This window comes from Poeciliopsis prolifica, unplaced genomic scaffold (assembly GCF_027474105.1).
Source record: "Poeciliopsis prolifica strain line A6 unplaced genomic scaffold, Auburn_PproV2 SCAFFOLD005, whole genome shotgun sequence".
NCBI classification, from domain to species: Eukaryota; Metazoa; Chordata; class Actinopteri; order Cyprinodontiformes; family Poeciliidae; genus Poeciliopsis; species Poeciliopsis prolifica.
The window spans coordinates 18705161-18767515 of NW_026562380.1; the positions used below are offsets into that span (position 1 = coordinate 18705161).

General features: G+C 41.6%; 6 protein-coding genes across 7 annotated transcripts; all 6 read right to left on the bottom strand.

Annotated features, from left to right (window-relative positions):
* Positions 1–1785: 1785 nt before the first annotated feature.
* calhm3 (calcium homeostasis modulator 3) lies at positions 1786–4613 on the bottom strand. The gene is made up of 4 exons (XM_055029430.1): positions 4165–4613; positions 3587–3714; positions 3366–3493; positions 1786–2392 (listed from the first exon to the last, which is right to left on the bottom strand). The coding sequence occupies exons 1-4, from the start codon at positions 4449–4451 to the stop codon at positions 1946–1948; spliced, it is 990 nt and encodes a 329-aa protein (XP_054885405.1). The 5' UTR covers positions 4452–4613; the 3' UTR covers positions 1786–1945.
* Positions 4614–5555: 942 nt separating this feature from the next.
* On the bottom strand, positions 5556–12992 carry hells (helicase, lymphoid specific). Of its 2 annotated transcripts, none has more exons than XM_055029424.1 (23): positions 12665–12992; positions 11832–11932; positions 11620–11735; positions 11393–11515; positions 11283–11324; positions 11172–11199; positions 11024–11088; positions 10872–10913; positions 9990–10199; positions 9716–9898; positions 9482–9625; positions 9200–9396; positions 9021–9114; positions 8788–8949; positions 8566–8708; positions 8266–8413; positions 8090–8173; positions 7839–7958; positions 6988–7104; positions 6662–6821; positions 6485–6581; positions 5912–5988; positions 5556–5794 (listed from the first exon to the last, which is right to left on the bottom strand). In XM_055029424.1, exons 1-23 carry the CDS (start codon positions 12670–12672, stop codon positions 5712–5714), a joined length of 2544 nt encoding a protein of 847 aa, XP_054885399.1. In that variant the 5' UTR covers positions 12673–12992; the 3' UTR covers positions 5556–5711. The 2 variants fall into 2 exon arrangements, 1 of the variants encoding a protein (XP_054885399.1); XR_008605932.1 differs by having other exon boundaries at positions 5769–5794; positions 6448–6581.
* A 1994-nt stretch (positions 12993–14986) lies between these two features.
* LOC129359652 (ras-related protein ORAB-1-like) lies at positions 14987–24606 on the bottom strand. The gene is made up of 6 exons (XM_055029431.1): positions 24203–24606; positions 20723–20795; positions 20537–20632; positions 18904–18999; positions 17372–17503; positions 14987–15932 (listed from the first exon to the last, which is right to left on the bottom strand). The coding sequence occupies exons 1-6, from the start codon at positions 24214–24216 to the stop codon at positions 15732–15734; spliced, it is 612 nt and encodes a 203-aa protein (XP_054885406.1). The 5' UTR covers positions 24217–24606; the 3' UTR covers positions 14987–15731.
* Positions 24607–25931: 1325 nt separating this feature from the next.
* Positions 25932–31149, bottom strand: cep68 (centrosomal protein 68). Its single transcript, XM_055029427.1, has 8 exons — positions 30877–31149; positions 29495–29756; positions 28280–29263; positions 27760–27931; positions 27558–27676; positions 27355–27477; positions 26922–27018; positions 25932–26827 (listed from the first exon to the last, which is right to left on the bottom strand). The coding sequence occupies exons 2-8, from the start codon at positions 29705–29707 to the stop codon at positions 26664–26666; spliced, it is 1872 nt and encodes a 623-aa protein (XP_054885402.1). The 5' UTR covers positions 29708–29756; positions 30877–31149; the 3' UTR covers positions 25932–26663.
* Positions 31150–31753: 604 nt separating this feature from the next.
* On the bottom strand, positions 31754–33048 carry sdhaf4 (succinate dehydrogenase complex assembly factor 4). The gene is made up of 3 exons (XM_055029434.1): positions 32891–33048; positions 32653–32763; positions 31754–32029 (listed from the first exon to the last, which is right to left on the bottom strand). Exons 1-3 carry the CDS (start codon positions 32967–32969, stop codon positions 31920–31922), a joined length of 300 nt encoding a protein of 99 aa, XP_054885409.1. The 5' UTR covers positions 32970–33048; the 3' UTR covers positions 31754–31919.
* Positions 33049–36314: 3266 nt separating this feature from the next.
* On the bottom strand, positions 36315–42419 carry tlx1 (T cell leukemia homeobox 1). The gene is made up of 3 exons (XM_055029754.1): positions 41868–42419; positions 40452–40653; positions 36315–37260 (listed from the first exon to the last, which is right to left on the bottom strand). Exons 1-3 carry the CDS (start codon positions 42322–42324, stop codon positions 37050–37052), a joined length of 870 nt encoding a protein of 289 aa, XP_054885729.1. The 5' UTR covers positions 42325–42419; the 3' UTR covers positions 36315–37049.
* Positions 42420–62355: the final 19936 nt, after the last annotated feature.

Genomic DNA, 62355 nt, shown 5'->3' on the forward strand with positions numbered 1-62355 from the left:
ATTCCTGCTGCTCTGTGCAAATTGAGCTCAGCTTCTTTCATATCGACTGATGGAGAAAAAATGTTTCTCATTATCAAGGTATTGCATGTGTGATTAAGCCAAGAGACCTTTATTAAAACGTCTTACGGTTACAATACTACTGACAATGGATATTGCAGTTTTAAACTTCTGTGCTCCAGGTACCACACTGCTGGAGCCATTATCTGGAAGTGGAAGAACATAATTGCATTGTTGTGACATTGTTGCATTGTTGTAGCCAAAAGTTTATGAATAGCATCAAAAACATTATGAACATTTCTCTATTAACCACTGAATGTGCTAAAACACTTAAAAAGCGAGAGAGAAAGAGAGAGCACAACAATTACAAACATTTACTCTGCAAAAAAGATTACACAAGTACTTTGAAAAACAATCCTATGATCTCTGTGTATAAGCAGAAAATGAAATCAAGTTTCGAGATGCTGTCCAGAAGTAGAGTCAGAGTTGATGACAGTCATAGTTACTATCAGAAAGACACTGACTAATAAACGTAAAACAAAGTCAACAAAAAACAAATCATTGCAAGTAGGGGAAGTCAGTTGGGTCCAGAGTTTGTTTGCATACACTCATCATTCTGTGCTTGTGAGAAAACCTCCATGCAAAGCTTGTCTGTCCACACCCACATATTCAAATGACAATTTTTGACATGGTTCAAGCTCAGAACAGAACATGTTGAGGACATTGGTTTGAGTGTAAGAACTGCATGGTGTGGGGCAATAATCCGTCATTATGGCTGCTGTTTCCATTGATTTATTCATTTACTTCAATTTCAATATGTGATTGGAAGATATCGGGGTCAGAGCAGCTCTGTGGGGGTTATGCGACATCTCTTCAACGTTAGCTTGACCGAGAGACAGAGGAAGGACACAGAATCATCCATAACAGGGATCAAATACAGTCATTTAACAGCCATTTTTTGGCACAACAGTTTCCCATTGTATGTTTCTCTCATTCATGACTTGAAGTCCTCAGGCTGCTTTCTTGGGGAGCTGTTGCAGGCCCAGCAGCAGACTCAGAGCATGAAGAACGAGCTCTGAGTGCCTGATCCTAGTGAGAAGGATCAGGCATGTCGTCACAGAAATATTGGATTTCTAAGGCAGGATTGATGACAATTGATTGATTTAAATGTCCTACTTAGAATTCAGGGTTCTTCCAGTTGATGTTTTCAACCTGGTCCATTGTAAGTAGGGCTGTTGCGATACACTAATCTCACGATACAATATATCCATCCATCCATCCATCCATCCATTTTCTAATCACCCTTCTCCCGAACGGGCCCGGGAGAAAGACAAGTGCCTATCTCCAGCTGCGTTCCAGGCGAGAGGTGGGGTACACCCTGGACAGGTCACCAGTCTGTCGCAGACGATACGATACAATGCGATACAATATTCTGCTCACAATATGATGATATTTAGTCAATGATTCAATACAGTTTGACCATTTTCTAAAAGATTTTAGAGGGACAGAGTGATTTTGGTGACATTTTGGGACTGTTCCACAGACTTGGATTGAATTAATTGAACTGATGGTGTAATACTGGTGTAATAAATGTTGTTTTTGTATTATATTTGTTTTATTTAAATGTTAATTGGGTGGCTTTGTGTATTTGCCACCCAAATACAGAAAATGAAATTTTTTTTAGTTTTATTCGCTTATATTAGATAATGTAATGTAATAATAACTGGTTATTTTGTTACATGTCATTTTTAATGTACATGTGCAAGTGGGAACACGGGTTATCTGAGTAGGATTTAATATATTGATACTGTGTAAAATCGATACTTTAAAAGGGGAAAAAATATCAATAAATATCGTAGAATCGATAAAATTACCCGACCCTAATTGTAAGGTCCTACTTCAATGCACAAAATGCAACAAAGCAATAAACAGCAGCCACCAAAACATCTTAAATATCTGAGTATAAAGTCTTCCCTCCTGGGTCCTGCCAGGTCACACACGGCCTGGGTCTGTGTGCAATCCTGGTTACATCCAGTTCAGGTTTGCCGTAGTACCACTTGTTGAGCAGCTGGTCCACCTGCTCCTGCTTTGTCACCCCATGAAGTCTCTCCTCTTCTTCCTGCCACCCCTCATTGACGTTCGAGATAAAGGACGGATGTGGAAGACGAAGTACCGAGTCGTCCGTCATGTCCTCAAAGAACTGCACCACACATTTCCGGGCGAAGTCGCGCGCATGCAGGACACAGGTTTCGTCAAAAAGCTTCTGCTCCACGTCCAGGTAGTTGCTCCAGTACCGTGTCTGTAAGAAGGCGGCGTGGTCTTCAAAACAGGGTTTGATAAGGCGTCCCATCGCTCCCAGTATGATCAGCAGCAGCAGGATGGACCAGCCAACTGCCTGGAGATGTTGTAGAAAGCAAGCGACACAAAACCATTGTCAACCTTGATGTGGATGGACAAACCTGCTCCCCTCTCAGAGGGACGGCCCCAAATTTTGCTTCTCTAAAGGCTTTGAAAAGTCTTGCGACTCATTATTGCTGCCTTATTAATGACAGGATTGGTATCAGATTTTACTCATTGAATCACCTGACCTACAGAGATGTGAAAGAGTACCTTCCAGATGTATTCTGTTTGCTCCCGTTAAAATGTTTCAGATCATCAAACAAATGCAAAACCCTTTAATTGCCACAAGAGTCCATGAGGACACTGGTGTCATTGTGTCAGTAAAGGGGTTAATATCAGTCAAGATAACCTGAGCGAAAACACAAAGTTGAGTTTAGATGACCATTTTATTTATTAAGGGTAAATAGTTCTTCCAAAGTCTTAGAATGTCAGTGACTGTGTTTCTCAACTGATCTTGAATTTCTTCACATCTGGGAATCACTTGTTGTTTTTTTAGATCTGTCATCTGACTTCATGCCTTCAATCTATTTCTTGATTCTACAAGTCTGGCAGTAACGAGGCATGAGTTTCCAAAATATGTGGTTAATCGGAGCTCACGCAAACTGTATGCAGAAAGAACCCAGGCTGGGATTCAAACCCAGAACCTTCTTGCTGCAAGGCAACAGTGCTACCCATCGTGCAGCCACTCATTTGCAACCGGAGTTTTGCTGTCACCCAGGTTATTTCTGCCTGATATTAATGTTTGTTTGATGAACTGGAGCATGTAAATGGGATAGTAATTAAAAAAAAAAAAACAATAAAATAGGGTCATGTCAAGGGGCACATACTTTTTCACAACCCTGAATGCTAAACAGGAATTTCAAATCAGTAGTTGACAGCTATCCACAGCAACACCTATATAGAGAATGTACAGAGTGAGTGAAAATGTTGAGTTAATGTGTTCAGTATTTTTTTTTGACAGAGCTCACTTGAGAATAACAGCGGACATATCGGGAGACCGCTTTACGGAACGAGCTGTTCTGGAAAATGACGTCCTCTTTGCAGGGCACCTTGGCCATGATCTTAACCACATCCAGACCTGTGTTGTTGGGCACGCCTAAGGAGAAATCACAAGATTGGCAAAGCATCCAAACAGTTGCACAGCTTGTTGGAAAAAATAAAAAATAGAGTCATTCTGTTTCAAGTTTACCTGAGAAAAGGCCTGGATCGACACTCAAGCTGAAAGCACAGATGAAGATCTTGCCGTCCAACAAAGTGACCAGGATCCAGACCATGGGAGCGAGCAGCGCCCTCTGGATCATGGCAGAGAACAGGTATCTGCCGGAAGACGTGGGATGGACATCAGGTACAGATGAATTATTTTGGAAGTTTGTTCATTTGAGACCTAAACATTCAGTTTATCTAAAATGAGAGAGCTGCGTCAGACTGGACCTCCAGCAGCTTCAACTCTGGTTCTCTGGTCTCTCTCAATGCCAGACTCTGTAACCCTCCATTTCCAAGGCAAATGGGAACTTTACTTTCATCTTGGAATAAATTGGACCCGGTTCAGAAGCGACTTAACACCAGGTCTGTGGTGGTTGTAGTCCATGGACATGGAACTGTCTGTGTGGTGGACCTTTATGTTCTAACATCAGCCGCTGTCCACTCTTTGTGAATCTTCTTAAAGAGCTCTCCTTCACCATCACCTCGAGGCTGCAGTTATTTCTGCTGTTGTTCTCTTTTGTTTCCCCTGAAAAACCTTTTGCGGTTAGGAAATCTTTTACTCACTTCACCACCGCAGGATTTTTGGAACGATTCCCAACCGGCCTCATCCACTCGTCCATCATGACGCCCGTATGTCGATTGACGAGGACCCCCAGGAAGAAAAAGATGATGGGCGGGACCGTCATCACTCCCAGAGAGTAGAGCTTGTTGTACTGAGGAAGGCACGGGCAGTTAAAGTCAAAGCTGGTGTAGAGCTTGACGCTGACCAGAGCCAGGACGATGCAGATCCCGTTAGAGATGGACTCAGAGTTGGACTGGAAGTACTGGAGGACTAACTTAAGACGCTCCATGAATCAAATGAACCCGCCTGAGCTTTGGGTAGAAAACAAAAATGATTCTCAGTTGCAAGGCAACAAGATGGCTTAGACTTTGAGAATAATAAAAAAAAGGACAGATCCCCTACCTAATTCACCTTTTCTGATTCTAGCAAAGAAATAAAAAATAAAAAATCCACAGATGATCCGCTCCTGCAAACAACCTCAGTGTTCGCGTTGAGATAATACACAGGGTGTGTCTTTTCAGGATGAATATACCTCAGCAGGTGACATGGACACACCCTGTCCCGCTCTTAAAGCACCAAGCCATATTTTCAAATAGCCTGAGGCTGGAAAACAATACATAAAGGCATCTTACAGAATGGGACTGTTGTAGACAATCAAATGGGTTGCATTGTTGACTTTACTGCAACACATCCCGCAGTACCTGGAATGGATGGGGTCCCAGTGGAGAGCAAAAACTCCACTTTATCAGAACGAAACCTCCATCAGAACCAGGACCAGAACCTGGTTCAGTACAAGCAGCCGTCTGTCGCGACCGACTGGGGTTTGAGAAGATGGACGCACAAAAACGAAGCAGTGCCGGTGAAGGATTGCTTCCTACGTTAATGAAGATGTTAATAGGAGAGCAAGAATGTTTAGTTGATGATGCTCAATTTCAAGGCTTTAAGCTGTGAAGACAAATTTCTTTAAAATCATGTTTGATATTTAGGGGATTTTTATAGCAACTGCAGGTGGCATAATTGCTTGATTGTGCCTGAAAATGATACTGGAGCACATTATACTTCCCCTTTAAGATGCTTTACTTCTTTTAAATTAAAAAGATGCAACAGCTTTATGGATCAAAGTTTTTTTCTAAATGTCCACAGATGTTCACTCATATATAAATAAGATATAGAAATATTTTACTTTTTCCAAGATATTCTAATTTTTTTCGCTGAACCGCTGGACTGAATCGCTGGCATCATTCTGATCCAAGGGACAGACCTCTGACCTCTGACCCTGCAGCATCTGGTTACCATGTGGCTGATTATTGAGATACTTTCTGCTTTTGTTAAATTTCCACCAACAGGGTCACAACATTGAAAATGGAACAAACACGAGGTAAATTCCTTTAAATGTCGTTTTACATTTTTAATATCACAATCTCTATAACATTTACTGACAAACAAGCATTCTTACAGCAACTCAACAGAACAAAACAGCAGCTCCATCATCGGAGAATGTCGTGGTTGTCTTCCTTAAGGTGGCAGCGGACTGGACGTCGAACGGCTCTCAGGTCAGCGTGATCTCTGACGACTCTTTGGCGTCGATCACTCTGAAGACTCCCACTTTCTCCTTCATGCTCCTTCGGTTATCTGGAAACGACAAGTCACAGTTAAAAAACAAAAAACAAAAACAGGTCTGTGTCTGATGTAGATGTCAGGAGGTGCGCAGAAATTTATCCTGAAAACCAGAGAGAGGTCGCTCCTCACCCAGCAGGTCGCTGCGATCCAGTAAGATCTCCAGATCCTTGTCACTGATCACCTTTCCTTGTGAGGATTTCACTTCCCTAATTTGAACAAACACACCAAGAGTTCCCGGGTTAAAGAGATACTTGTTGCAATGACTGCATGCAGGCTGCTGCACTGCGATGCAGTGTTGAGTTGTGTTGTGTTTAGTCCTGTCACGATAATAAATAAATCAATTAATTGCATGATAAATTAAAACAAACTCAATCGTTACTTGCATAATTTATCATTTTTCTCTTTCTACCAAAAACTGGATGATAAAAGTCTCCGGTCTGGTGCTGTGGTCTCGACTAGCTCTTATTTTGAAGGACAGTCTTGTTTTCAGAAACTTCATGACTCATTTTATCTTTTTGATTCTTTTTTAATTTATTGTGGATATTTCAAAAAATGTTAAATGTTCATCAGAATATAAAGTTTATTGATCTGCAAGAATGTGTTCTTGCACTAATATTACTTGAAAATGGTTTCAAAACAACAATATGACCGTTTATAGCATTAACCTGGTTGCGCTGCATTGAGTTGGCACAGTGGTCTTACTTCTCAGGGCCTCTGGCCTGCAGCAGCTCCCGTAGCTCGTCCAGATCGATGCAGCTCTTACTTTGATTCAGCTCTGCCTTCCCACCTTTGAACTTTTCTGGGGGAAAAAAGAGCAGCACCAAGGTGAGGTCAGGGAAGGTCAGTGACGAGCGGAAAGGTGCCCGTGCCGACGCTTACTCTTGTGGATAACCATCTGTTCCAGCTTCCTCTTGGCCGACGCCCGCTCCAGGATCTTCTGGTCGATGGTGTTGGCCGTCACTAGCCGGTACACCACCACGGGTTTGGTTTGTCCGATGCGGTGGCAGCGGTCCTGAGCCTGCAGGTCCGCCTGAGGGTTCTAAAGCAGGAAGGGAAAGGGAATCATAACCCTGCCTTTGGGTTCCAGACTTTTGTTTTCCTCCCAAATTAAAAGGAAACAAGACGACGAGGAGAAAGAAAAACCCAAACAAAAGAAAAAACTAGAGTACAAGAGATTTTAGCTCGTTCCTCAGGTTCCAACCTACCCAATCACTGTCAAAGATGATAACTGTGTCAGCTGCTGTCAAGTTGATTCCAAGTCCTCCTGCCCTGGTACTCAGCAGGAAGATGAACACCTCTGGGTCAGTGAAAAACTTTTGGATCTGAAAGAGAAAAGGATCTGCTTAGAAAGCAAACGTCATCGTCTGATTCCAAAAGAGCTGATGGAGAGCAGCAGCATGTGTTCCATTGAATGGAAATACAAAAATTCAATTCACGGCTCCCTGCCACATTGCAATTGTAATTTTATTGGGATTTCATGAGTCTGATCCACACAAAGTGACAGAAGCGGCAAGTTATTTAAAAAAAAAAAAAAAAAAAAGACACCAGTCTGCAGACCTATCAAGAGACACACGTTAACCTGAAGCGACAGTCTGGGCAAAGAGCATTAATCAAAGAACAAAGAGGAGCTGCAGAGATCCATTGCACATCCACTCCTGAGTGACTTCTGGCTCGTTCGACAGAGTCGCAAAAAAAGTAAAAAAAAAATAATAATAAATTCAGATTCTGGACAAATTTATTAACCCAAAAAGCAAGTAGTTACATACCAAAGACAAAGATTCATACTTCTGTTATTCAGGTTTCACAAATAACAGAACAGTGGTTCAACTTTTCTTAAAAACTGATTGTGCTATATGAGAAATATTTCATCCAGAAATATTTAAGTTGGTGACATAAATTGACAATAAAAAAATGACAAGAGTGTGAATAGTTTTGAAAAGCACCGTCTTGTATCCCCAGTCAGTCTCAAAATTGTAATTCTGTTGCTGCGACAGGAAACCTTGTTGCCTTAGAGAACAATAATAAAATCAATAGTTCTCCATCATTTCAAACCTACGTTCTCGTCTCTTTCGGTGTACGGCATGCTGCCATCTAACCGGCTGTATCGGAAATCTCTGAGGTAGCAGTAGTCCATCAGAATATCCAAGATGGACGTCATCTGGCTGAAGATCAGAACCTGTCAAACAGTGCAATGATCAGAATGGAAGGAAGGTCAGAGACTAAACATGAGATTCTGCTGCCTCCACACAGGACTGAGACGGGCAGAACAAGCCGTTAACATTTGATATCTTCTGGAAACACGACTACCTTGTGTCCTCTCTTCTTCAGAGCAGGCAGCAGCCTGTCCAGTATGAGAAACTTTCCTGAGGTCTGAACCAGCTGCTCATCAATCTGCAGAGATAGTTAAAAAAAAAAAGGCTTTAATCTCTAAAAACTTTGGTCTGCAGCTCAACGAGCTCCAAGAGAAAACACGGCGAGGTCACCTTGAACTGCTGTGTGACCGGGTCCAGGGGGTACTCCACCAGGTACGGGTGGTTACAGCATCTCTTCAGCACCATCAGCACATTCTGCAACTTCAACGTGATGTCGGCGTCCGGCGGGGTGGAAATGTCCAGCACTGGTGGTGATGGGCTGAGGAGGTTCAGAGAAATGGTTCAGCTCATCTTGTACGCAACGAATCTGGAACATTCTCCAGACCGCCTCAACAGATGCCGATGTCATGCAAAACTTCTGCGGATCGGCTTATGTTACTCTCGGGGAAACCCCGTCAGTCGGTTCCTGACCTGTTCTCGGCCTCCTTACGGACTTTCTCCAGGTACTTCATCAGAGCCGCCTGTGTGTCGCTCTCCGTCTCACTGTAGTCCACTGATCTACGAGTGCGACGTTTTGGTCTGCCATCTGGCGTCACCGGCACAGGAGCCTCTTTCTGACAGGAAAAACCGGAGAATTCCTGACACCGGAAGTTTTTATTGGTGGAGAAATCCAGAGATGTCAGCAGCCCTTACCTTGTCCTTTCCCAGAACCTTCTCTATGGTCTTGTTGACGACTGCGCTGTAAAGGGTCTCCTGCTTTGTGGTCAGAGGGGCGTACACTATGATCTCCTTCTTGGGAGGAACCTCAAGAGTAACATCTGTCTTCAGCCTCCTCAGGAGGAACGGGGTCAGAATCTGAGACAGAAAACATGGAAACGATGAAGGATGCTCCTTCCTCTGCCTCTCTCTCTTTCTCTCTGCCTCACCTGATGCAGCATGCTCAGGATGTTCTGCTCCCGTTCTGCCACTACCACGTCATCACCCTCACCGAGGGAGTTGATGTCAAACCAGGACTCAAAGCTGGTCAAAAACAGGATAGAAAACCGAGCTGCTCATGCTGAGAGGGACTCTACACCCAGATCTAGACATACAGATTTATAATTACCTCTTCAGGTCATCGAAGACCTCTGGGAGGAGGAAGTTGAGGAGGGACCACAGCTCAGCCAGGTTGTTCTGCAGCGGTGTGCCCGTCAGCAGCAGCTTGTTGTCGGTGGGAAGCATCTTCAGCTCGCGCACCAGCCGACAGTTCAGGTTCTTGATCCTGTGGCCCTCGTCCACTATCAGGTACTTCCACTGGAGATGCTGAGGCAGAAAGCAGAGATTCCCAAAGTCTGTCTTCACTAATACTTCCAGAATCCAGCAGGTGATTCTAGTGTGGAGGTCTTACCTGCAGAAACTTTCTGTCAATCATGGAGATCTCGAAGGAAGTGATGACAACTGGAAACATGTTGAGTGGCCCCTGAGACCTGCGGACCTGCTTCAGCAGTTTGGACCTCTCTGGTGGAGTGCCATGGTAAAGCATCACTGATATCTTGGGAAAGACGCGCAACGCAAATCAGACTGCTGCTCTAAGTCTGGCACCGGCAGACCCAGAGAGGCTTCCCATCGTTCGTCCCGTTACCTCTGGTGCAAAGCGCTTAAACTCGCTGATCCAGTTTGGTACTGTGGAGAGAGGAGCCACCACCAGGAAGGGGCCCATCACCTTCTTCTCTACCATCATAGCGATGTGGGCAATGCACTGGATGGTCTTCCCCAGCCCCATCTCGTCAGCCAGGATGCCATTGATGCCGTTCTCCCACAGCATCTGCAGCACAGAGGGAATAGAGACTGCTGGGTAACCGCGTGGCACCAAGAGCGATTCCAAACCCGCCGCCGCCACATCCGGACCCGCTCACCCTCAGCCACTCCACGCCTTCGATCTGGTACCACCTCATCACCCCGCCTGTGAACAGCTGGGGCTGCTGGATGGGGACTGGCTGCCCGTTCACCTTCCTGTCAGGGTCCAGGAGATGCTTGGCGTTCTCTCGAACCGTCTCCGACAGCCGGCTCTTGATTTCCTCGTTGGAATCGCTCATTTTTTCAATATCCTCGGCGTCGAGTTTCTTCTGGAAAAAAGCGGTGAGGTGATGGAGCCGATCGGCACAGACTGAACGCTTTTTACGTCTTCCTGCACGCTATCAGAACTATTCGACATGTCCCAGCTTCCTCACTTTTGGGAGATCAGCGATCAACCAGTGCTGACACACACCAGGTCAAGTCTGCAGGTTTACAGACTTGCTGCTAACTCAAGTGACATTCTTGTTACGCTTAGCAACATTTCAGACAAAAAAAAAAAATTGCTATCGGTCAAATCAGAATCGGCAGGTCAGGTTTTGCAAAGATTGGTGGTCAGACAGAAAACTGCAATCAGCCAATCACAGCGTTCCCACATTTAAAAAAAATGGGGCCTGATTTATCAAATTTATGACTGAGACGTATGATTGATCTGGCCTTCATCAGTCATGGAAAAGACTGAATACTTATGGATGACAGTTCTGACTCATCAAATTATTTTAGAATGAGGCTTACAGATCAAATATGAGAACAACATAAAGATGCACTTTATGTTTTTGGGATCCCATTTTCAAAATATTCTGTCCAGGTGAACGGAACTGCAAAAGAAAGCTTTCATCGGACCGGTAGTTAGTCTTTTATGTAATATTATGAAAGGATTAGACTAACTACAAGTATTTTTGAAATCATAGAAGATGGAGCAGTCACAGTAAAAGCAGCTTTACCCCTTTCTCCACTTTTGATCTCTTCGCTTGAGACATGATTTCCTGTAAAAAAAAAAAAAAAAAAAGAGAGGAGAAAAATAGAAACGCACATGAAGCAGACGTCAAGTCAAGAGGAAAACGGGACAAAACAAGGAGCAAGAACATAGACATACTTCTTTAGTCATAACATCAGCTATTTTAAAGTCTTCATCCCTCCTCCTCTTCTTCTTCTTGGCATCTAGACGGAGAGGAACAAATTTGACGGTTGGGATCTTCGACATCTTCTATTGATGTCTCTGAAGGAGCAAAAGCTCTGCTCACCTGTCCGGGTCTCTGCACCACCACCAGCCTAAACCAACAAAAAGCAAACAGTTTGTGATGAGACGGGTTGGTCGCTGCTAAGCTGAATACTCCCAGTTGCCAGTTGCTCACCTTCATGGCCTTTTTCTCCAGCCTCTCCTTCTTGAGTTTCTCCTGAAACACAGAGTCAGGCATTAGCATCCAGTGGTCGCAACACCTGAACTTTTATACACACACATTACCTCATTCTGCTGCTGCTCCATCTTTGTCAGCAGGAATTTAGAGTAGATGTTGCTCTTCTGGAGCAGATGCTGGAGTCTCTTTAAGCGCACATCCTGCGAGTCCCTCTCAAATGATTCCTGGGCCTTTAGACATTTTATTAAACAACGTCAAGCAGCTGCTCAACTCTGATCTGCACACACATGCAGAGTAACGGCAAATGTGTGGTTTTGCGGAGGAAGCTGTGCACCTTTTTCATCATCTCCTTCTCCTTTCGCTCCCCTTCCTCCATCAGCTGGTTCTCTTCCTCCTCCATTTCCTTGGTAATGATCACCTCGTGAATGTTCTCCGACTTCACACTCCCATCTAGAGACGGGAAAACAGAACACCCTCTGGTGGTGAATTTCTTTAGAGTTAAATCAGCCTGTTGAATCCATTTTAAAAAAAAACATGATAATTTACCTGCCTGACCCCCTGCGGTCTCCATGGCCGTACCGTGGGGCTCCTCAGATTCATCTGGTTTGGGGCACTGAGGGGACGCACTTCGAGTTTCCTCCTTGATGCTGAATAGAAAGAAAAACACAGGATGTGTAATGAGCGAAGGGGGCGAGGTTCAACAATGCAGTGGTTAATGTTTGGTAAATATAGGCTTTTAGCTGCATAATGGCTCTGTGGAACCACATGCATAATGTCATTCTCGGATCAAATTTGGGTTTAAAACATTCATCAGACTCCAATTTCCTTTAGTGCTGGAAGCTTTTCACAGAGCCGAGTTGTGCCAGGGGGACATTCGGTATCGGGTCGGTGTGCACAGATAAATTGACTTTCTTAACTTTGGCTGATCAGCCAATAATTCGATCTCATCGACCTCCACGAGGTTTGAGTTTCAGCCACTGGCCCAAGGTTGATGATACTGGTTTCTTTAGAAAACAGTTTTCTTTAGAAAGAAACTTTACTTACTTGCCTTCTTTAAAGCCTAAATGCCAACCGTTAATTGCAATCCTTGTTAATACTGCAGCAATGTGAGCATATAGGAAGCTGCTGTAAAACCAGAGCTCCTTCAGTGACACACTGCTGCATCCTATGTGCACAAAGGAGCGTGATCACAGATCACTTCATAACAAACTTTATAAGGCTTCACATCCCTGCAGATCTTTGTTTCTATTCATTTCTCCTAAATAGTCTCTCATCTAATATGCAAACATCGACTAGTGTGTCAAAATGTTCCAAGTTTTTATTATGAACAGCTATTAGTAGGCGCGTTTCTTTTAAACGTAAAAGACAAATTCACTTACCTGCTCATTGTGGTCCACGACGAAGAAAGACGACTGCGTTGTATAAATATATTTTAAAAGGACTAATTTCAGCTTTCTGACAACTTTACGAACAGTTTCTGCTCAGCAAACCTAGTATCAAGCTCAGGTTATTCAAGCAGCCATGTTGTCCGGGTCGGAAGCTGCCGAATGGTCAAGTATAATTGTATCTTCGAGAAAAACCTGCTTCCACAGTACACATGTACAACGTAGCTCAAAGAGAGCGACTCTGAAACACATATAGCTAAATAAACTCAGTCTGGGTTCGAACACACCGCTGGTTCGAGAGAAACTTCATCCGCCTCGCAGCACAGCGTCAAACGTTTGCTGCGCATCCGGTCACTGACTTTCAAAATAAAAGTGTTCGCGTAAACCACCTCGTTGAAGAACGAGCTCCTACGCGACATGGACTTTTATTGTGAAAGGCAAGGAATTATGTCTTTCGGGAAAATTGTCTCACTTGGTGCAGATGCGGAACATTCGGAGGGGCGGGCTTCTACATTTCCCGCCAGTTGAGAACAAACCATTATCCTAAAACCAGGACAAGAGGATGACTTCACGCGGTGGATGATGTCAGAGATCTACCAAATAATGCGTGCAGAAAATTAGACACAAATATGCATATGCATTTAACAGACACTAATTGATATCTGTATAATTTTAGACAAAATATGATCTGATGGAAAAATATTTTGTAGTCTGAGATAAGAGTCTCCCCCTCTTTCTGGAAAATGCAAGACCCCAGCCAGGTGTTTTCCCGCGAAGGCGTCACGTCGAAAATGATTTATTGATACGCTTGCAGGACAAGAAGAAGTCAGAATAGGAGTCAGCTCTGAAGATATTATTTTGCATTAGCAGAATTTGTGTTTATAGAGCTCTGTGCCAAATCCGTGATTTATTTCTATAAAGTCTGAAGGATGAAGAAACAATAATAATAAAAAAAGAAAAAGCCAGGACATGTACAGCTGCCTCTCTTCTTTGCATATGAAACAACTCCACATGGACAGGAACAGGATTCTCTGGCCTCATGGTGGCGCTCATCTTTAATGTTCCTTTCTTTCTTGTCTTTCTGAAACAATGAGAACGATTCATGGGAGAAAGGACCATTAGCCCGTCTTCTGCTGCCCCATCCTGGTTCTATTTCAGTCTGTTCTTGGTGTTTTTTCATGGAAGTTGCCCCTTTGCTTCCTTTCTTGTCCAGTCAAGGCTCATTTCTCCCAACAAGCTTCTGCATCGTGCTGCGGTTTCCATTAAATGCCTGCAGAGGTCACTAAAGACCAGGTCAATCCAAACACCCAACCAGTTCAGTCCAAAACCTCTTTCATTTATCCTCATCATTTAATTTCATGTTTAAATCTTTGTTTATTGTTGGTTAACAACGATGTCATCCGCTCTTTACTCCTTGTTTTGTCCTGTGCTCTCGTATTATAACTTTCCAGAAAATATCCCGTATTGTGCCGCCCTCTCTCACTCCATGTTCAGCAACAAGCTGGAGTTTTCTGGCATTTTCCTTGAAACGGAAACAAATTGAAGCACTCTCAGTTTGAGGTTGGCTATTGTGTTGAACAATGGAGCACTGTTCTGACATTCTTATCCACGAACGACATACCAAACATCTTGCAGCTCTCCAACTCTGACATAAAGGAAGCTGCATTTGTTCATGTCCATCTCACTTCTTCACTCAGAGAGCGGATGAGTAGTGAATCTACGTCTCCTCAAATAACCATTCTTTTTCAATAGGGATGCACCGATTGCAGTTTTCCGGCCGAGCCTCGATCTTTAAAAAGGCCTGACCAATACCAATTTTGTTTCTTAAGTTAAATGTAGAGGCAATGACAAAGCAGGTTTTTTTGAGACCTTTGCCAATCACAGATTTCCCCAAATTAAGAAAATTGGTGCCAATTTCTTGGTGCAAACCTACATTTTAAACATACAAATACTTTTTGTGAATAAATCAAGTATTCACTATTAACACATGGTAGAGCTTTCAACCAGCGGTCAGGCCTTAAATGTGGAACTTGCGGAAAAGCCAGACTGAATGTTTGGTTATGAAACAAACAGAAGAACCGATGACAGATAGACAGATGGATAAAGTAATGAATGAACAAAAAGGCAACATGATTCGACTCAGGGATGGGTGGACAACAAACAAGAAGCTGGACAAAGGGATAAACAAACGGATGGACAAACGGGTGAACAACCGAATGGATTAACTTTTGGAAGTGGAAAACCCATAAACTCCATATTGGTCCAGAATGAATGTGTGCATCAAGAAATAATAAAAAAAAAGATCAGCCCATGTGGTACAGTATGGTAGTACAATATTTATTTTCCGTTTAAGTGTTACATGTTGAGCAAGAAACTTACAATTGTCTTCAGCCACAAATCGAATGCAGAGATAAAGACCAATTCATCAATGTGTCAGACACAACAGAACTGGCTAACTCAATTGTACATATATATATATACATAATGTTTATGTACATATACTGATGTTGCACTGGACTTTAGATGAGCTGAGATGATGATGAGCAGAAGTTGGTATGAAAAAAAACTAAAACACCTTCAGACGGGGACAGAGAGACAGGTGCTGAGGAAAAAAAAATAAAAAAGATGACAGTAAGACGAGAAACGATCACAGAAAGAGAGGAAAGCAACAGAAACCTTAATGAACCCAATTGGTTTACCAACCCTGCTGCAGGAATGAAAACACACACACACACACACACACACGCACATGCACACAGTGTTCTCATGAAGCTGTATTCACAGGGCCGAATAAAAGTCTCTGACCGGTCTGAGAAGGGGAGTCGGTCGAATCATCGCCTATCAGCCTAATTAGTCAACAGCAGGACAGTAAGACAAGAAAGATTATTCTGTTGGTTTTGGTAGAGCGGCTGCAGTATGTACAGTACAAACTTCATCTTGTTCTCACACACATGAATCGAGCCTTCGCTGTCCTGTCTGCTGTGGTGGGGGTTTGTGTGGGACACAGTGGAGCTTGGGAGGGAGGCCTGCAGAGTACAGGGAGGGAGTGGCGCTTCGTGAATCAGCAGCATCCTCCTGATGAAGGCTTTACAGTAGTGCCTGGAGTCAGCTTCACGACGGGCTTCTCTCCTCCTCCGGCCGTGGCCCCGGGGCCCATCCTCTTCTTGATTTCGGCGGCCATGGTCATGAAGGCCTGCTCCACATTGGTGGCGTTTTTGGCGCTGGTTTCCAAAAAGGGGATTCCCAGAGAGTCCGCGAACTCCTGCAAACACAACGCTGGGTTTAGCAAAATGGCAAACCGGGAGAGGAGGAGGGAAACAGATGGCTTTCATTTAATAGAAATCTGCTATTCTAAAAAGGACTCAGCATCTAAACAGAGTGGATAAAAAATCTCCTTCATGTGGCTCGCTGTAAACTGGTCCAACACAGAAAATCTTCCTTATCCTTCTCTTCCTTTCTGCACAGCATTCCCATAACTTGCAAGGCAGAGAGAAATGTTCTGATCACTACTCTCTGGAAACCTTCAGACATTTTTTTCAACTTTTACAGCAACACAACCTTAACTTTAAAATACCTGCCTGGATTATTGATTATTTGGGACCTGGCAAACATGTAAACCAGATTCAAAACTTCTCCACCCTTTTCCAGACAGTCCAGGAACCCTCCCTGTTTCTCCACCACTGATCTCTTCTGCTGCTTCCTTCCAGACATTCCAGCTCCTGCCTGGAATGTCTATTGATGTGATTCCTTTCACATCAATAGCCCGCATGTGGATGAGCAAATTCCATAAGCATCACGCCGTTTCTTCTAAATCTTTGGTTTTGTTCATCAGACAGTACTGACATCACGCTCTTCAGAACTCAGCCCTCTCTGTCATGACGGAGGTCAAAACAACTGATGCGCTCTTGTAAAACCCATCAAAAAACACGTCTGGTAGCTCAACATCACTTTTATTTAGTGGGTGTCACTTTAAAAATGGTCGGAGGATGCTGAGAGGTTGGCGACATAAACATACAAAACCAAACTTGTCACTTTAATGTATAACTTTTTAAGGAAAAAGTTATGGCGGCAATGGATGGCGGCAGTCGATCATAATGACTGGTGGGTTTGCAGCGAAGGTAGAGGTAAGAGGAGACATGGGTCGTTTTCTAAACTAGCTATTTCATACTTTTGTAAATACCGCTGTCTATGAGCTCCAACCAACAGACAGAAAAATTAGCTTGATTTGAACAAGTAGAATTCATGGTTAAACTGGCAAAAACTACTTGGGGAAAAATTTTCCCTCACTCTGTTCAGAACCCCCCTCCCTCATTCCTGACATCCATCATGGCCCCTACAATGACGCAGTTGCAAAGGCTCAACACAACGGACCTAATAGACTTCCTGTTTCATGGCGACACATCATATTGACAACGTTCCGATATTGTTTATCCAGTTTGAGAAGAACAGAAGTGATGGAAATGTCGCCGCTCGTTGCATGTCAGGTCTCCCACAGTGGTACTTGGTATGATCACGGTCAACACTACGACACTAGAAGCACACTTAGTTTTAACACAACATTTTGCTACAAAAATATGAATAAAGCCACAATCCAGTTAAGTGGAAGACCTCCTTCTCTAAGAGGCTCTGCATCTTCAACTCTTGCACAAAGTTTCCAAATCTATGTTCAGATCTGGGAAGCGCTAGTACTGAAGTACCTACCTTTGCTGTTGTATAATCCACCACCTTCTTCGTTGTCAGGTCACACTTGTTCCCAACCAATAACTTGTTGACATTTTCACTGGCATAGCGGTCAATCTCCTGTAGCCACTGCTTGACATTATTGAAGGACTCCTGAAACAGGAAGCAGATCAACGTTAGGCCACTCCAGCAGTAGAGGCTGGTTTAGTTCAACATGAGGTCAGGTAGCTCCCAACACATTCCCATGTGAATGAATGATTGTAGTTTGGGCAGCTTCCATGTTCTAAAAGATGATCAAGAGGGGAAGATGCTGTAGGGATGGATTTCTGCTATCGCTGCACAGCACTACGCTGCCATCACCCTGTTTCACAATGGAGAAGGTAAGTTATGTTGGGATTGCAGTGATAGCTTTCCACCTTTAACAGTGTTATTTAGGTCTCCTCCGACCACTGTTTGAGGTGACCTCTCCATGGTAAACGTTTGATAAATGCTCTTATCAAACAAGACATCTGATGGCTTTTTTTTCCTAACAAAGGCTGGCATTGCATTTTAAATGTTTCCCTGCTTTTCTGATTGCAGTTCAGCAAACACCTGTCAATTGAAATCACCTGAGCTGAAGCAAGGAAACATCCAAAACATGCAGGGCAGTGAGCCCTGAGGACCAGGATTGGGAAACGATGCTCTAACAAACCTTGACAGAAAATGTGCCGTTAGCCTCAGATTAAATCACACACAGGTGACACACTCTACTAACTAATTAGGGAATTCTGAGTCAGTTGGTTAAACTCTGTGCTTAATTTGAGCCAGATCCTGCTGAAACGCTCTCATTTTTGAAAGGGTGCATTCCGGTAACTGTACTAAGACTCAAGCCTGCTAATGACGAGGTTCTGAACAAATTCAACTGACTTTAACCAACAAAGGCTATATTTCACATGTTAACTCCAAATAATTAGGTAAAACTATTTGTAAATGTAACAGCCACTTACTAGCTTTTTAACATTATGTCAGATCACATAAAATCTGACACTTCAGATGAACATTTCTGCTTCTACCATTTAAACCTCCACCCGCATAACTCTGAATAAACACTGCAATTAAATTACAAATCAGTCAAAAATAAAATTTCCCACATACTTAAAACACACAGCATTTAAAAATAACCAAGAAATATGAATTAGTTTAGCATTTTGACTTCTGAACACCTAAGGGTTGTGTTGTGTATGCATTCCAATATCCTGATGACCTCAGTTAACCCTCGTCTCAAATCACTGTTTGCGTTCCAGTATAGCCTGATTTACAGAATAAGCACTGGTTATACTGGATTGCATTCAATGGTATCACAATGAATGTGGCTCAACAAAAATAAAAGCAAAAATAAAAGCTGTTTTAAAATAAAAACATCTCAAAACCAGATCTCTTGTTCCTTCCAAGTTGACTTTTATATGACCTTATGATAGCTTGAAAATCCTATTCAGGATGTGGATACATGGAGTAGCTCCCATTTGAGCTACATCCATCCATGTACTGAGACGTCAGTGTAAAAAGGGACCAACCTGATCTGTGACATCGTAGACTACAATGATACCATGAGCACCTCTGTAGTAGCTGGATGTGATTGTACGAAACCTCTCCTGTCCCGCCGTATCCCACTGTTGAAAAACAAACAAAGAAAAAAACCCCAACAGATAAACACTGGGAACAGGAATACTTGCTGATTTTATTTGAAAATGTTCAAAGCCACTAAACTACACAATTATACAAGGACATAAAAATGATTGCCCTAAACTTAGTTGACATTTGTCCAGAGTTTCCTTTGAGTCCTTCGAACCGTCTTGGATCATTTACGGTTTTTCCACTGCGAATTGGAACTAATAAAGTTCCAATTTATTAGCAAATCTATAATATTAGATTTGCTAAAATTATAGATTAGCAAATCTATAAGTACAGAATAACTTCGATAAACAATAACTGGTTTGATTCCAAACGGACATCAAACCAGTTTTAATATGTCAGGCATTAAATTCGACTTATTCAGCCGCAGACCCCTAGGCGGGGCACCCCCGAGGGAATGAAAATGATATGGAAAACTCTGAGTCAAAATTTTATATGTGCAAATTTAACTAGGTTATTTATTTGCTTTTAAAAGAAAGTGTAATTAGAGGTGCTTCAAACTGAAACAGGAGCTGGCTGCATTACCTAGTTTCAGTGGTTTAATGTTATTTATATTAATTTTGTTCATTTTATTAATTTCTTTCATTTTATTTTATTAAACTTTCTAACCACAAATCATGATCTGCAATACAAATACCCATCTATAGTGAAATGAAATATTTAAAAAATGAATATAGAAAGAGTTCTCTATGAGTTTTTAGAAACTGTACAGGGCGTTTTACATCTGCAGTGTTTTAACCGACAACCTTCTGCTTTTACAAGCAAGCTCGACTCCGCTTTAAATCGTAGGAAACGTTTGTTGCTTTTATTGTGCCCCAGATCCTCTGCTGTAACCGACACCGTCGACCAGGCCCAAGCTCACACCATTAAATATACAAACAAATAAATAAGTAAACGGCTGCTGTCGTATGCTGCAGTACATTTGGACTTGGGGGTATTTAATATGACTGCTTCAAATAGTCCACCAGGTTTAATCAACTCCTTTTCAACCAGCTACAGAAGATCTGATTCAGTTGGGGAGCTGTCAATGTGTAATCGAACTCTGATGCGGACTAAAAAACAGCAAAAAACCAGAGAAGACTGCTCCAAAAGCAGGAAGTTGACTACAGCACAGGGCATTCTGGGTAAATATAAACAAAACAAATGCCACTGCTAGCAGGAGAAATGGCATGTAGTCTTTTGCCAAAGACAGAAGTGACTACCAAATCTCACGCCACTCCATTTTTGTTTCTATTCTTGAAGAAAGCGCCCTCAATGATTGTTGGTGCAACACCACCATACGCGAGGGGATCAATTTTTTAATTAGTTTGGTTTGTTTGACAACAGTGTGAAAGAGAACCGCAGCAGCTGAATATTTAACAAATGTTGCAACTTTGCCCCCAATCACACTCTACCGGGCTATTGGGTGAAAACACACTCATTCATAACTGCTTCCAGCAATACAAATTAAATAATGAACAACAGATATTCACAGAGAAAAACACACAAATAAGAAAGAACCTTTGGGATACTTACAATCTGAAGTTTAATGGTCTTTCCATCTAATTCTATGGTTCGTATTTTGAAGTCCACACCAATAGTGCTAATGTAACTTTCTGTGTATGTATCATCCTAGAGAGAGAGAGAAAGAGCTGGTCAGATGGTTCACATATCCTGTTCACTCCTCTCCATGTTCTGAATGTGATTTTCTGGAAAACTCACTGCAAACCGGAGAAGAAGGCAAGACTTTCCAACGCCAGAGTCACCAATCAGGAGCAGTTTGAATAAATAGTCACTGTGAAAGAGGGGAAATAAACATGGTTAGAAGTGCTAACTAAGCAAGTTACACATTATTCACAGTTAACAGCAGCCACTGAGGCTCGACGCCCGGGTTCTTCTTGACCTCTCAGATTAACCCTTTAGTTTCTATGACAGTTTGCAGAGTAGTTGAGACTGGACTTTACCAGGAAACAGAAAAATCATGGGGAGTTAAACTGTGGAGAAAAAAATCTGGTAAAGCTGACTGGTCCCTGATTATGTGACTGGACCCGTGAAGTCAACAGAAAAATCTTGGGAAGGCCAAGAAGACAGAAGCAGCACACATTGGTCATATGTTGCAACAGGGACATGTTTACTGCCCCTGTTTACTGGGATCATGTAACAGTTGTGTCAACTATTCCCAAAGTCCTAAGCAAAAGAAGGTGGCACTTTCTAAAGCCTGGTCTGCTACAGCCCTGAAAGCTAAACCTGTGCTGCTGACTGTGGATCAGTGCTGCTCACAGGAAGCATCCTGAACGTTTTATGCTGACTCAAAGAACACAAGTTCAGTTCCTCAGTCTGTAGACTGGAAACGGTTATATAGGGTGGCTCAATGTTGCAACATTAACACCATCACAACCCAGAGTCTCCCCCAGTGTATTACAAGCCTGGCAGACCACTAGGCCCTACTTGTGCCCCTGCTAAGCATTGTTTATTTATTTATTTGGTTTCCTTTGAAATGTTTGCATTTTTAAGACCTTGTAGTTGGTGTTCAGAGACTAATCTCCCAATAGCACATAATTATCAAGTGATATTTTCTAATTTTCTGTCAACTTTAAACATTTTTTAACTAAAAAACATGGCGGGCCGCTGGATGAATGACTGCTGAGCGCTATAACCATCAGGCTTAGCAGGTTTTCAGGGGAAAACCTTGCAATCTCAAAGTACTGTTTGGATGCAATGTGAGGTATGTTATAATATGTTAATAAGACACTTGAAAATGTCCTGCAGGAGAGTAAAACTCCTTGGGATGGACTTTAATGACCTACATGGTAAAGCTAGAGATGAACCCACCACAGCTTTCCAATTTTCCCTCAGATGTTAGAAGAAAAATGTGGGTTAAAACGAAGTTGTCATGACAAATTCTGAATTTCTACCTGGCCAACTAAGGCATAGGGCAGGGCCTGCTGTTATAATACCTAGATTAGCCCATTCAGAGAGCAACACCCTGCAAAAAGGTGGCAGACAGCCAACCGTCAAGTCTAAACCAACTCCTGCTCTTCTAGCAGTTACCACAGGAAGCTGCTCTTTCCTAATAATTATTTTATGGCAACTGTTTAACCTGTTAGTTTCATCACTTTGTTTGACTGAGCGGCTAGAGAGAAATGAAAACAATGTGCCCTCATCCATCTGAGTAAAATCTCATCTTCCCAAAGAGGATCCACCCTCCAGTCTCAGCGTAAAGAATCCTAGTCATGCCCTCTTCATTAAGCGTCTGCCTGGGAACAATGGTTTTTCATATTGAATACTGACCAATCACTGTTCTGTGGGAGTTTAGGAACATGCAGGCCAAAACCAGCCCAATGAAGAAAAGCTGTGCTTTCTTGTTTTATTGTTCTCAGCCGAATCTCAGTTCTTCAACTAATCTAAACTTCCCGAATCATGTCTGAGGAATATTTATCTGAGCAGAGCAAGCCGACGTGAATAAGCCATAGAACAATCTTGGACGACGTCCAATTTCAGATTGTTCCCAAACTTCTCCGTGCCACCTTTGTGAATGGAAACCTAAAGAGACAGGAAGCTCAACTGACTGATTACTCAACACTGCTGTGAGGAAATCCACGGCCCGTCCTGTGACATGTGACCCACACATGACTGAGAGGCTGTGGAGAGCTGTTAGGGCATATGACTGAAAACTGAGTCATTTACAACACCAGAACCAGCTTTAAAACAAAACAAAAAACAATTATCCTGACGTAAACAATCGACAACTCCTGCTGCAAACCTGCTTAGCTGTCATTATAATGTACCAATGTATCACATTGGTACATTATAATGATCATCGTCCATCAACAAATAGCTTCGGCATCTAGAACCACAACCAGAAGTTAGCGTCTGATTCAGCAATTCAGTGAAAAGCTACTCCACTGGTTATATTTTATCTTCTTCTATTTGTTCGGCACTTTGTTTGCAGTTACTATTAACATTATGAGGAATTTGGGCAACATTTGTCCTAATCTGGTTCAAATTCCAAAACAGACCGGTCGAACCTGTAATGGATTATTCGACAGTATTTGGGAGTTTCTTGAAAGAATGGCACATCAGCGCAAGAGTAATTCAGCACAGGTTGGACCGGTCCAGGAGCTGTGGATTTTAAAAAAGATTCATTGCTCAGAATAATAATAATTTTTTTAAAAAAACACACAATCTAATTTAACAAATCTGTAAACAGAAACACAGTCTGGCCCAGTTAGACCCGGATAAGCAGGTTTTCAATCCTGCCTTATTGTTAAAACATTTAAATTGTTATTTGGGTTTGCGCAAGACATTCACAGACGTTTTTTTTTTTTTTCAATTTCCACTTTTCCTTCTCAGAAAAAAGAAAACTGCAATGAAAAGGAAGTAAATCTTTTTTATTTAATCCATCAAAACTGTATATTTAACAACAGTTTTACTAAACTCAAAGAAGTGCAGTAGAGTACTTGCTGCTGGTAAACACCATAAATTGGTGGACGTTCTTGGTTTTGATGTGTTTAATGAAAGAAAAAGAGAAATAAAAACCCCACAGTTTCAGTGACGGATTGATCTGAAAGGATCAATAGAAAATAACCCAGTTCCCATTTCTAGACGACTTACTGATGAATAATTAGATTCCACAAATAGACAAAAAAAAAACACTTGGAAATCACAAGCTCTGTCTCTAAGATTCAGTCCAGACCAGCTTTGATTGTGATAACTGCTCTACATTTGGAGGCAGAGCTGACCAAAGTTGGCCCAGATTCACCAAAACAGTCTGAATCGGCTGCTAACCTCTGCGCGCCCCTAACAAGCTTTTTATTTCCACTTGATGAAATCTGAACCCCAGTGTAGATGATGGCTGGGTCTTTTACCAGCTGACCAGCCAACAGGAGTTAACGTTCAAGCTAACTCTTCAATATGGAACCTTTTGTACTGTGTTTACAACTTAAAAGAGTGAAATCTGGCTGTCAGTGGAGCCCTCCAGCCGTCGCCCAACAGCTGCTTAATAAGCCATTAATGGACAGCCGACACAATGTTACACGAAGCAGAGCAAAGTTCTGGAGGCACTCAGGTGTTCAGGAAGGCCACGAGTCAGCTGATGCTCCACGTTCACTCCGCTCTTCACATATTTCCCAGCCCCGACTGGTTAGCACGGAGCTAACCCGAACCAGCAGTCCTCGGCATTTCAACTCGGGATGTACTTACTATTCGGGATTCATCGTGGACTCGTAGTGTCACCGTCCGCAGAAAAGCAGGGCAGTCTTGAGGAAAAACGGGGACGACGACCAGCTTGTACCGCTCCCCGAAGCGCGACCCGGCTGCTTGTTTTCTCGGTGAAAATCCAAAATGGCTGCAACTTCAACCAGGAAACGGCTAACATCAGCCAGCTGCTAGGACGGGAGGTTGGGGGAGTGATAACACCACAAAGTGCGCGGCTCGGCTTCAGTCGGGTCAAGCAGACGCGTCGGCCGTCGTTTAACAGAACGACTGAACGAGCAGGCGGCTGGTGGGCGATGCGGGTCCGGCTGGCTGGTTAGTGCGCGCGGCTGCTGCAGCAGGGAACCGTCGAGCCCCAACCAGGAGAGATTACATCATTTAGTGAAACGTGGCAAAGCGGAGTCAAACTACACATCTTACACTACTTCCGGTCACGGACTTCAACCTAAGAAACCTCAACCAGCTGACGGTGCGACTGTTCACACCTGATTACAAAAATGGGAGTAAGATTATTATGAGGCGGTCAAACTCCACTGACATCCAGTCACAGTGACCCACCGACCTTTACTTGATGGTTCCATTGTCTGTTTTTTTTTTTTTTTTTTTTTTTTTGCATTGCAGTTTTTGGTGCAAAAATCAAAATTATGAAAACTGAGGATTTTGAGAAAGGAACTGGGTTTTGCCGGTAATCCGCGGTGCTCTGCTGTTTGTGCGAATTGTTTCTGAGAAATGAACTTACTGATGGAGAAATGTTGAAAATGACTTGAGAAATGCACCAAAGCGACTGAGAAAAACTGTAAGAGTTCATCCAATAAAGCACTTGTGTTGACTCTTGTGGTTTGTCTTATCATTGAAATAAGTTGGAAAGACCAGTGGAAATCAGTTTGGCCAGTAACAGATTTGCTGTTTTTTTTCTACTTAAATGTTTTAGATAATCAGACTGATAATCTCAAAGTACACAAAAACAGACCATCCAAAGTGACATGGAACTCTTTCATTTCACCTGCTCACGAATAAATACACAATATTTTTAATAAAAGTAGAAAAAAATGCCTTCCAGACTTACATGTGAGCGCAAATATGCATGTATATATGTACACCGACAGTATATAACAGGTCAGAAAGCCCACTGTTAAGTACGGAAGAAGATCTATGATGCTGTGGACCATTTCTCTTCCAAAAGTCATTGCCTAAAAACATCCCCCAGAGCCCCCACAATATCTGACTAAAAGAAATCTTTCTAGGTTGAGATTACACTGCTGAAGTACACGATGAATTTATTTTAACACTCTACACACACCTTCCCAGGGCAGGTGGTGGGCGGGAGGGTGATAAGTGTGACTGGAACTGTTGGAACCCGTCATTCAGAGCATCTACATGCATCATACATACATCAGACAGGTAAAAATGGAAACCATAACCTTGGTACATGACTTGGTTTATACATAAAACCACTGTGTTAAAAATGTTATATTATTAACATGTCTTCCAGTGCCATGTGACAGAATGACACAATAAAAATGCAGCAACAATGGAGCTGTTTAATGGGACAAGGAGCTTCAGGATTATTTGATTAAGTCCATGCGGAGGCATGTCCCACAAGGAGGAGACATTATTAGGTCAGCGATTGTACAGCGACGTTCAATAAATAAGAAAGGTGCGTTCTGATGAGTTTGTCAGATTCAAAGTACCTTTTAAGCAGGGATTATAGTCGTCATTAAGATGTGATATTTTAATCTTCAATGTCGTGTTTTTATTAGCCGTAAGCGAGCATAAAATCTCAATTAACAGAAACAAAGGCTTAAAAAGTAATTCAGAGTTTCCCCCAGTGTATTATAAGCCTGGCGGGCCACCAGGCTTTACTTGTTCCCCCCACCAGGCAAGCATTTATTATTTATTTAGGTCTTTTTTAAATGTTTTCATTTTCAAAACCTTATAGTTGGTGTTCATGTATTAATCTTTCAATAACACATAATTATCAAGTGATATTTTCAAATTTTCTGCCAACTTTAAACATTTTTCAACTCAAAAACAAAGTCGGCTGCTGGATGAATGACTGACCTAGCGCCCAACCACCGGGCTTAGCCAGTTTTCTAGGAAAAACCTTGAAATTGTTTTGAATTGAGTAATTGACATTCATGAGCTTTTAACAATATTCTCATTCACTGAATATGACTGTATATGATTTCTGAAACATATTGAGATGCGCTATGAGAATCTTGAGAGGAACAGTGTAGTCTTGCAGTATCTGCAGCCTGACTGAGGAACCTGGAAAACAGCCGATGGATGTCTGGAGCTGAAGTTGCTTTAGACAGCCGACCGGTCAGTGGTTGGTCTGAACTGGAGGCAGTCGTGAGGCTCTGTCACGCTCCCGATTCTGGAATGCTGAGAACGTCGCTTTGGAAACGAGTGTCAAAACCTCTCGTGGTCCGTCCACAAACTGGACCTATTAGGTTCCGGCAGAGTTCTTCTCTTCCCTCAGCTCAACAGGCCTGTGGTGAGCGGGCAGAGCCAGACTGTCCATGGCGGAGAGGATGGAGGAGAAAACATGGTCCGAGTGATTCTGTAGAGCTCCGGACTGCTTCTCGATAAGCAGCAGAGAGTCTCTTAAAACTGAAAACACAAAGACGGGACATACTAGGGTCAGACTCTGCAGGGACATTTAATATCAGCCTCTTTTTTCATATATATGATATGCATCACTGACATGGAGAGGTGCTGTTGATGCAGCTCAGAAGATGCTGTCCAGCCTGGAGGACGCAAGAAGTCAAAGGTTGATGGCGGCTCAACTCCTTCTGGAAGCTCTGAAAACAAATCAGAGTGTAGAAAGCATGAAGCTGTAACTTATGGTTTGGGTTCTTACTACAGATGGGACAATCAGAACTGATTTTCAATTGATGTTGTTTGTAAAGCTTTGACCAGCTGATACCAATTTATGGCTCCTGGCTTTTTTTTTTTTTTTACTAACATTTCCCTTGCGCTCCAATTAAAAGATTATGTTTATGCATCAAATTTTAAGTGTTTATTCTCTTGTCTAAAGAGAATAAACACTCTAAATCCTGAGAAAACCAAAGCGATGAGGATTTTTATTGATTTTTTTCTTTCACCATTGTGAACGTTTTGGGAGGTTTATTTGTTACCTGATAATCAGCCAGCGATGACTTCACGCTGACTAAGTCCCCTGCAGGAGCAGCAATCTTCTCCATGCTCCGTGACAGAGCATACAGCTGCCGGATGAGCAGCTCCAGCTGTGAACAGAACAGCTGGAAAAAAAAAAAAAAACACACACCATTCACCGTCTGCCATCAATACACCGCTGGAGCCCAGCTCAGCTTGTTCCTACCTGGATGTGTTCGATCACAGAGTCGCTCTGCTCCTGGCCATCACACAGCTGCTTCAGCAAACATTCCCTGACCCCCGTCACACTCGTCAAAGCCTCAGAGTCCCTGCTGCCGCCATCTGCTGCTGAGAAACAAAACAAGTGAGAACAGATGGGTGACGAACAGAAGAATGTGTGTAGCTAGAAATGGAAAGGAAATAAATGCCTGTCTCTGCTGCACAGCGCTGCGTTCCTTCGCATCCATCCTGTTTGCCCTGCGCAGTCTCTGGGCGTTTCTGTGAAGAGCTGATGAAGGGCAGCATGGAGGTTGTGTCCCGCTCAAGAGATGCGCAGCGGGCTGTCGCAGGTGGGCTTATCTGGGCCGTCACCTCCCTCACCTTCCCCAAAACACAAAAACCACAACATGTACCTGACTTTCCGCTCCGTCATTTACTTTAAAAAATGACAACAACTGTGTTTACTGTCTTTCAATCATCTTCTTCCGCTTTCACAAAAGAATAATTTTCCTTTTCTGTTTTCCAATAGACCACATGGGGACAGAAATAGCTCACGACATCACCTGGGAGAATCTTGCATATTACCCCAACTTTTGGAGAAACCCTGCAAGACTGTGAATATTGACATCTGTGATAATATTGATACGGTTTCTGCTGTGTGTGTTATTACACATTTAGGGAAATTTGCTGTTTTAGATTAAACCCTGCACATGAAGCTGCTGGACTGACCTGTTTGGACAGCTGCTGCAGCTCCTCTAGCTGCTCTGGTAGAGGCCAGAACTCCTCATCCACCTCTCCACCAACCCACCTGGACCGTGGGAGAACATTAGCGGAACGGATGAAAGCAGCGGACGAAGAGGCGGCTTCTGCATGGCGTTGATAGTCGTCCCTGCTTTGATCACTTCCAGCTCTGTCCCTGACGCAGTCCAAACTGTCCACGGACCAACTGGTGACATTGGTAACGGAGAGCGGTGTACAGCAGGGGGGAACGTCTGAGGATGCGAGGAACACCTGCGGATCGGGTGACCTGCTTCTGTCTCGACTCCTTCCTCCTCCACTCTCAGAGGGTTCAAACCCTGACAGGCTGGCAGAGCTGCACAAGTGGTCCAACTCGATTCCTGAGTCCTTCATGTTTGGCTCACATCTTAGAAGAGAGTCTTCTTGCAGCCCAGGGGAGTTCCATTCCCTGCTGACATGTCCTGGTCTCAAAGGATAGGTGTAGTCCAGCAGCGCCTCATATTCTTCGTTTGGGTTCCAGGCAGCAGACTTTCTGTCTGGAGAAGGAGGCAAAGCTTTTGGAATGGCACAGGCCCAATAGTCCACCTGATGCCAACACTCAGAGTTCGCCGCTGAAGAACTCGTCTTCGTCCCTTCTACACCACTCCCTTCCTTGGAACTCAAGTGGGCTTGGCTTATTCTGGGGTGGCGCGAGCGTGGCGTGTAGGTTGGGTTAAGGACTGTGGAGGTCAGCTGTGGCCTCAGAGGAGGATTTATGCTCTGAACCTCTAGAATTGAGCTGGAGAAGCTTCGCCGAGCTGATCTGCCATGGAAAGTTAATCCTGAAGTGGGTTCTCTGTGGCCCAGTTCTGGAACAGTCGAGGTTGAACTGGGTTTTTCTCCAGAGGCTGTGGGAAGTGAGAGGTCCCTCAGAGAGAGGCCATGCATCTGTGGGGGGTTGACCCACTGCTTCATGCTGGGTCCAGAAAGCTCCTCCTGAAAGACGTCAAAGTATAAGTTTTGAGCGTATGGTATTATATTTACTGATATTTAGTTATACATACTTTGGATAAAGGAAACAGCATTTTAATGATCAATCTCTAGTTAATAACTACATATTTACCATAATAGTGAGCTCTACTTCACACAATAAGCACTGAACTTAGAATGAAATGTAGAGCAATGACAATATTTTCATTCTAAGTTGTAAGTAAACGCCCAACTCACCGTTTCTGGGAGTTTCTTTAAGATGGACGAACGATGCTCCTCAGTGAACAGGGGCTTTCTCTGCACATAATGTCTGTCAGTCATATTGTGGGTCTTGATTGCTATGGTCACACTTTTATGGTGCTCCCCATTGACTGTTGCCTCAGCTTCGTCTCTACCACCGTCTTGTGCAGCTAAGGATGCGTTGCTGCGCTTAAATGTTGAGAGACGCATCCTCCATCACCGTCTAATTTCATCTGAGGACAGAAAAGCTGAGGGTTCCCTGTAATGGAACAGAAGCAAGTTTGGAAATGAAATGAAATCTAAGCCAGATTCAAGTATGGATTTTTCTAGATTTCTAATACTTCAAAAATAATAATCAAATAAAAGCTTCAATCATTACAAAATCTGATCAGAAAAAAAACACACTGATCAGCCACTAGAGTCTCTCTAAAAATTTGCCTATTTGGATTTTTTTCATAGAGGATATCAAAATATAAGACAAAAAAAAATTAGTCTTGGAAGCTGAAATATTTATGCTCAATGCTACCTGTCACTGCTGGGTACCTTTTTTTGTGGAGGAATTTTGACCAACTCTGCTTTGGAGAATTGTTTGAATTTCTGTAGCTTTCAACATTGGGTGCAGAAAACCAAGTGCTTCCTTTTAGAAGTGACTCCCTGGAGTTGAGCTTCACCAGCGTGACTCGCCCACACCACTCCTTCAGACTAGCAGCAGCAGCAGCAAACACCTGGTGGATCTGCACATCTGCAGAGCTCATCACGTGAACTGCTTCTCAGTGAAACACTGGTAAAAATGTTAAACAATTGGTATGGTTTTGTTTAAATTCTTGTCCTGGGTGTTTTTGATGTTTCTACGATTTTCCCATTGATTATTATTTTTTAATATTATTGTGATAGTATGCTCAATGTCATGATTTTAGGATGTTAGTTCACAGCCAAAGATGCATGTAGGTAAAAAAACAAAACAAAAAAACATCCAGCCTAAGCAGAGCACCTTGTTCCCACAGCCGTGTGTTATTTGCGTGTGTGTGTGTGTGTGTGTGTGTGTGTGTGTGTGTGTGTGTGTGTGTGTGTGTTCAGAACCAACTGTGGTTTTGTTCCTCTCGGGAAACTAACACCGTGGACAACACCCCGGTACCAAGCGACGCCAGAGACCGACACAGAGGGAACGTTCGTCCGTCATTTGGTTCAAACAAGCACATAGAAACATCTGTAACCTCCGTCACAGATGTTTTCAGAAGTTGTCCGACGCTTGAGCGCAACGAGGCGTTCAGCGGAAGTCTCACGGAGACCACGTCGAGAAGAGAACAAAGAGAGACAGAGAAAGAGAGAAAGCTGGCGCAGCCATTTTTAACCACCCAGCACGGGGCTCGGGGTTTTACCTGCGGTGTCGTCCCGCTGCCGGGGCCTCCTTCGCGGTGGCTGTCGCCGCTGTCAGCCTCCTCCCTCCGCGGCTCTTGTCTCCGAGCTTCCGTTTCTGTCCGTCCGCTGCAAACGCGCCTCATTCTCGTCCAGCCTTCTCCTCACAATTATATGACCCCATTAGCGGTCATGTAATGGAAAACTTCGAAGTTCATCAGACACGCTCGGTGAAACGACATTGCAACAGCTACAGACAGTAGATATGACATTAGTGATGGAGCCGGAAAATGCACTTTCAATTTTTAATTGTCCCCCAAGTGGACAAAAGTAGAAATGCATGTATAACGGAGAGCCGTCTCTTTTCTTTTCAGTGTCACACCATTAGAACTACTACTAATAAATCAAGTAAATCACAGGCAGGTTTAGCCCAGGAGTTTATTTTCTGTTTTTCTGCCCCATGTTTTCATGAGTTGTCTTTTGTCTCATTCTCATTTTTATTGTTGCTTTTCCTGCACCGTCGAGGTTTGCATGTAAATGTCCAGCTTGTGTCCGGCCCCTCTTTCTTTTTACAGCAGCAGAACACCTAAAGAGACAACTGTATCATAGTTTAGTGAAGACACAACCCTCATGTCTCTTCCTCAGGGTTCAGATCAAGTCTTGCTGATGCATTATCTTTATTAAATAGTGTCAGTATTCCTTCCTGGATGTTAAAAAAAATCTCTAAAATAAGCAAGCATGAAACAGATGGATTGGAAGGCTACAAATGATTGTGGCCAAGAACGTTTTCTGAACCTGAATGACGTCACTGAACTGCTGTGTTGCGGAGCAATCTGTGTACCATCACTGTCGATCCCGTCCAACATGAGACAAAGAGTCAGAATAAACACTTGAGGCAGGTTAAGATCAGACTGAATCATCCTTTAGTTACACAAGTGGGACATCAAGTTAATCAGGTGAGCATATTGTTCTGAATACACACATATATTCACATATATACACGGCCACACAGTCTCAGTCTCTTCCAAGGTTCCTCTGACAGAGGTGGAGAAACTGGAAGACTTCCCTAGAAGTCCACACAGCGGCCCTTCCTCTCCCAGTCCCCGTATCTGGTGGGCTCCGGACCCCGAGGGCCACCTTTCTCCTTGGTTACAGGGTTTACGTCATCAGGATACTCTGCAGGAAAACAAAGACGCCAGTAAAAATCTCTTCTGTCATGTTTCTCTTTGGACTTCAGTGGCTTTTTCTCACTCATTCTTCATGTTCTTTCCTTTTGGATTTCATAAGCTAAAGTTTTTTTCTTCATCATTTCTATAGTTGCTATTTAAATAAAGAAATGTGGAAACTACAATGACGTCCTATAGTAAAAACTACAAATTGAGTTTCTTAGAAAGTCAGACCAATTACTTTGCTTTTCAATACAGAACACTTATTTATGCAAAAGCCTAGATAACGTACAGTGCATAGACAGCAAAATCAATTTCTAGATTAAAATAAAGTAGTAATTTAGTATTAAAATTGATATTTTAATTTTCTGACAAACCTGTTTTGTGTTCACTATAAATATAGATCACACTCTTCAAAAATAGCAGAATAACAACAGAAATGGTTGGTTCCTCAGTGAAGTAATCATAGTATAAGCAAACAGAACAAATCTGATAACACTGATTATTGACCTACAAGATGTGGTCAAAATTTATATCGACATTTTGACTCCTGCACAATTAAGTAAACAAAGAACAAAACATCTGCCTAAGACCTTGAGAAGATGGGAACCAACCAAACAGGCTGTTTCTCACTTTCGAGAACATCTGCGCTCTTCTCCGGAGCGTCGAAGCGACCCTGCGGGGTTTTGGCCTTCTTCAGCGGCTCCTGGTCCTTCGGGGCTCCGCTGGATGACCGTGCAGAGCCTTGACAAGGACGGCACAAAGAAACTACTCCACTTCATCGGCTTTCACATCAGACTCAGCCCGTCTCCCCCGAACCACCTGCCTCTATGATAAACCGGCCACGGCTCCCAGAGAGACTCACACCTACCTGGAAACGCCAAGCCCGCAGCCTGGGTTCGAGACCCGACCCGTCTGCTGGCTGACACACAGAACCGTAAAAAGGACATGATACATAGAACAGAACCACACCGAAGATTCCTCCTAAGCCGCTGTGGGGACTGTTACAAAACAACGAAGGAGCGTGGTTTTTACGTCAAAATATATGTAAAAAAAAGACAACACCGTCATCAATGTGCGACAAGTTATTGTAAAGTCACTGAGCGTCCAGCAGGGGGAGCAAAACTAAGTCTATGTTCTTATGACAATAAAAGGAAACAAATTCTGGACTAAATGACATAATTCATGATGTACAGAAATGTTAGAGACTCAGGAAAAAATGCTGAGATGATGATGAGGAGGAAGATGATTGAGAGTGTTGAAGCTGAGATGCAAATAATAAATAACAGCAAACTATAGAAATAAATAATAATAAATAAGTGCACACTCATGTCTGAGGACAATTTAAACAAGCCAATTAACATAATATAATATAATATAATATAATATAATATAATATAATATAATATAATATAATATAATATAATATAATATAATATAATATAATATAATATAATATAATATAATAAACTTCAATGATTACTAAGGGAAAATTGCTTACTTGTTCACAAGCTACTCCTTCCAAAGTGTTTAATATCATTAAATATGACATAACTATAAATGATATAAACTATATATGAAAACAAGTAATATATGCATATTTGATATTGTGATTTAAATATGACCTAAACATAAAATAAATAAACTAAGCTAATAAGAAGCAAGCATATGGAAAAATATATGCTTTAAATCTATAAATGAGTCCAGAGAAAACTTAGATTTAAAGTGCAGAAGAAGTTTTAGTTTGGTAACCGGAATTAGATCTTTTTGCACTTTCCGTGTCTGATCTGTGAGTTTAATTTTGTTAATGTGACCTCCGACTCTCGATCAGATGTTAAGAGGGCAGAAAAGCTTCAATGCTCCATGTTTGATAGTTCAAATATTATCATTTCAGATAATGAGTTTTATATGTAAATGATGACTATCGCTGTCTTTGTCATGGTGGTTTTGTAGCTTGTGGATTATGGGGTGTTTTTCATTAATTCTGTATTTTTGTTAAGTTTTTTTTCTTGTTCCTTTGACTAAGTTTAAAAAAACCAAATCATCTTTCTTAAAAAACACAAATTGTTTTAGTCTTTTTTTTTTTTTTTTTTTTTTTTTACAACCTTTGGTGTCCAATCTCACTCCATTAGGCAGGGTGTTTGTGTGCACTCGCATATAGTACATTTATATATAGAGGAACACTTTCAAAATATATATATATAAAAAAAAGACAACACCATCTTTCTTGTCAGCAAGTGACAAGAAAGGGAAGTCATTAATATGAAGTGAGGACCTTTCTCTGGAACATGCTTCGTTTTGCACTTCTACTGTGCTCTAGTTATGTTTGGCGGTATGGTGTGAACTAAATTTTAGTTGTGAAACTAGAACTGGACAGGGTTAGGATTAGGTATGTGATGGTTAGGGGTAGGCGGTGGGTAAGGGTTAGGGTGGAAAATGAATGGAAGTCAATGTAAAGTACCCACAAGACACAAAAACACAACTGTGTGTGACACACCGACCCTGTGTGCGTGTCTGCGTGTGTGTTTGTGTACGCAAGCTGACATTACCCAGGCAGCTTTCTGAAAAGTTAAGGAGGAATTTAAAGGAGAGTTTCAACATCCACTCAGAACTATCAGCACTCTAAAACCTTCTGGATATCTTCACACACATGCACACACATGGGTGTAAGCATGTGTGGCCTGGCTGCTTCCAGAAAAGAACAGCAATGCAAAATTGAAGAAGCAGAGGAATAAGAACATGGCGACTGTCTCAAGTTAGCAGTTAGAAACCCCCCGCCCTCCAAAAAACCCCGCTTTATTTCTAAAAACTTGGGGAAAACAGGCTTTGATCTCTGAATTTATTTTACTGTCAGGTTTGAAGTGAAAGGCCAGAGTAATGTTTCTTTTTCCAAAATTGCTGTTTTGTTCAATAGCATAGCAGTAAATTATGAATGTCCAGTGTCGGACATCACCAAAATACATGATTGGAAAAGCTCAGCTCACCCTGATATTTTGTGGAAAAAATGAGTAATGTTTAATTAGCCGTGTTTCCCAGACTGGGGAACTGCGTTGCAGAAGTCAGCAATCGGCTGCCCAATGGTAGATTAGCAGAGTTCAGCTGTAAACCATAATCTTGCCTCAGTGTCCACCAAGTAATGTAGATAAAAGGGATTGCACTCCCCCCCCTTCCCTACACACACACACACACACATGCACAAACCAGAATGCCAAGAAGAAGAAGAAAAACAACAACAGTAAAATGTGGTAATTTGCATTTAAATTCATCTTTTAGACAAAGTGCAATATGTTACATTTCACCATTTAGGTCGCGTTTTTTATGGTGTGTCTTATTTATACTGGGAAGTTTGGTCCATAATCCAGTCTGGAGTTATCAATTAGAGTGGCCACTGAAGCTGGTCATTTTGATGTGTGAATCTCAGGACTTCCTGATGGCGTTGCAGTTACCGTGGAAGTTGAAGCTCTTTTCAGGGAACAAGGTCACATCCTGTATAAGTGTGCTCCAGCTGAAGGTCAGCGATTCGCTACTTGTTGTGCTCGGTGACCAAGCTAACTGCTGTTAGCAATACAAACTACCGATTATGTATTTCTACTCTTTCACTCAACTGAACCACAACAGCAGTATACAGTGGAACCCCATCTATTGTGGTTCACTATTTGTGAAATGTTCTGTGGAATGTAACTCCATGTAATTATTGAAAAATTATTTTTGTAGAATATCGCCAGTCCATTGCAGCGTATCGAAGATATTTGATAAACAACACAGAGAGCATATGCATCTTTGCGAAGCTGAAATGTCTATGCTCATTTCTACTTGACATGCTATTAGCTGGCATTTGCAAAACAGCCAATCCAGGAGTAGCGTTTACTTTTGTTGGGACTCAACAGCAAAGAGAAGGAAGGCTGCAGATGTTACTGTCTGCTGAAACGTTTTCCGTTGTGCATATTAATGCATGTTAAGATATAGTCTGTGTTACAATCACTAAAAGTGTCTTTAGATGGGGTCTCAAGTATTAACCCCTTTTAGGGAACTCCAACAAATAGAGGGTCCACTGTGCTACATCCAGAAGGCCGACTGATTTAACAATATAAATTCAAATAAACAGCTTCTTTCTGCATCTATCAGTGTGTTGTATAAACACAGCACCCATATTGGATTTTTAGATGGCGGTCCTGGGGAAGTTGATGGAAACCTCCAATTTTCCAAATCAAAAATATTTGATTTTTTTTTTTTTTCCAGCGGATTTTTCTGACAAAGAATTCAAACATTCCAACACTCCAAAAAAAAAAAAAAAAAAAAAAAAAGAAAGAAAAAGGAAAAATGAGAGAAAAAAGAAGAATTTATGGATTCATGGGACACGACCCATAAATCCAACATGGCTGCTGCAGGCGTAAAGGCTAGTGACAGCTGCAATGCCTGTCTATACGTGCTGAGAAAGTTATTCTTGTTAGTTTTTATTGCTGAGAGTCATCAGCCACCAACTGGGTCACACAGCACAACCGTAAGCAAAGACACGTTTGATGGAACACGTTTAAAGTCAACACAGCATCCTTTCCAGGCTGCAGGTGTTGATTCGAAGGTAAATTAAAGGCGCGGTAAACAAAATTGAGAATCTCCATTGATCTCATTACTTCCCCTTTTTTCTAAAAGATTGCTGAAAGAAGTGCTTTGTTATTCTGCAGTCAATTAAAAAGGAGATTAAAGAAGGCCGATAAATATGCATGTCGCTCTAAGACAAAGCCCTATTCAGTCAGTCGTATAAACTTTTATAAAAATATCTTTTTTAAAAGTCCCTCATGTAAAGAATATTAATAGCAATAATAATAACACGACATGTCGTCGTGTGGGCCCCATTTGATGGGAGAAGTGCAGAGAGAGCCCATCAACAAACAGCACCGGTGTCCGTGAGACAGAAAGAGCAAAGGCCATAAACTAGAGTCCAACGTCAGGATGTCTTCAGCAGGCGTCGGGCCGCTCCTCCACACCGCAGCAGTCACTGGATCCCGAAGGAGAGACGAAGAGCTGGCGGTCTACTCGCAGGCTGACACGCTGCTGATCTTTGCCGTGTTCTCACTCCACGGCTGGAGGTTCTGCAGGGCATACAGGGAGCTGTTCTGCAGGCACAGTGGGTCGGGGGCTACCGGCTGGTTGATGGTCTTCTGGAAGGCCTCCTGTTGCAGCTGCATGAGGATCCGGTTGGCCTGCTGCCGCTCCGCTTCCCGCTCCTCCGCCGTCTGCCGTCTACAAGGAGAGTGCAGAGAGTCTGTGAGGGAGAGAGGGCCGACTGCGGTGTGGGGACACGGAGCCCCCACACTGGAGGAGGTAGACAGGACCAGAGCTTTGACACCTTCAAACAATCGATCAGTCGATCAATCAAATGTTTTATTTGAATAGCACCTTTCAGCAACAATGCATTTCAAAGGGCTCATAAAAACACAAAAATACAAAGTCGTAGAACACACAGTCAACATTACATTTCGCCGTTGCTACGCATCAGATTATTGATTAATATTTCATTGGTTATATTTCAATAGCAACTCTGAACAGTTGAGTTTTTAGTCTAGATTTAAAGGAACTCAGAGTTTCAGATGTTTCAACCTTTTTTAGACGTTTGTTCCAGATTTGTGGTGTATAGGAGGGGAATGCTGCTTATCCATGTTTGGTTCTGGTTCTGGGGATGCAGAGCAGAACCAAAACCAGGAGGAGAGGTATCTTGCTGGCTCTTCTTATTTTTATTTTATTTTTTTCTCTTTTCCGCCCCCCAACCCGTGATGGATTTTTGAGGCCATGTCCAAACAGAGGTGTCTGCGAAATTTTAGATGTGGGGCATAATCATACTGACCACCAGGAGGTCCTGGAGGGGTCACCAAAGGACAGACCGAAAGAGAATCATCTTCTTCTGGAAGACATTTGATGCTTCTGTAAAATGCTTTACACATTTTGAATTAAATATCTTGTTGTATTGATGACTGTAATTTTGATGGTTTTTCATAAGCCTGTTTCTTTGGTGTTTGTGGGCAAACTTTCTGACTGTTTGACTTTAGTCAGAGCACAGGACAAGTCTCCAAAAATGAATGTCTTTATCCATCTTTTTTTTTCCTCCTGGCCGAGTCGCCTTTCAGCCCACGTCGATACTCATGCAGTACTCATTTCACTGTGTATAATGACACTTTTCCTACTGGCAAATAGAAAATATTTTGGTAATTCTTCCTGAATTACCAAATTCAGTGAGTTTATTCTGCTTTCACATCAGACAATGTGAAAAAAAGTATGTCTTTTTATGTAGTGTATATGAACTCCAGGTTCAACTATAAGTGTATCAGATAAGCATTTTATTCACTGTGTTGGAGGACATAAATGATCATATCTAAACTGTCTGCTTTGTTAAAGGATCAATCCAGACATTTGGAGCCACCATAGAGTTAAAAAATGTCTTATCAGTAATCCTGTTCACAAGTTAGAAAAACAACTTTATTTCAATCATCTTTAATAATTTTTAAAAAATGTATCAGTACATTTGTTTTTAGGCTGTGTGAATTAAAGTTGGGGTATGTAAAACATATGCTTTAAAATTTTTTTTTTTTAAATGACAAAAAGACAATCTTTGAAAAAAACTGCTAATTTTTAGTCAACTCTTGCTGTAGAAAATGGGTTATGCAGCAAATAGAGTTGAGCTGTATAATAACGTATAGATCTGAAAATCAGTTGTTAAAATGTTCATTCTGTATGATAAAGACAGACTTTTTATATTTAGTTTATTCACATTCTGACCCTGTACATTACGTGTCTGCTGTAAAACCATGAATCCATGCAGGAACATCGGGCTGCAGAGAGTCAGAGTGAGGGAGAGACAGAAACACATAACAGTGGATATTTTGATTTTAATTTGTGGCTGAAATGACAGGAGAAAAAGACATGTAGGCTTTTTTGCAAGAGTTTGTTTTTTTCAACCTCCTGAGAGCCATGCATTCAAGTCATTGAATGCAGGGCTGGGAAGTGAGACTCAGTTATCAGCGAGGAGCTAATGGGACTGTTAGATGTGAAAAGCATAATTTTAAATTATATTTGTTGGGAAAACTGTTGCACTGGCCTGGAGAGTTATTCAAGAAGAACTAAGCTCATTTTTTGGATTTTATCTTTATTGGTCAAACTACTGTACTGAGTTTAAAACTGTTGAGTCCCATCTTACCCGCTATGTTTCACTTTAGAAAGAGGCAGAATCAGTTCAAATTGCCAGTCAACTTTTATCAAGGAATTTTTGACTAACAGTAAAATGTGTTTTGACCAATAAAATACATCAGAATCTGGTAGCTGGCCTGCGTGTGCTGCCAGAGTATGCTAATTGTGAGGCAAATGATAAAGTGAGCATCCATCCTGGAAGACATTTTGCTTGATGAAAAACTGAAGCCATTTTGTTCAAAAGGAAATGGAAGAAGATGTTTTTGGGACAGTTTGTCACCTGGAGGTGATAAACACACAGGCCTGTCAATAAATCAAAGACTGGCATGATACTGATCTTTCAGAGAAATAATAATGGCATTATTCTTTTGCCATTACTTAAAAATTATTACTAGGGTTGGCATAGTTACTTTGAAAAAAGTAACTTGATTACTCAATGAAAAATTCATCCATCAGCTAGAAAATGTGCATCTCTTTTCCATCCATTGTGTTACACACAAAACATAACTGAAGGAAAAAAGAAGAAAGCAACAATATGCATTTGCTAAAAAAAAAAAAAATACAGATATAGTAACACACTGTAACTTGAATTATTTTAATCTGATAATTGGATTGTAAGTAGTAAAAAGTTAGATTACAAAGGGTCAGATTAGAGGAAGGTGTCGATGACACCATTGTTTGACATTTCTGCTCAAATTACTTAATGTTTTTTTTTATTATAATTTTTTTCTGAAACATTTGTATTTAATTCTACTGTCATGTATTTGGTTTCTGATCCCCGTTTTATCTGCTGACAGATTGTTTATTACAGTTTACAGCAAATGTTTTATAGCATAAATCATAAAATGAGATCGAATAAAATTCTCTGCAAATATAGAAAACAAATCGGAAATACGAATAATGCCTGAACAACGCGACGTAAACGGGCGTAATCACAGAAAAACAAAATGTCAGATATGATTTTGATGGACAAAAAAAAAGAAAAAAAAAAGAAGAGAGATGAGAAAGGCTTCTTAAAGGTGGACTGAAAGCGTGGACACTAATCCGTGACAACCCACGAGAACTGATTGTCCAGTCGGGTTTCTTACGCGGGTCCACAGTTGCTCGCGCGTTTCAGGAAAAATCTGGATCTCTCCAGACCGACGCGCGTGCGCGGAAAGCTTGATACCGCCAATAGAAACAACTCTGCTCGGGAATAAAGCGGCGCGTCGAGTCAAATCTAAGAGAAGAGAGAGAGTGAAGAGGGTAGTCACCTCCACTTGGTGCGTCTGTTCTGGAACCAGGTCTTGACCTGGGCGTCGGTCATCTTCAGGGCCTTGGCCAGCGCCGCGCGCTCGGCGGACGCCAGGTATTTCTGCCGGTGGAAGCGCTTCTCGAGCTCGCAGATCTGCAGCCGGCTGAACGACGTCCGCGGCTTCTTCTTCTTCGGCGGAGTGCGATTCTGGTACGGGTGACCTACGCGGCGCGTGACAGTGAGGGGTGAGAGGGAGACTTGACGGGGGGTACGGTGGTCGGGGAGGGACAGGAGAGCGGGGAGACGCAGGGCGGAAGACAGGAAGGAAGGAGACAGTGAGCGGAGAGGAGAGGAGGCCAAACACGGGAGCTGCACGGGGAAAGGTGGAGCTGTTATAAAAACATCACATTTTAGCCATTAAAATAAATAAATAAATAATAAAAATAAATAAATAATAATAATAATAATAATAATAATAATAATAATAATAATAATAATAATAATAACCAACTTTGTAAAAGTATGGTCTCATCACTTAATTACCAATCCGAAAACCAAGATAAGATGTTTAATACTTCCAAAAAAAAGTTCCTTTTTTGTTGCTGTCTATATTTATTATAAAATTTCAGAACTACGATTTAGTGGTTTAAGACGTTTTATCAGAACTTTCAAAAACGTGAGTTATTCAGTGTTCTGTATTTTTTTTAAATAAAAGTGTATGTACATGATTGATTTTGGGGTTTAGTGAGAAAAAGAGAGAGAGAAAAAGCAAATATGCATGAACAGATGAAACTAAACTGAAGGCGCATCGTAGCTGGTTGGCAGGAAACATTGCCAACTTAATGTTTTTTGTTGTTGTTATTATTTTTCATATCACGGCTCTTATCGATTTGTTTACAGGTGATGAGTAAAAATGATCTTAACAATTTTATAACTGATTTAAATGAAAATGAAAAATTAAACCCTTGTCTATTTTATCTTCGTGTTGTTGTGCTAGCAGTGATTTTTATTTTCCTTTATGTCTTTTTCTGACTTTGTCACATTTATTTTATTTGTGTATTCGTCTTAGATAATTTTATTAAATTTTTTTCCTCCCCATTTCCAATAAGACATCATCTCCTCCAGCCCCCCCAAGACATTAAAAACCATGACAGACTCAGTGCGGAGAGAGAGCAGAACAAAAGCAGAAAGAGCAGTGGGACCAAAGAGACAGGATTCTTATGTGACCAACAATTACAACTATTTACATCTGTATAAGAGATTCTAAAAATGTGCCAGATTTTAACATGATGAAAAAGTTATTATTCCATAATTTCTTATTTTGCTAAAAGAAAAGCAAACCATTGCTTTGCATAAGGGCCTGTAATAGCAAAGGCCTGGCTTTAAAAACTCCTTAAGTCTACTTAATAATAATAATAATCATAATAATAGATACCTGTGAACCTGTCTTTGGTGTAGCGCCGGTTGCTCTCCATCCACGGGAAGGTGAGCGCGCTCAGGTTGCCGCCAGCGGGAGGCGGCATCGCGGAGCCGCCGCCGCTGAGAGGAGGCCGGTGCGCGGGGACGCGGATGACCCCGGAGGAGTTCATGTTAGTCCCGTTCATGTTCACGCTCATGTTCATGTGATAAGCTCCCCCGAGAGACGCCATCCCACACGAGCCCCCGGCGGTGCTGTTGTATCCGCCGCCGCCGCCGCCGCCACCGCACGCGAAGCCTCCCATTCCCCCGGCGCCGCCGCCGTACGCCGGGTGACCGTAGTCCGGCTCCGGCATCCTCGAGCCCAGCATGCAGCTCTGCTCCACGTTGCTCAGGATCTGGTCGATGCCGAAGCTGATGGGCTCCACGTGCGCGTGCTGCTGCAGATGCGCCCCCAGGATCCCGATGTGATCCATGGCGCTCGATGCGCTCCCCTCGGCTCCCGTGGCCCACGCGCTGCTTCTCGCTGGACCTGCTGCTCGTTATCTGGCTGCGAGGAACGCCGCGCGCGTCTTTCTGTGGGCTCCCCTGTACCCCCCCCCCCCCTCCTCCTCCTCCTCTTCCTCAGCTCCACTCTCCCAACCCTCTGCTGTGCCGGGCCATCAATCAAGTTGCCAAGGAGACAGCAGGACGTTCTGCACGGCCTGCAAACTCAGAGGGTTTCTCAGCCTGAAGTCCCCCCAGTCCCCTCACCCTCTCACACACAAGGCCCGTTTAATTTTTTTAATGCATGGACATTGAATCGGACATTTTGTCATCCTTCAAAAATGTTGTATCTTTTCTTTTGTTCGTTTTATAACCTTTCTGTTCCGGCCTCACTTGCTTCTCAGACCAAATGAATAAATACGGATTAGATTTTTAGATTCAGCTACATTTGGGCAGCATTAGCTCTGATGTGAAGATCCCATTATTTCCCATAACAAATGCGCCCCCACAAACACACAATAGACAAATAAACAAATAAATATATTGATCATAAGATTTTACGAAACTGAACGGAAAGTTGTCTCTGGGAGTGATTTTTTTTTTCTAAGAAAAACTTATTTGTACAAGACAAAGCTCGTCATTTTCTAAAGAATAATGACGTTCACAAACTGATGCACATTAATTGCAGCGTCAAAATGCGTAATTAATAAGTACAACTCGGTGCTTAAGTTGAAAACAAAAACAGGAGCCTATTCTGCCATTAAAGAAATAATGAAGCTACACTAAAATACCACATTTTTGACTTTGGCTTATAGATCTATAAAAAATCTTTAGCTTTATAATAAAACGGCCAATTTGGCTGAAATGGTTTCAGGGTGCGTATATGTGGATGAAAAAATGAGCGGCTCTTAATGCGCCTTATTTGCTGCGGATGTGACACTATTATTAATTCATGTTCGGAGGGATGACACGGCTGCAAACACAAATCCACTCCTCGTGGATTATCTTTGTTTTGGTTATTTTTTTTCCCTTTTCTTTTCCTTCTATTTTCTCCGGACCCAAACCTCCAAGGGACCGGCTCAGATAATAATAATAATAATAAAAAAGAAAGACAGAAAACAAAAATGTGAGATTTTAAAACATGTCAAGGAATGCTGAGATATTAATACTGTGAACAGCTGATAGTGAATAACGCGCAGCAGCCCACTGAAAAGCCAAACAATTAAATGAGAAATTAAACCGAAAGCCTCATTGATTTTCTCTTGCCGACGAACGCCGCTGGGACTTCATTACTTAACGCTGCTGGTACTTACATATTAATATTTGATACGGTCTGAAATCTTCTCATTGGCCGACTGAGTCACATCAAATTTTAATGCCGCCGGTAGCCAATCGGCGCGGAGCCCCCAGACGTGAGCCAATAAATGATCACCAGGGACAGGAGGCATATGAAAGGCAATCATGCAGCATGAGGCGGTATTTGGAGACAATCAGATGGTGTTTACCGTCTGTCTTCTGCATAATCGATAACGCTCGTTTCAAAGACGAACCGGTTTTAACCGGAATTCGAAACATGTCGGTAATTCGATTTTACCGGGACGTTTTAAATTCTGTTGAGCTTCAAAGTTTTGTCGGTCAGATTCAGCTCGGAGTGACGTGCATGGAGGTGTTTTTTTTTAATTAATAATTTTTTTTAAATGTTTTTTGTGCCTCGTAACTGTGAAGTTCAAGTCAGAGAGAAAAATCCAAGGGAATTTGTAATTGCAGTCTTTCACAAATACAACAAAGAAGTTACACCTCTTCAAATTCTCAAGTAAGAAAAGAAAATATATTCTTTGAGTCACACTTAGAAACAAAAACTTACACTTATAATTTTGCCCAAATGACCCAAACCACAATAGTGCAAACCAAATCTGCATACCTGGAAAAAAAATATTTCTTCGCAAGTAATTCACAAAATTCAACACGAGTCACAAAATATAAAAGCTCTGCTTTAATATTTTAATACCCAATATCACTCAGTCCAATATATTTGCAGCAAAACTAACTCAATCAGTTGTATCAACACACAGACACATTTTTTTAAAATATAATTTTTCTTTGACACAGACACACAAGAATCTGCTGATGTGAGTCCCAAATCCTGCTTTGCAAGCCACGTCATCTTCATTCAGGGATTTTTACACCAGAATGTCTGGCTGCACTTCCAGCATGCAGCCAAAAGTGCAGCCCATATTAAATGGCTGAAACACACCAGCAGCTCAAAAAGATGCATACATTCAAACCATATGTGCTAAATATTGTTTTAGGGTTCGTGTGGCCTCTTGGAACCGCAGCAATTGGGTGATGGATGCCATGCTGAAATCACACAATTGTTCACATCTCAGCCAGAGTTCTGACTTAAATGAGTTATTTTTACATTGAAAGTTACAGTCATCCAAAACAACAACAGCAATTGACATCTCTTAATTCCAAGGTCTGATGTATGAAGCCTTGACAAATATGTCGTGTTCTTAACCAAGTTCAACATTTGTTTAAAATCTGTCTTCAGGTGTGAAAAGGAGGCCATTGTCATTATGTAGAGAAATTAAGAAAAAACGACATGGCCCGTCTGTCCACAACTAAGTACACCCTTTGTGCTTCCACAGGTTTAAAGTTGAGCATTCATAATTTCACAGAAAGAAAGATTATAAACAAGAGAAAAAAATTTTACACAGCTGACAACCTTCCTAGTTGTGGTCCCAGCAACCTCATCTCTCAAACTCCTGCAGGGTAAAACTCAGAGTAACAGACAAAAGAAATAATAGAAAAAAAAAAACTGTAGGTCTCCATCTCTTATGGGTGTTAGTATCTCAGTGTTAAAATTCAATACAGCAAGTTAGAAAAATTCTCAACCTGTTTGGCTGCTTGTAACGATTGAAGGAGAAAGTTTCTTCTTTCTAAGACTTGGCAACAGGACTTGCTGACCTGCAATCGTCTCTGTCAGGTGTATCACAGCAGGGACGCATCTAGAACATGCGGTGCAGCATGTCTTGAAGACCAGGATTGGAAAACACTGCTCTGGACAGACAGATGAGACCAAAGGATGTTAGGAAAAGATGCAGAGCTCCATTTCTGGAGAACACTAAAGACGTCCTTTCGACAGAAATGTCTTAAGGACTTTCAAGCACGTTGGCGGAGGGTTGATGATTTGGGCTTGTTTTTCCATCTACGACGATATGTCAGAAAATGAAAACAATGTGTTACAACGGCCCAGTCAAAGTCCAAGGACTCAACTGGATGTGAAATGCTGTGGCGAGAAGCCGGGAGGGAATGAATGTCTGGAAGCCTTGATGGACTAGAGCAGCACATGGAAGAAAATTGGGCCAAAGTTCTTCCACAACCTCCACAGTATACTCCACATGACTTCAGGCTAAGCTCTTACACATACCATTCCAGTTTAACTTCTTTTATGTTAAATTACGACAAAGTGGAATCAGGTGGGTTAATTGAGGTTGAACAATATTGGCATTTGGCAGCTCTTCATCTCTCTGCATGTCACTCAAGACATGTCAAAGCACATAAAAAAGACGATCGTGGGTTAAAAAAATCTGACTGTCCAGAGAGCAGGAACAATAGCACAAGGTATTTAAAGTCATTCCTGGTCACTGAAGTATGTGATTACTGAATTTTCCTTCACGGCTTTTGACTAGCGAGAAAATATTCCATAGGAAGTATACACATCAAAAATCAAGGCACGCCTGGACGCCTTTAGGTGAAGCTAAGTCCAAAATTATTCATAATCCTGGCAGAGAGCAATACGTTTCTTCCAACTAGAAGTACAGATCCGTTCAATAAATGAGAATTTTATTGAAATGTTCCTTTGTTTCAGTGACTCAATTCACTCAGTGAGTGGCATCAAATGAATTCCATACGGACTCATTAGGCAGATTTTCTGCCAGTGAAAATAAAAACAACATTCAAATGAAGATTAGACCAATTAAAATGAAATCAATTACAATGAATGCTGATTACAATCATTTCTTCAACACAGAAACATTGTCTTCTGAAAGTATTTTTAATCTTACAACAGTGTTTCTAAATTATCTGCACTGTACAGCGCAAGTCCAGTGTATGGAGGGCCAGAACTGACGAAATTATAAATATGAACTGAATTATCTGCACATGTATAGAGAGACTTTCTTTTCTTTTCTGCTCCAAAGCTAACATTGGTTACTTGATATTTTTGGTCGCCATTTTCATTTGGAAAACATCAGAACTGGGGTTGAGCTTTCCTCACAGAGGCTTAGGGCTACTGTTTTCCTTCCCACTGTGTGACTGACGGCTCCCTATCAGAGCACTTATCAAGTGAAAGTCAAGGACTTCCAGAAGTCCCATTTTCAGGTGATTGATGGAAGCCAGTGAGTGAATAAGGAGACAGAGTGAAAGAGTGAGTGAAAGAGGAGAAATTTACCAACACAAAGAGTGAAGTGAAAAGAAAAATAAGCACAGAAGCTGACATTAAATGGACTAAATTTGGTTGAAAAGAATTTGTAGAAAAGAATCATGGTTTATCATAATAAACACACAGTATGTGACAGTTTCCCATTTCAACAGTTAATTACAATACCAGATTTTTCACAATGTGCTGAAAACATTGGGAAAATAAGAACTATGTTCATTTTGTGATGACCTGCACCAGAGTGCTAGGGCTCAGTTCAGGCAATGTCATTTCTGCCAAGTGGGTTCTGCTGGGTTAGCATGTGCACACATTTAAAGCTTGTGTACAAATTTAGAAGTCTAAGAAATGCAAGCTTAACCTGAGACTCATAGATACTTGGATGAGCAGCTGCAAACAGGTTCCTAGACAGAATCCCAGGTTAGGTATTTAAACTCTCACGACAACTCCCCCCAAATCGTCTGACGACTGGGTGGTAGAAACTGGGGAGTCAAAAGCAATGCACGAGTTGCGACACGCCATCTGCAGCACCTCCATCCTCTGGTTGTACCCAAGAAAATGAGAAAACTATCCATATTGATGTGTGACCATGAGTGTCTTAAAGCCCCACAAACCCCCCAAAAACCTATAAACTTCTAAATTGACCAATCTTTTTCCTAAAAAGCAAAATCAAAGTAACAGTGCAAACCCTCAGAATTAAGATCCAAAACAGGACAAAACAAATCAACATTGTGGAAGTAAATTTCTTGTTTATTGTAGAGCAATCCTGCTTATGATGAGTGGAATGTAATGAAAGTCCAAGGTAACTCGAGTTAAGTCAGGTTTGCAAAAAAAAACTTTATTGCAAATATCTCATTAAAGTTCAAGGACATATCATCAGTAGAGCATCTTGGGGTTTCAGGGTGTTTTGGCCATTATCACTAGACACCAAGTAAGGCTCAGCTATGGTGTCAAAGGTTAGGGTTAGGCTGGGGATTCTTGGTAACACCAATGCCGTTTGCTTCATACAGATTGTTGAGTAACCACTGCTTCCTAGAAAAGGGAATCCAAAGTGAAGTGGACAAAGCCCAGAGTGAGCTGTAAGTGAAATTTTGAGTGCAAATACTATGGACTTATATGGGCTGGATGTAAAGATCTCTTCAATCATACAAGGAGGACAGGGGCAACATTAGTGGTATGGTAGACTGTGGTGGTGATACCAGTTTGCAAGAAAGAGAAAAGGAGAGTATCTTCTAACTATTGAGGGATTGCATTCTCTGCCTCTGTGGAAAAGCATACTCTGTAGGGTAGGGATCCTCAAATCCAGGACTTGAAGGTCGGTGTTCTGCAGGATTTGTCTGTCATTCAACACACCTACATTAAATAACCAGGTTATTTAGCAGAACTCTGGAAAACTTTACTACCTGATCAAGTAATTCAGTCATTTGATTGAGGCATGTTGAAATAGGAAAACATCTAAAAGTTGCAGAAGACCAGCCCTAAAGACCTGGATTTGATCTAAGGTGTTAAGAGAGGAGATCTGAGAGATTGTTGAATTTCTGATCCTTACAGAGCAGGAAAAAAAGCCACCACAGAGACCATGAGGTCATGTCTACATGTGTTTTGCAGGTCTGGAGAAGGTCGGCTTCATTACTGGCCAAATATACTTTCTAAACTTATATCTAAAATTTTCAGTGGAGACATTTAGAAACAGAAATGATACTCCTTTATCAAACACCGTCCACAAATACATTATTTATTAGCATTAGTCTAAAACACAATTACAGCTGTGTATTATTTATTATCTGTTTCTCAGTGATACATCCAACCTTAAGGCTACAGTAGCGCCAATTCATATAATGAACACATTAAATCTAACTTGTTGAAACTAAAGCAAATAGTACAGTTTTCACATCACTGTAAGAAAGTTTTTCTGTGTGTGTTTTGAAAAACATTGTTTACAATCTTCTTTTTTACAATAAGTATTGACATATTGTTTGTTGTCGAATAAGTAATATAAGTCAATATAAGTAATAAGTAAAATGAACATAAACAGGTCCTAGAAAAAACAGGAGAGAAATAAAATATTTCTTTCATCATAAATTAGTCTTGACTGTGATTATATATGACTAACAGGGACTACCAAGTGGTGTAGTATACACTGTTTGGTGTATACCACACCGTTTGGTGTAGTATACCACACACAGGTAAACCTGTAGTAAAACCAGTGAAACGTCCATACCCATACATGGCCTCTAAAAGACACACACTGACTCAGTAGTTTGTTCAGCTTTTCCATAAAAGGCCTCTTTTTTTGTCAACTGGACCTCAGCTTGTTGACGTCTTGAGGGGAATAGATGAGTGGTCGATGGGAGGAATTACTGGCTCTGTGGGAGGAAACTGAGAATGCTTGATTCTTGGCCTCGGCGCTCAGAACGGAAGCGTGAAGGTTTCAGTAGTATGGAGAAAACTTTTCATCTTCTGATCTCTGACATGACACACTGTGTGAATTTCCACAGAGGAAGAGCGATGTTGGCATCGTTCAGTCAGACGGACTGAAGGCAGAAAGTAGATGTTACGAAAGGGACAATGATAATAATAATGACAATGTTGACTTAGGTTCTCATCATTGTATGATGAGAACCTGACCCAATGATGGAGCTTTACTGGTTGAAACAGTCAAGCCCCTACTTTCAACTCTTCATAATCGGACATACTGTGATCAAAACATTCATATTCAGAATATAACTTTTGCCTTTCTAGTTCTAAAAAGGAAGGACTATAAAAGATACCAAGGGCTCAAAAGAACATGGCTAGAGAGTATAAGTTTGAATTAAAGACACAGACATTTTGGAAGCCTTTTTGTCTGGTTCTGGATAATTGCTCACACTTTTTGTTTGCTTAAACTGATTCCCCTCTTGGCATACATGGCTTTAAAATAGCCAAAAGAACTGTAAAGTGTAGAATTTAGGAAGGATATTCCAGAAGTTTGAAGTTAGCCGACATTTTTCTTTTTATACAAGGATTACAGTTAAGGTCCTATAATCCTACAGAATGAGCCGGACAAGAGAGCAGAGAAGTGGGATATCTGGATTTCCCTCCTGAACCTGCTGCACCAATGATTTAGTTGCTGATATAAATGGATGGATGTTTGATACATTTCAAAACCATTTTCATTGTATTTTAGCTCTTCCTATAGATTATCAGAGTCATGGCAGGACTCGAACTGGGCCGCTCCAATACGTAAATACGGTTCAAACCAGATATTTACATACGCACAATAGAAAATACACAAACATGTTTGTTTCTCTGAAGTTAAATCTGACCAAATCAGCAGCCTGCCTCAGTGGTAACACACTCACAGAAATGATTCATGGCAGAATTAAGTTTTAACTCGTATTGTATACATATAATAATAGTGAATTATTATCAATATAACCTAGTCAATTCTAGAATGTGTTGAATATAATTAGTTAAAGTCTAAATAATTAAAGTTGTAAAACAAACAAGATGGTATTTAAATTTTATGTGATTTTGGTTTTCATTCATGTTATGAGAAGTGAAATCGGACACAATGTCCTTCAACAGTAGGTGGTGGTAAAGCCTCTTTAAGCTGGCTGCCTCCCATCTTAAGGCGGTAAAAGAAGAAGATGTACTTTACCTAGCACTGAAGTTCATGTGACAGATATACTCTATGAATAGTGTAGTCATCTTGTGATTGGAAGGCTGTTGGTTCGATTCCTGCCCCCTTCTACCACATGTCAATGTCCCTCTGGGCACTAAACCCCAAATTACCTAGTGATCTGCATGAATTGATAACTCTAGTGTAAAGCAAAAATTATTTCACCGTAGCAAAAGAATTATATAATTGTAAGTAAATTGTTTTTTATTTCATGAATGACACGCAATTCAAAGAAATAAATGCTATTTAATTTACAAAGTTAACTTGATTATTATGCAATTTAAATAATATTTTGACTTGTTTGAATGGTGACTCTTCTGGCATAAAGTGTATTAAAAATAAATATACTCATTTATTTAATATAACTATACTTTAATAATACAAAATACATACAAACATTTAATTGCATTCATTGTGCAATTCAAATAAATAGGCTTTACTACAGTGATGAATATGAATTTGATAGGTTTGAATTAATATTATCTAAAAAATAAAGGGAAATGGAAATTTGTCTCGTAACAAAATCACACAAATCTTAAAAGTTAGGGTTGAATATTTCTGTGGGTGTAGTGGTGAATGATGAATCTAAGCGACAGGCTTATGTCGCGTCACTCACAGGTCACTTCCTGGGGCGTCCGGAAGTCCTCAACCCGGTTACCGCCTACAGAGAGCGCCGCTGCACGGGTCAATGCTGCACGAATGAAAATGTGAAGCAATTCTCCATCCTAAAAATTCCCAGTCTGCTCGCAGAGGGCTTTCACAAACAGCAGCAATCAGCAAACCGTCACCAGTTAACAGTTTCAGTGACACTGCTTTATCAGGAGAGAATCTGTCAGCAGAGTAACAACATGACACCGACATGAGCTGTTAGAGCCTACGGTCATAGACACAACAGAGCTGTGATACTACGGCCCATCTCTGAATCCAGTGTAAAACAGCTCATTTCAGACCAAACATAATCTATCATGTTACCGTCCTCTGAAAGGAGCCACAGACCGAGATAATGACTTCTTTAGAACAGAACCTGAGACGGCATGTTCAGGTCCAACAGCAACAGCAGCCAAATTTACTCTAATAAATTGTGAGGAAGTAACAATGCTAGTTTGCGATGGAGTTCATATACCAACATCCAACAGGTGGAGCGTGTCTGTTGCAACAGTAGCTCCTGTCAGCAGTCCCAGGCGTCCCAACCAGAGCACTGCGGCGGTCTCTGCCCTGGTTAAGGCGCTCGGGGTCGAGTGCCTGCTTCCTGCTGTCTGCTGTCCAGAGCAAAGTGAGAGGAATAGTGACTCTTCTGGCTTCCATATTTGGTCCATCCATCTTTTATGTCCAGCTGGGAGATACTGATGGGATCGTCCTGCTTGGTTTTCCATGTAGTATGTCTCATACTAACGCTGACCTGTAAAATAGGTGGAGTCTTTATCAGACAGCATGTCTCTTTTGGAGATTTTTGAATGTGCTGTGGCGCTTCTGGTGTGTTTTTTTTTCTTAGCTCTAATGAACAGAGCTCCTTGATAGCACACATCTATAAAATATCATTTTTATTGAAGATATGGCAGTTTTACTCAATGGGTTAAAGAGAGTGAAGATTCTGTAAACTGATCAACTTGTTCATGCAAAAAAAAAAATACGAAAAAAATAGCAAAGGTGTGAACTTGGTGGCTGTGGTTAAACAGAATCAAGATTTCCTAAAGAGAGACCAACCTTGACCTTACCATTGTTAAAAATGTTAAAGTGGAATGGGTTGCTTTTTTTTATTTCTGGCATTTAAAGTACAGAAATATGTACATAAGAAGAGTTTTACAGAGAAGCAGTTCTTCACTTCATTTGCCGTTAGAATTGTAGTTTAATAAAGGTCATAATTTAATAAATTAGTTCAAATCAGAGTATTAACAGAATTAATAATGAACATAAATCAAATCCACGAAGAACAGACACCCCCCCGCCCCCAACACACACACACACACACAGATGCACTTCAGAATCAGACTGGCTGGTGCCTCCGCGGCCCCAGGGGTGAGGACTTGCTGCCGTAATGACTTGCTCAGATCCACATTAGGCTGCTCAGACTCCGCGGTCTCAAGCAGGGAGGAGGAAGGAACAACAGCAACTGATCCACGGCCTCCCCCATCCTGCTTCTCTGCTCTTCCTGTTTCTCTTTTCTTTTCTTTTTCGTTTTTCTTTTTTTGCAAAATTTGTGTCACATTTTCTTTTCAATATCTGAGGTTTTCTTCTTTTTTTGTTTTTTAACCTGTGCCATCTGCCAAAGGGCTCTCATTCCTACCTCTTCTCTATTTGAGCAGACATGTCTAAGTGTGGCCAAGAATCTCCCCGCCACTTCATTAAATTGCACTCACTCTGACAAACTCAAGTGGAGCAGCGACTGTTTTCCACCGGCTCGTGTTTGGACAGTTGTGCTTGCTGTGGGATCTCAATCCACGTTCTAAGAGCGCCACGAGAGAGACACAACCCACTTCAGCTTCTGCTGTTTAGATTCATAAAACAAATACGATCTGAATCTGGCGTGAAAACGTGAACAGAAAACTGCTAGGTATAAGGCCTTAACAACTGTGAATGTATGCGTGTGTGTGTACTTGTTTATAAAGCTATTCGCAACCTCTTCTGGTCCAATAGGCCTTATAGGGACAAAAGGCTGTTTATAATATAACAGACTCCCATATATGGAATAATTTTTACTCTGCAAGCAGGTGAACTGGTCTGACAAGCAGAGGCATCTACACACAAATCAGAAGATTGCTATGTGGGACTTTTAGTAGGTGTTTGTCTTGAGGCTGAATGACTAAAAGTGTTTTCCCCTATGAATCATGCTCTCCTCAACCAGAGGTCAAAGGTTGTTCTCTAATTGACTTAATGGACTGGGCAGATCTCAGGTCAGTGCTGATCAGAGGCTAGCGCGGACCTGAGAAGGACAACAAACCAGCACAACACACGTGTTAGACACAACAACGCCACCCAGCAGCCAGATAGAGTTCCTGAGCTTATCCCTGCTGTGTCCACGGGGACTTTAACTTTGAACAGATAAAAGACCAGAGGGGAAACATGCACTGCTTTTTCATTTTCCAGCCTGAGCACAATTTTTTATCACCCATAGTGAAGCAATTACAGTGCACACAGAGCAATGTTGGGGTAAAGATGCCAGGGAATGCCTGGGAACCTCAAACTTATTTAAGGAGTGACAACCAATTTTCATGTCCTACCACAGATTCTTAGCGGATTTTAAGCAAGAGTGCGTGGAATGTGACAACTGTGGTTTAAGATCCAGACTTTGACTGGGCCATTCTAGCACATGCATAGGCTTGACTTGACCAAGTAATTGTTGCTCCAGCTGAATGTTTTTGTACATTGTCCTCTTGAAAGGTGGACCTCCAATCCAGTGTCAAGATCAATGTGCCTTAGAGCTGTTTTTTTTTTAAATAATGAAATAATTTAGGTATTAATTAATAAATGGGTCAGTTAAATATGTTTTAGCATTAACTAATTTAAATAAGAGGTGAACTGTTTTTCTTTATGTCTTAAAAAAAGCATTTTCTCAGAATGGCTGGTGTTTTGCAACTGTTCTGTTATTTCATCACACCCGAATTGAATAATTCAGTCATTATCAGGTCTGTGGAGAAGGCAACTACAAGCAAAGAGGTAATTTAGCCATTTGTTTCAGGTGCAGTGGACCAGACACATAATTCAGTTTATCCCATATCTTTACCAATTCACAGCAAAAGTCGTCTCAAGGCAGTTCATGAAAAAAATTCATTTCAATTCAATAATACATACGCTCCACATATATACATTTGTTATGAAACAGTAGAGCATGTTCAAAACAGTAGAAACAGTTTCTGAAGAAACCCAGCAGAATTGAGTCACTGAGTTGCAGCATTGTAGTTGTGACAATCACTTTATGTTGTGCCGTTGACGTTACAGCAATCCCTCATACCCAGCACGCATGTAGCGACAGAATGTACTGAATGGAGCAAGAATATTAGAGCAGGACTTCTATACCTGTGACTTGTAGAACAGAATCTGCATACCTGTGCGGCAGAATCTTTGAAAATGTAACAAAGTTAGTTTTTTCCAACAAGGATTTGTTTTGAGGGCTGTGCAGTGGCGCAGTTGGTAGCACTGTTGCCTCGCAGCATAAAGGTCCTGGGTTCAATTCCCGGCCAAGGTCTTGCTGCATGGAGTTTGCATGTTCTCCCTGTGCGTGCATGGGTTCCTCCCACAGTCCAAAAACATGACTGCCAGGTTGATTGGTCTTTCCAATTTCTCCTTAGGTGTGTGTGCATGGTTGTTTGTCTCTGTGTTGCCCTGCGACAGACTGGCGACCTGTCCAGGGTGAACCCACCTCTCACCTGGAACGCAGCTGGAGATAGGCACCAGCACCTCCCAACCCCGTTAGGGAAAAGGATGATTACAAAATGGATGGATTTGTTTTGAACCATTTAATTTGGATCATTTGTGGGAAAAATTGTAAGTGTAAAATTTTGTGTGACTCAAACGTGACCATTTGTGTACCTGTACCTACGAATTTGAAGAGGTGCAGCTTGGTATTTGTGAAATACTGAAAAAACAATCTACTATTCCAAAACTCTTATAGGAGTTTCAACGTTAAAATACTTTTGTATGAAATAGAATTCCATAGTTTCTCATTTAAATTGATAAGCTCAGTTGCATGCCCTAAGCATCACATTTATGAGATGCAGTACATCTTAGTCCACTTTTTATGTATGTTGCAGCAATGGCCAGGAAAGAATCTGGACTTTCCAGCTCATAAATATCTGTGTGTATGACAAGCCAGAGAGGCACAGAGACGAGAACTTCCGACCAGCTTCAGGAAGCTGCAGCAACTGGAGGTATGATGACTTTTGACACTTGACCCACACTAAGAATGAATAATTGTTCTAAAGTCAGAAAAAAAGGGTCTTGCTGTTTTTCATCACAAAAAAAAAAAAAAACTGTTGACAAAAGATGTAATTGTGGCACTGCACTATGAACGAGAAATTCATGAAAATAATAGCCCTCCCATTTTATTTTTATATACAAGGTAACTTATAGTGAGAAACTAGGGTAAAAATCTATTATGTTTAAAAATGTATAATGGGTTTCGCCAGCAGAGGGCGCTCAGTGCCATATGCACCTGTGTTTACATTCTGGCCAGCAGAAGAAGTTGGCCACTGCTGAGGAAGCAGTTTAGAGCAGACAAAAAGCAGCTGCTATAACTTGCTGTATGGGGGAATTTTCCTGCCATAATCCAACAAAACACATTTTCAGTCTGAAAACAGGATTTGATGTCTTTTGTTCTTAAAACTTTGAATATTTTTACTTACATTTTCATTTTGAAAGCAGGACTTCACGTCTTTCTTCTCAAAACTTCTCGCGCTCACACTTAGTCTCTGCTTGTTGTTGGAAATGCCTTTTGGCACAGTCGCCTGGCAACCTCTCAACCAATGAAATGAAAGTGTTGTACTGGCGGTGTTTGTTTCCTTCGAGCCGGTGTACTATTGATTGTAGGAACCTGCGCCACTCATTGCATTTTTGAGTGGTGTAGCTATAATGAACCATGGAAAAAGCCATTACAGCATTGGGTTAAATTATATTTTCACTTTCATTATTTTGTAGCAGCACCTGGTTTGGGTCCAGTTTTGAACCCAAACCAGGTGATGTGTGGTTTTAAGATCTAGCCATGATTCTATTAATCTATCTTTAGTAAAAGTTGATGCTAACAAAAAATGTTTTTTATTATTGTATTTCATCTGCAGGCGACTGTTCACATGTAAAAATACTGGTCCAGAAGTCATCAACCAAAACTCTTGCAAAGCATCATGGGTTACAGAAAAAATGTGAATACAAATACAAGAATTGCAAGCAGTTACCAGCGAGTTCCAAACCCCTCCCCAGCAAGTCCGTCCCTGGCCCCACCCCTCTCACACACATGGGCAAAGTGTGTCAGTTGGTGTAAGGAAGACATTTTTTTTTCAGCATTAGTGGCCTTTATTTGACAGTAACTTGACAGAAAAGTGGCAGAGAAAAGTGGTGGACATGTGGGAAAAGAACCAAGGAGGTGTTGGCCCCATCGTGGTGTGGATCCTCTGCATACGGGGGCTGCTGCTCTAACCATCGCGCTGCGCGACGCCCCGGGACGCTGTAATTTTAACAAGCTTTAATTGACCAAACTTTTGTTTGACATGCTCTGCAAACACGGCCACATCAATCTCGCACCAATTACAAGTGGCCTCATGGCGACCAGCCCCACCAGTCACTGTGACAACCCAGATGATTGATCACCAACAGCAGCAATCTTCTAACCTGATCAGGCAAATTACTGTGGCGACTGCCAGGGCCATATGAGTCCCCATGCTGCAAAATTAAATTCACTAAGCTCATCAGCTTGTCTTTGTGACAGTCTCACAGAGACAGCGCCACAAAACGTGTCTCACTCGCATCAAGTCGAAATGCCGGGGACTTGTATTTTTCGCACATGCGCACACGCCTACGCACACACGCACACACAGGGAATACTGCCTATATTTTGGCAAGCTATTCCATCCAAATTGTTAAATATTAGCAAATATAAACATTGCCATAAGCAAAACAAAGTTTATGGAAAAAATTCAAGAATGTTGACCAATGAAAGAATCTATAAATGAGTCCAGAGTAAACTTAGACATAAGGACATTCAGAGTTGGGCTACATGCAGGAATCATCTCCTATTGCGCTCTGTGGTGCATTTAGATTTCATCAGTCTCTAGCTGAAAATACTGTTGACTGATCTCCTGGTTTTAGATTCAGCCCTGTGCTAACACAACTAATTAACCTTCTCAGCATCTCTTCACGATCTGCTGGCGCCTGATAGTGGGTCATTTTATTCAGTGTTCAATCATGAACAGAGACCCATAACATGTAAGATATGGCCTTTAAGGACTGACTTTGGACACCTTGATGGGGACATAACAAGATTTAAGCTCCAGTCAAAAGGACTATCAGAAATATGCATCTCGTTTCAGTTTTATTCAGTTTAAAACATTACAGACAAAATGAAGAACTTCTTTTCAACATTATGAAACTCCAGAGCACACTCTGCTCACTTCCTGTTTGTGTGTGTGCGCGTGCATGCATGTGTGTTTGTGTGTGCATGACTGTAGGTGTGTGGCTGTATAAAGCTGTGGCCAGCTTTGAGAGGGTAATCCATCTCTATCACTTAAATGATTATCCCCATTAATCTGTTGTAAACTAATAAAGTAAACACCCTCCCTCTCTCCCTTCCTCCTCCCTCTGCTCATAGTCCTTTGCCTCTACTCTGAATGCAGGTTCATTAAGTCTTCAGTACATTAATACGTCTTCTTGTCCCCCCCGTTGCTCTTGTCACCTGGTGCTGTAGGCCCCCAGAGGCCCTGGAAGAGATTGGTTCTTTTTCCATGTGTGAAGAGGTGTAAAAGCATGTAGGTGTGTGTGCGTGTGAGTACCAGTTTTTTTTTGTAGGTGATTTTGGTCTTCTTCCAAACAAACCAGTGAATACACACTGGCCTCAATGCGAACCAACTACAGAATATACACGTCTCCATGAGTCAACGTTGCTGGCCATTATGAGAATAAACCTGCTTTCTACTGCTTTCGTACCAATTGTAATAAAATGTACCTGATCTTCCGTTTTCTGTTTAGCAATACTGCTGCTAGCATTTTGTGGTTCAGGGGACATGGAGCATCTTGTCTCCTTTGACTAGCATCATCCACTTGCTTATGCCATTCCAAATGTAGAAATATCTCATTGCAAAGCTTGAGTTTAATGAGCTGCTCTTGACAAACAAGACTTCCATGTTTTTTTTCCTATGTCTGTGATCTGTACTGTCCCCGTCATTTCTGTTAAATGGGAGCAGTGGCTTTGTTTACAAATTATAGTACACTTTCAAGAAAGCACAAAATGAAAGAAAACTGCACAAAGCAAAAAAGGTTTGCTTTTTGTATGGACCACAGGACAGGTGTATTCCTGGTTTGAATGCACACATAGACTGAAGGAGAAACAAATAGGTAGAAACACTGAACAAGGAAACTGATGCTAATGGTTGAAAGTACAAATACTTCAGTAATAAACTTCAATATTTGGACGTTGTTACGGCAATAATTATTAGCTGATGAAGTAATATTCACCTGAATTCAACTGGAATCTTTACTTTACCTTAACGGAACTGTGACTGAGAATTTATCAGACTGAATCGAACTTAATGACCTTGGATGTTTCATCAATGTGCCTTGAGATGGTTTTTTAATAGTTGAGTGGAAGATGAACATCTATCCAGCAATCACTCATGAGATAATGAAACCAAATGTTGCTGCCGGTGAAGACACTAATACCTCTGACATCTACCTTGAGTTTCATCAATCTATGAGAATGTGCAGATTTAAGTAAAAGGGCAAATATCACATAAAATTATCTTTTTTTAAGCTTAACATCATGTTATAATGGTATCCCCTCATTAAAAACATACCTAGAGTGTTGCCTTGATTCTTTCATGCATGTTTGAGAAATACTTTACTCTCTTGTGGCAACCATTGAGCTGTGCAAAAGGCCTGGGTGGCCGTAGCCCCGCCTTCAGACACAGCTCCTCCTCAGATCTGCAGTTTCCAAGCTTCAGAGCTTCTGCTTCACAGAGTACCTCGCTCCCACTCCCACACCTGCTGCTATATGTGAGCTACTTCTTAGAGTGATGCAGGTAAAAATGTTAAAAGGTTAATAGAGGAGCAACGTTGCCTTCAGGGTGATTTTCTGAAGGTGGAATTTCAGAAAGATCAGGAGTTTCAAAGAGACAAACTTTGGCTCAACCATGTAAGGTTGTATCGTTGTTAATAAACTCCAAAAATGGCAGAACATGTGAAAAGGAAGGGTGTAAAAGCATGAGTCATATTTGAAATATACTAGATTTTTATAAGGACTGATGATAACATATTTACTTGACTGTGCTATAAAATGGCACTATTTGCCCAGAAAGTAGTGCCTCTTTAAAAACTTTCAACCACTCTACTTGCCAGCAGCTGATGCTAAATGTAGAATGTTCACTGAATAAACCTCCATTTCTGGACAAGTTGGAAAATTCTGTGGCACTGTCATCATCTACTGAGATGTTATACAAACCACATGTAGGACATCACAGTCAACAGAGCAAGCACTCAGATGCTGCTTTGACATAATAATAGCATTACTATTATTATAGTAATGTTAAACCATGCAGATGCTCAGTTTGCACTGATGAAAATTCAAATCCCCTTGAGATGCTGAAGGTCAAAGTAGCTCCATCTGAATTTCCCTGACCTACTTTCTAATCCATTTGCCTCAAAGCTAAGTAATATCCAACAGGTGTTACAATGGCCAAGAACAGATTCAAAAACTCAGCCACCTGCCCTCACCAAAAATCACTCCACTCCTCAAGGCAACCCACCCCTGACTTCATTACAGTCATGCAGAATGGAATCTGTAAGCAATAACAAACGCTGCAGGGTTTGGAGTTGTAAATAAATATTAGACTAATGAAAATGTGAAGCGTGGCCTGTTGCTCGAATGCTGAGTGACTGAGCTTAAAGAAGCTGTAGACTTGATGGGGTGAGTGACTGCTCCCTGAAGAAATTAAGACAATATGTTGTCACCTGCATCTGGCTGTTGTTGGATGAGATATTGCTTCTATTGGCTGGTAATAAAAGTGTCAAGCACCTTATGCCTGCACAGACACACTAACCTGATCTCATTCCAGAAACGTTGACTTTATTCAAAAGCAGACTTGGATGCACACACAACGTACACTAAAGTAACCCTGCTAATGTGTGCAGAAATATAAACTGATCCAAATGCACTTAAAACCCAGTTTATAGAACCACAAGTCGAATGTATTCTTACTTCAACATACACTAAAAATGCCTTTTAATGTAACCGACAGACTGATAAACATACACTTTCCACAGAGAAGCTTTTCCTGCCTCTCTGCCGCCTGCTGCTACACAATAGATCTCTGTCAGAGCATCTGACAGATTAAGACAGAGTACAGGTACTATGGCATTTCACAGCATGCACACACACACACACACACACACACACACACACACACACACACACACACACACACACACACACACACACACACACACACGCACACACACACGCAGACACACATATGAGCATTGTGCTTTTCAGTTTTCAGCAGTTCCCATTTTTCTCTCTGAGTTTCTCTCCCTTTAAATGAAGGGATCATTTCTAGTATTCTTGTTGTCTTTTCTCTCCTGTGCGGGTCACCTTGCGGTGAACCTCCTGCTACCACCTCCGGGATGCAGAATGTGACCAGTGTTGGTGATGGACCCAACTTTGGTCCTGGGCAGCTCTTGCCCAGCTCTGGTTTCAGGCCGACTCTTTTCTGGCCCACCCAGTTTTTTTCTTTGCAGCAATACCTGCTTAATCTACCTGCTTTTGGTAATTCCAGCTGCCAGGTGGAATTATGTTTGACATATTATTTTTGCTCAATAAAGAGCTTAATTATTTAGCATGTCCTAATCACTCTATCTTTTGTTGCGACTAAATGAGCCGGGTCATAACGTTTTCCAACACAGACATTTTTTGCCTCCCCCTCTTTGTTCCTGCTTCTCCCCCGTTCTGCTGTGGTCACAGAAAATACGGGGTGAGTAAATATTCTGAGTCTTGGTCGATGGTTTGTTTCAGAGGGAAGTAGGTTTTACTACTGGCGGAGCTCAGTCTAAAACTGAGCATTAACATAGAAGTGCTCACATAAACACCACTTGAAGGGCAGAGAGGATTACATTGGGCTGGCTGCAATGCCGGCTGGTGAAAAAAATAATTCTTGGTGTGACTGATGGGCCAATAGATTTCCCTTTGGTGAAAAATTGACTCAAATGAATGGTAGAAATATGAGTGCAATTCCACAATAATGTAACAATCTCCACACAGCAAAATAACAGAAAAGCTTAGATTGGCTGAAAGTAAAAGATTGGTTCAGTAACTTGCAAAATATGAAGTATTTAATTATTAAATGTTACCCAGAAAACATCATGACATCTGATCTAGACTTGATTACTCTGCAGGCATCATCCCGTCAAAGATGAGGCTTTGACAGCAGCAAACAGGCTGGGGCCCGCTCTGATTCTCAGTGACGACAACAGCTGTACACAACTTCTGTCATAGTGTGAAAGGTGTATTTAAGGATGCAGTACATAGAATCCACCACAAGATGTCAATAGAACAACAAGTGAGGATGGCTTGGTGGACTGCAACATGATGGGCAGACAACCCTCACAGATCTGAGGAGTTTGTTTCTCTCCTTCTCATCCTTTTCTCATGCACACACACACACACGCACATGCACACCCACACACACACACACAAACACATATACACACACATCTTTGTACTTCTGTGCTTTGTTTTGAGTCCATTAATTTTAGTTTTGGCATTTTTTGCCTAACCCAGACATTGCCCCTAACCCAACGCTTGCTAGTCTATTCTTAACCCAAACCTTAACTAAAACGTAGTTCATCCCATACCTCTAAATCATAGTAAAACTGCAAAATTGTGAGGACTGGTAAAAGTCACTTTAAACAAATGACCTCTCTGTCTTGGCAAAATGCTGTGAAAGTTGTCCTCAAATTGCAATATGCGAGTATGCATACACAAGCCGGCCCTCTGCAGAGGGTCTGTAAATCTAAAAGTTCTGCCACAATAAGAAGAGGATGATCAGCACAAAAACATTGTGGCAGGCACACGATTTTTGTTTTCAGCCAATAGCCAGCCGATCTCATCCGCTTCTGAGTCTTTAATTTGCTCGGCAGGCATCTTAGCAGCCAAGGAGCTCAGGCCCCGAGACAGATGTAGGAAAAAAATGTCTCTCAGTATGAGTGAATTATGGTTTCCAGCGCTGC

What these genes read in the sequence shown, in the direction of transcription:
- calhm3 (XM_055029430.1), bottom strand. Translation starts at nt 4,451, where the DNA reads ATGGAGCGTCTTAAGTTAGTCCTCCAGTACTTCCAGTCCAACTCTGAG. An exon ending in CGATCCAGGCCTTTTCTCAG is followed by an intron (nt 3,494 to 3,586) that starts GTAAACTTGAAA and finishes ATTTCTCCTTAG; the next exon opens with GCGTGCCCAACAACACAGGT. An exon ending in ATGTCCGCTGTTATTCTCAA is followed by an intron (nt 2,393 to 3,365) that starts GTGAGCTCTGTC and finishes CAACATCTCCAG; the next exon opens with GCAGTTGGCTGGTCCATCCT.
- hells (XM_055029424.1), bottom strand. An exon ending in GATCAAAAGTGGAGAAAGGG is followed by an intron (nt 10,200 to 10,871) that starts GTAAAGCTGCTT and finishes GCTTTTTTCCAG; the next exon opens with AAGAAACTCGACGCCGAGGA. An exon ending in TCCTGAGCATGCTGCATCAG is followed by an intron (nt 8,950 to 9,020) that starts GTGAGGCAGAGA and finishes TTTCTGTCTCAG; the next exon opens with ATTCTGACCCCGTTCCTCCT.
- LOC129359652 (XM_055029431.1), bottom strand. An exon ending in GCCTTCTTCTCCGGTTTGCA is followed by an intron (nt 20,633 to 20,722) that starts GTGAGTTTTCCA and finishes CTCTCTCTCTAG; the next exon opens with GATGATACATACACAGAAAG. An exon ending in TCTACGATGTCACAGATCAG is followed by an intron (nt 17,504 to 18,903) that starts GTTGGTCCCTTT and finishes TTCCTGTTTCAG; the next exon opens with GAGTCCTTCAATAATGTCAA.
- cep68 (XM_055029427.1), bottom strand. Translation starts at nt 29,707, where the DNA reads ATGCGTCTCTCAACATTTAAGCGCAGCAACGCATCCTTAGCTGCACAA. An exon ending in TGCAGCAGCTGTCCAAACAG is followed by an intron (nt 27,932 to 28,279) that starts GTCAGTCCAGCA and finishes GTTTTGGGGAAG; the next exon opens with GTGAGGGAGGTGACGGCCCA. An exon ending in CTGTGATCGAACACATCCAG is followed by an intron (nt 27,478 to 27,557) that starts GTAGGAACAAGC and finishes TTTTTTTTCCAG; the next exon opens with CTGTTCTGTTCACAGCTGGA.
- sdhaf4 (XM_055029434.1), bottom strand. Translation starts at nt 32,969, where the DNA reads ATGTCCTTTTTACGGTTCTGTGTGTCAGCCAGCAGACGGGTCGGGTCT. An exon ending in TGCGGGCTTGGCGTTTCCAG is followed by an intron (nt 32,764 to 32,890) that starts GTAGGTGTGAGT and finishes GTCCTTGTCAAG; the next exon opens with GCTCTGCACGGTCATCCAGC. An exon ending in GAGCGCAGATGTTCTCGAAA is followed by an intron (nt 32,030 to 32,652) that starts GTGAGAAACAGC and finishes GTTTTCCTGCAG; the next exon opens with AGTATCCTGATGACGTAAAC.
- tlx1 (XM_055029754.1), bottom strand. Translation starts at nt 42,324, where the DNA reads ATGGATCACATCGGGATCCTGGGGGCGCATCTGCAGCAGCACGCGCAC. An exon ending in CACCAAAGACAGGTTCACAG is followed by an intron (nt 40,654 to 41,867) that starts GTATCTATTATT and finishes CGCGCCGCGTAG; the next exon opens with GTCACCCGTACCAGAATCGC. An exon ending in AACAGACGCACCAAGTGGAG is followed by an intron (nt 37,261 to 40,451) that starts GTGACTACCCTC and finishes CTCTCCTTGTAG; the next exon opens with ACGGCAGACGGCGGAGGAGC.